Source organism: Pseudopodoces humilis, chromosome 12, assembly GCF_049639895.1.
Source record: "Pseudopodoces humilis isolate 2021_Gansu_Grassland_sample_001 chromosome 12, ASM4963989v1, whole genome shotgun sequence".
NCBI classification, from domain to species: Eukaryota; Metazoa; Chordata; class Aves; order Passeriformes; family Paridae; genus Pseudopodoces; species Pseudopodoces humilis.
In genome coordinates, this window is record NC_142211.1 from 17874337 (window position 1) to 17946425 (window position 72089).

A 72089-nucleotide genomic window follows, 5' to 3' on the forward strand; every position below is an offset into this window, starting at 1 on the left:
AAGCACTGGGATAGTACCCAGTTTGTTAAAAAGTCATGATTTATTGGGTTTTCAAAATGTTTTTATATACCATTGTAGAGTTAATTTTGTGTTTTAAGTAATTATGAGTTTATACAATTGCAGTTTTTAGAGTTTTACTGGAGAAATTATTGTGGTTCTTCGAAAATTAAAAAAAAAAAAAAAAAGTGTTTAACAGAAGTTGCCTTGCAATAATTGGTTTTAGAACCCAAGGTTAAAACATGGTGTGATTTACAGCTTCTAGGAAAACCTTCCAATTAATGTTATCTACAAAAGAGATTTGTGGTTTAAAAAATAATTAGTTAAGAGAACTTTACTGTACAAAACAAAGTTAAGTTAGAGCATATATTATCCATTTGCTTGTTTTTTCCACAATTTTAATAAGGTAATTTTAATGTGAGTTCTTTTGTTATATAAAACACATATAACTGCATGTACACCAATTTGGATTTTGGGTTTTAGTTTAAATATTGGACTTGATGTTTTTGAAAAGTGCTACAAAAGCTAAATGGCAACCTGCCAAATCCTGTGTTGTTGTGGTTTTTCTCTAGAAAAATTGCACTTTAAAATCCTAACCAACTTAAGCATATACTAGGTAAATTCCTGTTATGAATAAGTATTTTTAGTAACATTTGCAGTTATTGTGGGTTATTCTCAAAGCTAGATGACATAGAATTGTGATGGATTTGTTACATTTTTATAATCTCTATAGTGAATCCATGTTACTGTTATGTTGTGTTTAAGAGGTATATATCAAACTTTTAGTTGCTTTTTTGTAGTAACAGAATAAGATTAAGTTATGTTTTTATTTAATATAGATTAAGTGTTAATAGAATTAAGGATAGTCAAGTTTTATAATGTTTAGGCTTGAATGTTTTTAAGTTAAGTTTCCTAACTTAGATATTCTTTTAAGGTTAAGTTTGTTATTTCCTTTTGTCATAAATAATTATTGTTAGGTTTAAATATTGTTTAATTTAAATTGTTTTATGTTTTATTGGAGACACTTGTCTAAACTGCAAAGTATAGTTATTTTCCTAGAGAGATGAAGACAGCCACAACTGAAACAGCAGTGATGGAACACTGGTGAACACCTGCTTGTGGATAGAAGTGAATGCAGTCTGTGACACCCTTGACTTCACTGGGAGTTCTATTGGTTGTTGCAATCTCTGCAGTTTTGTTTGTTATAGCTTTCTTATTTTTCAGTGTTTCCAGAATTTTAAGATCTACCATTGCTGAGGATCAGCTGCCATGGGAGAGGCTTCAGATTAAACCAACTGCTGAATGGTTTAATTGGTCTGGTACCTAAGGCTCCTGATCATTTGTTTTATACAAATGCCTTTTAAAAGTTTGCTGTGTTTTAAGCATCTTATAGCTGCTACTATTGAGAACCTTGTTCTAGAAACGAGTTAAGAGGCATCTTTCCAGTTTAAAGCCAGGCCCTGGCCAAGCCTTGACTTTTCCTGGATGGAATGTTTGCCAACAGATCCAGATGTTTTCTGTACCAAATCAGTATTTGAGTCACTTTTTGACTCAACAATTTGACCCTATTAATATGACAACTGGATCAATTTTGAAGTGAGCATGGAGAATCATTTCCGGAGATGATTATCCAATCCTTCACTGATTTTTATCTCTTTCTGTTTTTTTTTGCTAACTATGGGATGCTGGTGCAGTGTTTTAGTAACTAATAGTAGTTTTATATTACATATGTTATTAATAATGTTTATGATTTAATTGATTTTTAACTGGTATAAGTTCTTATTAATTGTGTATATGGTTTTGTGTTGATGTTGATGTTTATAACAGAAGCACATCTCATCTTATTTTTTTTAAGAAAACGGGGGAAATGGATGCCCTAAAATCATTTGATTAGTGTAATTCATTAACTTCAAGGAGAGAAGTGTCTGTGTTTTGTTGGCAGGCTCAAAAAGGTCACCTGTCCATCTGACCAGACTGTCTGCCTCTGAACACACGAGATCCAGTGAACAGAGATGTCACCACACAGCCTTGGTACTCCAGACATGGATCAGAAGTGGACCTGTCAGGACACAGTTGTGTCTGAACACTATACAGACAGTTGCCAACAGAAATTTTATGTTGTTATTATGATGTTGTGTCTCTACCAATTTTTCAGGTATCCTTTGTTTTAAGATTTAGAAGGATCTGAAGAACAACTTGAACATCAAAGCCCTCAGTCACCGATCAGCTGCCAGCTGACATCACGAGAGCAGTGAACATTCCAGGACTGAATCGTGTTAGAGAAATTCTGTAGAAGATCTAAGAAGTGTAGAGACTCCATTTAACTGTATATAAAGCAAATTGTAGTTGTGTATTTACCCTTTCAGCAAATTGCTTTCACGCTTAGACTACATATATACCAGAGCACGTGCGTTAAAGGTAGTTAGATAATAGTTTAAGATAAAGAGTTTAGCCTGTGTAGTAATTGTTATGTTAGTATAAAGTATAAGTATTCCCCCTTCAAGAGCTAGTGTAAGCATCTTTGAAAGTTCATTTAACGTTACAGTTTTAGCTGTGAGTTTGCAAGTATGGTGTCATTTACATGGAACCAACTGCTTATGGTAATTGTGATGTGTATAGTCCTGACCAACTGTCTGCTAACTAATGTCCAAAGGCGACAGAACATATGGGTCACTCTGGCACATTGAACTGGCCAAAGGTCCATGTGTTTAAGCCTAGCCACCCCTGGAGATCCTTTCGCACCTGTCTCATAGGAGTCCCTGAATGGGATCCTCCAGCATTTAAAGGTTTTATTAGTAACGAGACTTGACTAAATCGATTGGCAATGTTGCAAGAGTGCAGTCGCACTGTTGGCTTCACATTAAGACAACTTGAAGCCTGTCGGCAAGCAAAAATTACCAAAGTTCTCAATGTTACAACCCTCAGAAGAATTAGATTTGTTAAGTTCCAGCAATAACTCAGGTGGATGGATAATGTTTGAACCCGACAAAAAGTCATTCTAACAAAGTAATGTAGCACTGAGCTGCAGTCAACCCTATAGCTAATCTCATTACTACCACTGAAAATAAAGCCTTTATTCATGGTGCAGTCTCACAGGACAATTACCAGGGCGATTACCTAGTTCCGTATTTCTAATCTGTGGAGATAGAGCATGGAATTAGATTCCTGCTAGTCCACATAGAAGACCCTGTTATCTTGAGAAACTAACTTTGTTCCACCCAAGCTTACATCAATTGTTGAATATAGCTAGCAAAATGAAGAACATCAAACAGTCAAAGCGAAGCCTGAGTGAATTAAGGCCTAGCAACTCTAAAAAGGCTCACTTGTTAGACTAAGGGAGGATTGAACTTAATATCTACAATGTTAAGTGAGCTTTCAGCCGATGTAAGTAGTGTACGTCATGCAGTATTACAAAATCGAGCTGCAACTGACTTTTTGCTCTTAGCACAAGGACATGGTTGTGAGGAATTTGAAGGCGTGTGCTGTTTGGATCTTACTGATCATTCAGCTTCCATCCATAGGCAACTACAACAGCTACAGGATGGGTTGCATGCCCTGAAGGAAGATAGTGACCCCATTGGAAGTTGGTTCGCCAGCTGGGGCATCACCGGATGGCTGAGGTCTCTTGTGCTAGAAGGGGGATGGACTTTACTTATAATGTTAATCGAGATGACAGTCTAAGTTGTATGATATCTTATCCAAAGCCTGGTTTGTGCAAAAAGAGAAAGGGGGAATTGTTGCTATATTTTATATATTAGTAAAGGCCTGTATGCACAAACCAGCCTTTGAAATAAGTCGTGATATTAAAGGCTGAAGTCCTTGAAACCTTCATGCAGAAGAGAGAGTAAAGCAAAACAATATTCTTGTGTGTAGGAGAAAAAATGTAAACCTGTGTGTTAGCCAATAGTAGCTTACTCTGCCTGCAGACCCTGTAGAACCCTACAAAAGGTGTGCTAAAGATAGAAATAGACGGCGTTCACAATTACTTCTGTGAAGACTGGTGAATAGCTGGCAGTCTCTCAATAGGACCTCCCACAAAAGGTCATAGACCTGCCCCGGCCAGGACCAACAGTCTTCACAGATGCATCCTCGACAACCTCCACCGCGGCTGCAGTGTGGCAATCGGAGGACGAGTGGCACTGTGTCAAAGCAACTGATAGTACACTCTCAGTCCAGCAGCTGGAAGTAGCAGCCGTAGTACTGGCATGTGGACTGTTCCCAACAGAGCATCTTAACATTGTAACTGATTCAATGTTTGTAGCCAAGCTTTACCTGGCTATGTCAGGACCCGGCATATCAACATCTACAGCAGCTCTAATGCTAGAAGAAGCACTCTCCTCTCGAAAAGGTACCATATCAGTCATCCATGTCAACAGCCACGACCCGGTCAAAGGGTTCTTCCAGGTCGGCAACGACAAAGCAGATGCTGCTGAAAAAGGATTGTGGATTCTACAAGAAGCTCGTCAGCTACACGAAACCCTTCACATCAGAGCCAAAGCACTAGCAAAGAGATGCAAAATCTCAGTTGTTGATGCAAAACATGTAGTAGCTTCATGCCCCCACTGCCAAAAGGCACCATTGTGGTCCTGCAGAATCAACTCCAGAGGCCTTAAAGCCTCAGAAATATGGCAAACAGACTTTACATTGTGCCAGCTGTTGAAACCCCGAGCATGGATTGCAGTAACAGTGGATACATACAGCGGAATGACTGTAGCCACGCAGCACCTGAAAACCAACTCCAAAGCAACTATCCAGCATTGGCTAACAGCCATGGCTTGGCTCGGCATCCCCAAGCAAATCAAAACAGGCAATGGTGCAAATTTTATCTCAAAGCCGAGCCAGGAATTCGCCTCCAAATGGGGTATCACTCTAGTGCAAGGCATCCCGTACAATAGCACAGGACAAGCCATCGTTGAGTGAACAAACCAGACCTTGAAAGCCAAGCTAGAAGTGTTAGCAAAAACAGAAGGCTTTACCAATTCCATTCCCCAAGCAGACCAGGCACGCTTGCTAGCGACTGCACTGTTAGCACTGAACCAATTCCCTAGAGGAGATGAAACAAACAGTCCCTCCCAAAAACACTGGGCCACTAGAGCTCTAGAAGAGGGCCCACAGGTCATAATAAAAAATGAATTAGGAGAGTGGGAGCAAGGTTGGAGATTAGTGCTCACAGGGAGAGGGTACGCAGCAGTTAAAAGAGATGGTAAAGTGGTGTCCACTTAAGTCAATAAAACCAGACCTTCAAAATAAGACTGACAAAAATTCTGAAGTTTTGTTTGCAGGACTGGATCATTGGGGGCCAGCGTGATGCATATGGTCCAGTGCCGGAAGGAGGCGATGAACCACAAGATAACCCGAAGACGCCCAAAACTCCCCAGCCAGTGAAACCCAAGTGACAACGACTTCTGTGTGTAATCTTGCTTTTAGGGCTTGTTAGCAGCGAGCAGGTTAGTGCAGAGCATAACCCACATCAACCATTCAGGTGGGTCTTGCGCCGTGCCTCGAATGAGTTGATTAAAGAGGTAGTCACAGCAGGCACCCCAAGGTTCTTTGTGCTCATTCGAGACATTTTCCCTAGCATAGCAACTCATAACATCCACCCTCGCTTTGAGCTTTGAGCTGTACCAGTCATACTGGTGCCCAGCCACCAACCCAGGCAAAGACTACTGCCACCAACTAGGATATTTGTTTTCACCACTCCGGAGAAGAAGTGAACCAGTACCTTGAGCGGGCAGGCAGCCTTCAAAAAGAGAGCTGCTGACAGAACTGTCAATAGCAATGCTGCTCGGCTTAGGAGCGACCGGTAGGGCCGCTGGTGTCTCCGCCCTGGTAACCCAGAGTCAGAGTCTCTCTCAGCTACAGATGACTGTAGATGAAGATCTACAGAGAATTGAGAAATCCATATCCTTTTTAGAAAAGTCAGTCTCCTCACTCTCCGAGGTTGTTTTGCAGAACAGGCGAGGTCTCAACCTTCTATTCATGCAGCAAGGAGGCCTCTGCACTGCCCTGAAAGAAGAGTGCTGCTTCTACGCAGACCACACCGGAGTTGTGAGAGACACCATGGCAGAGCTACGAGACAGACTATCCCAACGGAAGGCGAAGAGAAAAGCCCAGCAAAGCTGGTTCCAATCTTGGTTTGACCAGTCTCCGTGGCTGACCACCCTGGTGTCTACCCTGATTGGGCCAGTTGTGATGATCTTATTTGTGTTAATCTTTGGACCGTGTATTTTAAATAGGCTCGTGTCTTCTGTTAAAGGCCAACTAGAAAGAGTTAACATCCTGTTTGTAGAAAGGCAGAAGATGCTCTAAGAATACACTTGGTCACCGCATGTGCCTTATGTTTGTTAATGAAAAACTACGGTGTCTATTTTATAAGTTTTTAGCCTTTTAGTTAAGTATAGTGTACTTTATATTTTACCCAATTTTATAATATCTACTTTTAAAACTTTTTATAATATAGATAAGTTAGATAAAATGTTTAGAGATAGATCTATAGAAAATAACGTTAGAACTTTCAAGACTAATACACCTTATATTCTAGCAAATTTGATTAATCATAAAGAGGGGGGAAATGTGAGATGCTAGGGCCCGGCGCTCGGAAGATATTGGGATGTAACGGAAAGATAGTAACCCCCCTCCTCTATAGTGTATGGTAATAACTCCTGCAATTAGCCAATAGCACCTAGCTGTGATGAAAGCAGATGGGAGTAACACTGTGGACCTAGGTTATAAAATGTCAAATTCTCCAGCAATAAACGCCATTTCTGCCATCCATCACATTGGTGCCTTGTGTGCAGTATGGACCAAGTGGCCTGAGCGTGGCTGCCGTGCTGTTCCTGAACCAGGGTGTCTGCCTTGCTAGGCAACAGGGGTTTTTCTCTGGATCTCACTTTTTGTTGTGGTTTTAAAGCATTAGCTAAAAAATCACTAGAAAATTTACTCATTTTTTGCTGTGAGGTATGGATTAGAAGAAAAGCAAAACAGGCTTAAAACTTAAAAGGAACAAAGAAAGTTTATTAACAAAACTACAAGAATAAGAAACCAGAATAAAACTTCTAGAACAACTCTTTTCTCTCTCACTACCCAACCATTTTCTTGTTCACATGACAACATAGAGACAAAAAACTTTGGTGGTTAAAACAGTCTCAATTCTTGCTATAGTCCTTTCATTAGTCTTTGTAGAGAAAAAGACGTCTTCTTCTGCTAATCTATGGAGTTTTTCACAAGAAAAATATTTCTGTTATATCTTTCTATTTTTCTGATGCCAACTGCCCGGAAATCTTGTCATCAGTTCACTCCTCGCATTTCACATCACTCTGTGGTGTGTTATGGGTCAAATGAGTCTAGGGATGTCATTTTTAAGGATGAGTTATTCAAAGGCAAAAGTTATCTTCATCTGTTTTTGTGAGCCTGTCTGGAAACAGAAGTTTTCGCTTTTCCTCTTAAAGGCCACAAATTTTCAGCTATTACTTTTTCCCGCTACCCCGTTCCAGCATTTTACAGGATCACAACCACTTCACCATTTGCTCAAAATCCACACTTGGAAACACTCCATTCCTCCCAATATACTCTGTCATGAATTAAAGGAGTTTTTTTCAGAACACTACTGTCCATCTCCATAGCTTTAACAGAAAAATTTTCAGTTTATTAAAGCATCTCCTTATTTTCTCTTTGCCATTTAAAACTTAATTCCTTTTTTCACTGTTTTTGATAGTTTCTGGTGTCTCCTTACATGTTGATTGCTCCCTCTTTCTCTCTCTAGAAAAAAAAAGGATTAATCTGCAAGTCTCATCCAGGTAGTGAAAGAGTTAAAATCTTGCCCAGGTTTTGTAGATGATGCTGTGATCTCTGACAGAGCAGCCGCAGGAGCTGTCTGAGATGGAAGATTCTTCATGGCTGCTCTGGAGAGTGTGGTTACTGTCATGGCCCGCCGCAGGTCAAGAACTTTTTCTTTCCTTACTCGGCAGTCTCTGGTGAATTCAGTCGTGGAAGAAACTGCAGCTGAGCCAGAGACCAGCCTGGCCTGGCTGGAGCTCGAGAAAAATCCTGCAGGCTTTATTTCCCGGCCAGAAGCCACGGCAGGCCCAGCCCAGCCCCCACCCAGGCCGAATGGCCTGGGCAGGGGAACAGGAGGCCGGCTGGAGCTCTGTTACCTTTCACAGCCAGGAAACAAAGAGACAAAGAAATTCCCAGGCTTAAGTCTTAAGGTGGTGTTCACAGGTTGATTTCACTTTTCAATGGTCAAAACTGCTGTCAATTCTTAGAAATGGCTAGTTATTGGCCAGGAGAAAAACTCCCATCAGCCTCCAGAAGTTTTAACTTCTTTAGGTGTTTCTCTTTGTTTTCTTAAATGCCAATCTATCACACTTTTTTTCAGGCCCATCTTTTTCTGATCTATAAACGAGTCTGCAATGGTACTAATTTTCCTTTATTTATTCAAATCTTACTTGGTGTTACCAGATTACTGACCCAGCAGGGGACCGACCCGTGGGGCTTGGTCTGGTAACGAGCTCTCTTCTTCATCTTCTCTGTTGGTATATCCCTATCCTGGATATACCCTGGGATACCTCTAGATGAGTACACCTTTTGCACTAATATATCTCTCTCTTGGATATATTTGGAATTCCTCACCTGAGTATACCTGGGACTTGACTGAAGATTTACCAGTGCCTGAACTCCCCAAAAAGTATCCTTCCCTTCAGTCTTCCTGCTATTGACCCCCAGAAGCCTCTGCTTAGCTTTGGGCTTTACATGAATGGTGTATTTCACCACTCGCTTCCCCTGTGGCCGACCGATTCCCTCGCGGGAGGACAGAACTGCAGCTGTGGGGTCCACATTCACTTCGTGATAAAATCACGTCTCATTGACTCACAATTGCCCTGCTCAACCACACAGTACTTACGTGTCCTTTTTCTTGAGTGGATTCTTCGTGCACTAGATTTTTATGAGCAAAAATTCGCTGTGGCTTGGAAGCCGTCCCCTGGCTTTCCAGAGTTCTGGGAGAGCTCCTGAGCTAGCTCTTTGCCTCTTTAAATTATGGCTGTTTTTCTAAATTTAGTTTGTCTTTGATATGGTTCGTCAGACCTCTCCCTTCTGTCGGGCCGCTAAATTCAGCAGGGGTACCCTCCAATTGGAGGAGGGGGAGATAAGGGATCTGGATTCAAAGATCACGTCAGGGTCACCAATTGTTATAAATAAATCAATCAAATTTTATCAATAATAATTTTATTGATAAATTTGCAAAAAACTAAGTTTTGGGACAGCCGCAATTAAAGGCAATGCCGAGCCCAGGATCGGTGCTGGGTGAGCCCTGAACCAGTCCCTGCCACACTGATTCTTCCAAGTTCACAAGCTGTCTATTGGAGTGCTGAGTTTTATACAGTTTTTTCGGCCTGAGGCCATGCAGTTTCAGTTTTTTCTCTGTGATGCGTTGTTACCTATTTAGAATTTAGATGTTGAACTTCTGATGAAGTTTATGGGAAGGAGATTAGGTCTGCGTGGATTTTCGGGAAGCAGTCCTTGAGATGTAGAATTTTTCTGAGATTTCCCCAGAAGGGGATGGAGTCTGAGTGGGTTTTTTTTTTCTTTCAGGAGACCGACATTAAGATGCACGGTCAACCAATCAGTATCACGTGCTGATCACTGAGTCGTTAGTGGCTCATCTCCTCTGAGTGGATTTGTCTCTCTCCTGGCTCCCCCTTTGTCCTTTTGCAAACAGTCCTGAGCTCTCTGTTATTGTGGCAATCTTTCAGTTGCTCAAGTTTTATGCATTGTGATCGAGTTAGCTTTGTGCACTATACACGCAAATTATATCAAAAATACACATATTACACCATAAACATCCAAATATTGGGAAAATATAAATCAACAAAAAAATATATATGATTATTGGAAAGCACCCGATGACTTATTTTAGATATGTGGTCGAAGGGCATACCCAAGACTGCCTTCACAGTGGAAAGGGTGTTGTACTCTGAGAATCATTCAGCTTTGATTTTTTCCTTTTACTAGGACCAGATGGAGATCAATTAGGAGTACCAGTCTATGAGGAGATAAAAAGAAATAAAAGATAATTGATTGGAGGATTTCAAAAATGAGGAGATGAAGTATGGTCTCTGAATGCATACTGGAAACATATGGGCCAGCTACCTGGGCACAAGATGGAAGTTGGGGATATCGAACCCCAATTTACATGCTAAATCGCATTATAAGACTCCAAGCTGTTGTAGAAATCATAACCAACGAAACAGCCGGGGCTATGGAATTAATAATCAGCCAGCAATGCCAAGCCAGAGCTGCAATATATCAGAATAGGTTGGCTTTAGACTATTTATTGGCTGAAGAAGGAGGTGTTCTGTGGGAAGTTTAATACATCAGATTGCTGTTTACAAATCGATGACAATGGAGATGCCATTCTAGATATCACCAAGAATATCAGAAAAATAGCCCATGTACTGGTCCAAAAATGGGAATCAGTGCTGACCACTAGCTGGTGGGATAACATATTTGGAATAGAATGGTGGAAGAAGCTAGGTTTCTTCCTCTTATGTGCTACAGCTGGTTTAATATTTCTTCCTATCTTGATCCCCTGTTTAATTTGGCTAATCACCAGTGTAGTCCAAGGCAAGCAAGTGGTAACAATGCCTATAGACCCAAAATTGGCTACATCTGGAATGGCACAAAAAATCATGGTATTAAAGAAACAAAGTAATATGGAAGACCCTTTTAAAGAAGCTAAATTGATTTGTGAAAAAAATGAGCGAATAATAGAAGCCAGAAAACAAGAATTATTGCTCAAGCCAAATGATTTATAAAATATGAGGAGGAGTTGTTATAAATCCACATTGTGATGTTGGTTTTTCGCAAGTATTAAGATGAATGTTATTTGTATAATGTTAGAATGGCTTTGCTGTGTGAATGTAGGTTTTTCTTTTTCTCCTGGTATTAGCAAGAATTTAGGCATAGGTCGATATAGTATGTTTTAACGGCTTGACTTGTTAGGAAAACCTCCAGTGAACAGATGATGGGGCCCAGGCTGCTATCAATGCTCACGGCCTGTGGAAAGAAGCAAAAGCCCAAATCAAAAGATGGTAAGGAATTAATTAAAATTGCAAACCAAGAAATGCGTATGCTCTAAAAAGGTGAAACCAAGGAGTGGCCATGCAAAATAGTTCCTGGAAAAGTTTGAATAAGCATGAAGTCCATGCAATAGAAATGGTATATAAAGGGTGTTCCTAAAACACCAGGTGTGCTCTTTGCAGAGAGTCAAGCACCCAGCCATTTTTAACCCTTTGCTTCATTGTCTTTGTAGCTTATTTTCTGTTTTTGCTTTTTTTTTTTTATTAAACTTCTTAAAATTTACCGGAACAGCGAACATTGTTTTTCATACTTGATTAATTTGTTAGTCACCTCCATATGCCTAAGATGGACTTGATGCAAAAAATTGGGACAGGGATCAATTGGTTACTAAAAAATGTGATTTGCTTTAGACAGTGGCATTGCTTGCCGCTGAACTGGATCATGTTTAAAAGGAAAATCACTGGAACAAAAGGAAGGAAAATGGTAAAACAACAATTGACATGGACAGTCCTCCCGCAGGGATATACAGAGTCACTGGTTTTGTTTGGGCAAGCTTCGCAGAAAATTAAGACAGTTTACTCCACCCTCAGGAGTTAGGTTGTTGCAGTAGGTGGATGTTAAACAAAGTCATGCTAAGGGAGTTTTGGTGCAAGAGCATGGAGGAGTAGAAGAGCCTGTTGCCTATTTTTCTAAAGTGTTAAACCTGATAGCCAGAGGCTGGCCCCATTGTCTGCAGAACTGTGAAGCCACAGCTCTGATGGTGGCTGAGGCCCAAAAACTGACATGGGGAAGATATCTGATTGTTAAAGTTTCACATCAGATTAAAGCTTTGTTAACTGAGAGAGCCTCTAAGTGGATGACCAGTGCTCGGTTTTTACAGTATGAGCCTTGTCTAATGGAACAGGTGGATTTAGAATTTAAAAGCGGGGAAGGGTTTAACCCAGCCTCCTGTTTGAACAGCCCTGAAGCAGGAGGTCAGGAAGTAACCCATGACTGCAGTCAGGTAGTAGATCTTCCAGACCCGGTAGAGGGAAAATTTACCAGATACTCCCTGGCCTGGGGGAGAAAATGTGTTCATTGATGGGACTTCAAGGGTGATAGAAGGGAAACGTTTTACAGGATACTCTATCGTGAATGGAAAGCAATTAAAGGAAGGGGGGAGGTTACCACCCACCTGGTCAGCTCAGACAGTGGAGCTGTATGCGCTTGTGAAAGCCTGTGAATTACACCGAGACAAGACAGTGAATGGTTTTACTGATTCTAAATATGCATATGGGGTGATACATTAATTTGGGAAACTATGGGAAGAAAGAGGTTTATTAACCTGCAAAGGAAAGACGTTGGCTCATGAGATTTTAATCTCCCACCTATTGGAGGTGGTGAATTTGCCAAAAAGGGTGGCAATAATACACATCAAGGGGCACCAGGCAGGGTGCTTGGAAGAGGCAATAGGAAACTGACTGGCTGATGAAGAAGCTTGGAAAGCTGCATTGTTTCCAGAAATCTCTAAGATCCTCCCTGTGGTGGTTTTAAAGCATTAGCTAAAAAAATCACTAGAAAATTTACTTATTTCTTGCTGTGAGATATGAATTAGGAGAAGGGCAAAACAGGCTCAAAACTTAAAAGGAATAAAGAAAGTTTATTAACAGGACTACAAGAATAAGAAACCAGAATAAAACTTCCAGAAACTCTTCCTCCCCACCACCCAACCATTCCCTTGTCCAACTGAAAACATAAAGACGAAACCTGGTGGTTAAAACAGTACCAACTATACAATAGTCTTTTCATCAGTTTTTGTAGAGAAAAGAGTTTTCTTTTGTCATTACATGGAGAGTTCTCTACAAGAAAACAGTTTTCTCATGGCTTTTCATTCCCATGATAGCAGCCGCCAGGAAGAAAACTCTCTGCCTTCATGCCTTCCTCCCTTTTTCACACCACTCTGAGGTGTGTTCATGGGCCATAAACTCAAGGGGTGTTATTTTAAAGATGAATTATTTAAAGGCAAAGGTTCTCTTCATCTGTCTCTGTGATCATCTCCGGGAACAGAGGTTTTCTCCTTTTCTCTCTGGGGCCAAGTGTCTCTATCAACTCCCACTTCTCTTTCTTTGTTCCAGCATCTCATGGGAACACAAGTACTCCACCATCTGCTCAGCTTCATCTATGGATACCTTTGCTCAGATCTACACTTTGAAATACTTCATTCCCTGAGAAAAACAAGGTTCACATAATTTTTATAGAATTTAAAAGTTTAATAAAAAAAGACAATTAGGAGAAAAAAATAAAGTATACAAATACGGCCGGGTGTCTCTGCATTCAGCCAAGAGAGCACACCTTACTAACAAAGGATTGTCCCTTAAAAACAGAACCCTACTACATATCCATAAATTCTCATACATATTCATACATTCTTCTTAGGATCTTTGGTGTTCTTCTGTTTAGTTTTCTCTTGCCCCCTTCCCAATAGATCAATCTTCTTGGTGCCATCGAGATTTACATTCCCTGATAACAGAAATACAATAAATTCCTCCCCCCCAGAGTTCTGGTCACTGCTGTCTTCATCTGGATAAGATAGTTTACAAAAGAAAAAAAGATCTCCAGCTATCTTTTTCAGTCTTTGGGTTACACAAACAAAAGTAGTTTCTGTTTTAATGCTATGTCATAGCTTAACATATATGTATTATACCACTATTTCTAAGTTTAATTAATAACAGAAATAAAGAAGACTATATTATTACAGCTAAATTTTCTAATCTTATACATATAATATTCATTATAATACTTGCGAAAAGCCAATAATATGATACGCATTTATAACATTCCCCCTCCCAAATACTCTTTCATGAATTAAAGGAGTTTTTCAGAACATTATTGTCCATCTCCATGGCTTTACCAAAAGAGTATTTCAACTTATTAAAGCATCTCCTCATTCTCTTCCCATCTGAGGCTTGATTCCTTCTTTCACTGACTTTGATGGTTTATGTTGTCTCTTTACATGTTGATCACTTTCACTTTCTTCTCTCTGGAAAAAGGATTAAATCTGAAGGTGTCATCTGGGTAGTTAAAGGGTTAAAATCTGGCTCAAATCGCAGCAGGTATTCATGGTGTCGGATTTCAGCTCGGCAGCACCTAGGGCCAGGGCCCCCCTGGAAAAGGCTTCAGCCACCCCACTGAAATAGGACCTGGAGGCTTCCCGGGAGGGCTGCAGCAGAGCCTGGCCCTGGCCTGGGGCAGGGCTGGGGGGAATCCTTGCAGGCTCCATCCCCCACCCAGGAGTAGAGGTAGGCCGAGCCCAGCCCTCACCCGGGCCGCACGGGCTTGGGGGGGAATGGGAGCCAGCTGTGTTGGAGTCTGAGACACAGAGTGTGTGCACTTGTTTCTGATGTTTAGCTCTGAGATCCAGAAAAACACTGAATTTCATACAATATGAAATTTATGAGCATGTTTTCATGGTGATGTATGAAAACAACTGTTTCAGTTAGATAGAAAAGCTAAAAGTGTGAGTGTCTAGATTAGAGAGTTTTCTTAAGTCACTGGGTGAAAAAGTTTTTAGAGTTTAAAACAGTTTAGAAAGCAGAAGGCAAGGTGGAGGATTTAGACTGTTGTTTCTTTTCCTTCTTTCTTCTTCATGTTCCTCTTCTAGAAGTTTTTGGGTAATAGTAAGTGACTGGATAAAAAATGCCGCAGTGCAGCACACAGGTGATGGGTCATTGGGTCATTAAGAAAAATAATATACGTGTCTATTGTTAATTGGGTAAGAATGAGTATAAAGATAAAAAAACTGCGTAGTTCGGGGCCATTTTGTGCTTTCAAAGCCAAAGTGAGCCACAAGGCCATTTTGTACCATCAGAACAAAATAAGCCAGGTTTCGGTGAATTGAACTTGTGCAGATAGTCTGGAGAGACCTGCAAAATTTTGTGATAACATCCTAATAAACACGAGAAACAAGATCCTAACAGGCTTTGGAGTTCTTGTCCTGACCTGGAGAACTGAGATAAGCGGGACTCCCTGTGAGGGAGTATCCCAAAGGAGCTCAGCCCAAAGGGGACTGAGAAATCCAGGAGTGAAGAAAAGTACAGAAGAAGTACAGCAGAATCGAGAGAAGAAAAAACAAATTAAAATTTACAAGTTGGAGTTCTGTTACCTTTCAAAGATGGAAACAAAGAGAGCCAGAAGCTCCTGGGCTTAGGGTTAAAAGGTGTTATTCACAGAATTGATCTCACTTTTTCAATGGTCTATAATACTGTCAATTCTCAGAAATGGCCAGCTATCGGCCAGGTCTCAAGCAGAGAATAAACTCCCAGCAGCCTCCAGCAGCCTCTCTCAGAGCACTAACTTCCATGGGTGTTCCTCACTTTTTCTTAAATACCAGTCCATCACACTCTCCTTGCTCCCAGTAACTGCACCGTTGCCAGAGAACCTGTCTTTTCCACCAGAAAAACTTGAGATGATTAAAAAGAGTAGTGGGGCAGAGGAAAGAGGTGGTAACTGGTTTACAAGGGATGGTAAGCAATGGATACCAGAAGCTCTGGCCTTACAGTTGTTAAAACAACTTCATGAAGGGAGTCATTGGGGCTCCCGAGGACTGGCAAGAGCCTTCCTTAAAATGTATGCTGCTGTGGGTCTTTTTACTCTGGCAAAGCGAGCTATGGAGGGTTGTTTGATTTGTGCTAAAACAAATAACAAAGTTACAAAGAAACTTGCCAGGGGAGGGAGGCCTTGGGCTGTATGTCCCTTCCAGAGATGCCAGGTAGATTTTAGTGAAATGCCTTGAGTGGCATAATTTAAATATCTTCTGGTAATAGTATGTCAGTTAACTGGGTGGCCAGAAGCATTTCCAGCCATTTCAGCAACTACAGGACCAGTTATTAAAGTATTCCAAGATACGGGATTGTGGAAGCAATAGACTCAGATAGGGAAACTCATTTTACAGGAAAAATTCTTAAAGGAGTTATGACTGCTTTAGGGATACAATGGAACCTCCGTACCCCTTGGCACCACCAGAGTTTGGGCCGGGTTGAAAGGATGAATGGGGAAATAAAGAAACACCTTCTGAAGTTGGTGATAGAAACTAAGATGCCGTGGGTACGGCTCTTGCCACTGGCTTTGGCAAGAATAAAGACCAGACCCAGGGGGGATATTCAACTATCTCCTTTTTCAGTTGATGTTTGGAATTCCTTATCCTTGTAATTCTCAGCTTGGGAAGGGGGTAGAGATAAGTGATGTATATTTAAAACAATTTGTGGCCCGGATACTGTCTCTTGTGAAATCTCTTTGACAGGAAGCTCAGCTGGTGCAGACTCTGCCTTTGGACTTTGCTGTTCACAAAATCCAAACAGGAGACTGGGTCCTAGTTAAGGAGTGGAAAGAAGCACCACTGGTGGCTAAGATATGTTGACCATTCCAGGTGTTGCTGACCACAGAAACAGCCATCAAGACAGCTGAATACAAGTGGACCCATCACACGTGGGTCGAGGTTTCTGAGGCTCTGGAGTGACTACCCACTGACTACCTGCTGAAATAGCCTGTTTGGGCATCCCTTCTCTCAGATCTCCAGTCATTGGGGGCCAATCCTGGCTGTCATTGCTTTCTTTATGCGAAGCTGTTTCTGTACCTTCACTTGCCACAGTGGTGTGAAAGACAACATGACAGTGAAAATTAGATTGTTGGACCCCCAACTGCTCTCCTTATGATTGTTCCAGATATCGAGGCAGATAGAATCAAATGCATGTTAAGCTCACTAATGGTAGCTGGGAAAGGTGTTCCTTCCATAATTGCCAAAAGGATTTTGAAGGCTGTAAAGCAGTGAGGAAGGATAAACTTTTTGACCCCTTATTTTTAAGCTGCCCCCAAGATAATTCCACAAGACACATGTTGTCCGTGACTACCAGTGGAAATGGCAACACCGGAATAAAACTCGATCCCTTTTTAATAGGTTGTGGTCCAGATCTAACAAAATAGATCTGGGATGTAACTGCAAGTGGAAACCTCATGTGGGAGCTTGGAAATGCAAATACTGTGATTCTTATGGCAAGGCAACTATTGTTGGGGGACCACTAGGCCCTGGAAGCAAGCTGTATTTTGACCCACCAATTGATGATGGAAATTGGAAAGGTCCCTTTGCCAATGGGACCTGGGCTTTAAAGGGGCATTACTGGATTTGTGGCCAACATGCTTACTGCAGGTTACCTCCAAACTGGTCAGGAATATGTTATGTGGGGTATATTAGACCATTGTTCTTTCTGCTACCACAAGTTCAGGGAAATCAGTTAAGGAGTCAAAGTATATGATGATCTAATTAGAGAAAAGCGGTCAATTGATGCATCCCTGGCTGGAGGGAGCACCCAAAGGTGGGGCAAAGATGAATGGCCACCTGAATGAATCATACAGCACTATGGACCAGCTACTTGGAACCCAAATAAATTAATACCAGGTGCCAGAGAACCCATTTATAATTAAAATTGGATAATTAAGTTGCAAGATGTCTTTTAAATAATAATCAACCAGACAGCTACAGGTCTTGACCTTCTTCCTGACCAGTCTACTCAGATTAGAAATGCAATATTTCAACATCAGATGGTATTAGACTATTTATTAGCAGAAGAAGGGGGAGTGTGTGGCAAATTAAATTACTCAAACTGCTGTTTGTAAATAGATGACAATGGAAAGGTGGTGAAACAAATAACAAAAGGAATAAGCAAGTTAGCTCATGTACCGGTCCAAACATGGAAAGGATGTGAATGAGACATGTTTTCATGGTTACCTGGTGGATTCTGGGTTAAACAACTGCTTTTTTTCCTCTTATGTGTTGCAGCAACTCTTCTTTTTACCATGTATGATCCCTTGCTTAGTACAACTCATTCAACATGTGATCAAAAGGATGCAGATTGTAGCCATGCCTACTGACCCAGAGATGGCTACAAAAAGGCAGAAATTGATGCCACTGCAAATAATTGCAAAACAAAAAAAAACCCCAGGAACAAGAAATTAAGTCAATGATAACTAAAGTTTGTAAAGACAATTATTAAAAATTAAAAGAGAAGGTATTGAAGGATGACGGGTTTGTCTTTACAAGCAAGCTGTGGGTCTGCTGATAGATGAAACTAGCACTGATAGAAGAAACAATGGAAAAGATTCCACTGATTGATGAATAGAAAAAAATATTTGCCTTTACAAACAAACTGTATGTTTTCTGGTAAATGAGATTGGATATTGAAAGATGAAAGAGACAACGGGGAAACACCATAAATTCCATAAGAATTAAAAATTAAGAGGTAGGGTTATGCATTAGGGAGGAATCTTAGGTATCAGGCATTCCGGGAAGTCTGTACCTCTCAAGTACCTCAGCCTATGAGGAAAGAGAGAGGGACATGTGGCCTGGAAATTAGGATAAAAAGGAGGCTGCATCCTCCAAAAATCGAGAGACCCCAGGGGAATGCCCCATAGCCTCTCCCTTTATTCGAATAAAGTAAAAGGACTCCTCTGTCTCCTTTTTGGACATAAACCTCTGCTGTTTGTGGATTAATTTTCCTGACACCTTTGACACTGTCTCCCATGGCATACTCCTGGAAAAGCTGGGAGTCCATGGCTTGGACAGGTGCACTTTTCACTGGATTAAGAACTGGCTGGATGGCTGGGCCCTGAGAATGGTGGTGAGCAGTGCTCCATCCAGTTGGCAGTCAGTCACTAGTGGTGTCCCTCAGGGATCTGTGTTGGGACCAGTCCTGTTTAATATCTTCACTGATGATCTGGACGAGGGGATTGAATCTACCATCAGTAAATTTGCAGATGACACCAAGCTGGGAGCATGTGTCAATCTGTTGGAGGGTAGGAGGGCTCTGCAAAGGGACCTGGACAGGATGGATAGATGAGTCAAGTCCAACAACATGATGTTTAACAAGTCCAAGTGCTGGGTCCTGCACTTTGGCCGCAACAACCCCCTGCAGCACTACAGGCTGTGGGCAGAGTGGCTGGACAGTGCCCAGGCAGAAAAGGACCTGGGTGTACTGGTCGACAACCGACTGAACATGAGCCAGCAGTGTGCCCAGATGGCCAAAAAGGCCAATGGCATCCTGGCCTGTATCAGAAATAGTGTGGCCAGCAGGACCAAGGAGGTTATTCTTCCCTTGTACTCGGCACTGGTGAGGCTGCACCTTGAGTACTGTGTCCAGTTCTGGGCATCTCAATTTAGGAAGGAAGTTGAGATGCTCAAACATGTCCAGAGGAGGTCAACAAGGCTGGTGAAAGGTCTAAAACACAAGCCCTATGAAGAACGGTTGAGGGAGCTGGGGTTGTTTAGCCTGGAAAAAAAGGAGGCTCAGGGGAGACCTTATCACTCTCTACAACAACTTGAAAGGTGGTTGTAGTCAGGTGAGGGTTGGTCTCTTCTCCCAGGCAACCACTGACAGAACAAGAGGACACAGTCTTAAGCTGTACCAGGGCAAGTTTAGGTTAGATGTCAGAAAAAAATTATTCATTGAGTGATTGGGCAATAAAATCATCTGCCCAGGGAGGTGGCAGAGTCACCATCCCTGGATGTGTTTAAGAAAAGACTGGACATGGGATTCAGTGCCATGGTTTAGTTGATGAGGAGGTGTTAGGTTAGGTCATAGGTGGACTTGATGATCTCAAAGGTCTTTTCCAACCTAGTTCATTCTGTGATTCTGTAATACACTTACTGAAGAAAAGTTCAGGAAGGGACAGCATAAATTCTTATCACAACATGGAAACCCTGAAAAGAAAACAAAGCATCTGAGTTGACCCACAAGCTTCTTTGCCAAACTTGGAGAAGTGCTGAAACATCTTTGAGGAGGGCTGGAAGTAATCATCATGTATTCGAGTAATGAAAATCTTGTAAACTTATGAAAATTTAATCAACAGATTTAAAGAGGCTGAACTTGCAATATTACAACCTGCAAAACTTGGTAATACCCACTCAAAACTCTACCATTTTATAACCGTATTATTGTTGTGGCAGTGAAAATGGGGTGCCTTTCTCGGGTGAGGGCAGAGGCCGCGGAGGGGAGGGTGAGCGGGAGCACGACCGGAGTTTGGCGCTCACCCCTCGACCGGTTCGCGTCAGGGTCCGGGCGGGGAAGGGGCGGGCCGGACCGTGCTCATCGATGGGGACGGCCGCTCTGCTCTCGGCTCCTCTGTCCTGCCTCTCGGCTCTGGATTAGCGAAACTGGCGACGTGGGACATTCGCCGGTTCGGCCCCTGCGCCCTGCCTCGTCCGTCGAGGTGAAGCCGGGACTAGGAGCCGACCTCGCCGCAGCGCAGCGGAGCTCAGGGAACCAGCCGCTGCAGTGTCACTGCGGGCCAGACGCAGAGGGCCGCGGCGCACTCCTGCACAGCTCCGTCGTCGTGGTGAGGTGAGAGACGACGGCGGGGAGCCCCCGGCGGGCGGTTGGGCGGTGGGGCCATGGCGCTGCGGGCCCGGGCGCTGTACGACTTCAGATCGGAGAACCCGGCGGAAATCTCGCTGCGGGAGCATGAGGTGCTGAGCCTCTGCAGTAAGCAGGACATCGAGGGTTGGCTGGAGGGTATCAACAGCCAAGGCGACCGCGGTCTCTTCCCGGCCTCCTACGTGCAGGTTATCCGTGCGGCCGAGACGCCGCCGCCCGCCCGCTACGCCAACCTGCCTGCCGGCGGTTTCGAGCCGTTGCTGCCCCCCGCCGCCTTCAAGCCGGCAACACTAGGGGTCCCTGCCGCCGCCGGGTACCCTTTCCTGCCGCCACCCTACGGCGGTTCCTACCAGCTCAGCCAGGGCAACGATGACGACTGGGACGATGACTGGGATGAAAGCTCCACGGTGGCCGATGAGCCAGGCTCCCTGAGCAGCTCCTATCCAATCTACGAGGCGGAGGGTAGACGGGCCTCTGGCCACTACCGCCTGTCTATGCAGTCTGACATGTCCCTGAGCTCCCGCAGTGGCCAGCTGGCAGGTCACCTGCACCCGCCCAGCAGCAGCACCAAGAGTTCGGCCAAGGTAAGCCGCAACCTCAATCGCTTCTCGACCTTCGTCAAGTCTGGTGGGGAGGCCTTTGTGCTGGGTGAGGTATCAGGTTTTGTGAGGGACGGGGACAAGCTGTGCGTGGTGTTGGGCCCCCGGGGCCCTGAGTGGCAGGAGAACCCCTACCCCTTCCAGTGCTCCATCGAGGACCCCACCAAACAGACTAAATTCAAGGGCATGAAGAGTTACATCGCCTACAAGCTGGTGTCCAGCCACACTGGGCAGCAGGTGCACCACTGCTACAAGCACTTTGACTGGCTCTATGGGCGCCTGGCTGAGAAGTTCCCCGTCATCTCCGTGCCCCACTTGCCAGAGAAGCAGGCCACTGGCCGCTTTGAGGAGGACTTCATCTCCAAACGTCGCAAAGGCCTGGCCTGGTGGATGGACCACATGTGCAGCCACCCTGTGCTGGCTCAGTGCGATGCCTTCCAGCACTTCCTCACCTGTCCCAGCACAGATGAAAAGACCTGCAAACAAGGCAAGTGCAAGGCTGAGAAGGATGAGATGGTGGGTGCCAACTTTTTCCTGACCATCAGTGTCCCTGCTGGCTCTGGGGCTGGCCTGGACTTGCATGAGGTAGAAGGTCAGGTAGATGGCTTCAAAGCTTTCACAAAGAAGATGGATGAAAGTGCCCTGCAGCTTAATCACACAGCCAATGAGTTTGCTCGTAAACAAGTCACTGGTTTCAAGAAGGAATACCAGAAGGTGGGACACTCTTTTAAGTGTCTCAGTCAGGCATTTGAACTGGACCAGCAAGCCTTCTCAGCTGGCCTCAACCAAGCCATAGCCTTCACTTCAGAAGCCTATGATGCCATCGGGGACCTCTTTGCAGATCAGCCCCAGCAGGACCTCGATGCTGTGACGGATTTGTTAGCACTCTATCAGGGGCATTTGGCCAACTTTCCAGATATCATCCACGTCCAGAAAGGTAACACCCTTACATGTTTTCTGAAACGATGAAATTTTATGTTTCAGTGGTATGCACACAGATATGGAGACAAAGGGCTAAATTTGCTCTGCATCTGGCTTGCTGGCCTTGAGTTAAATCTTTCAGTGTTTACTCAGGTAAGCTGTTGCTAAAAATACAAAATAACACATCAGTGGCAATTTACATTCTGTGCCAAAGGTCTATACATTGTTGGGAACTTTATTGAAAAGAGGTTACTGTGTTTGGTTGTGTATCTCTGAAAGAAACCACATCTGCCTATACTGCTGATACATTAAAGTTTAATGGCCTTGTTTACAAAGCCTGGAGATAAAGCGGTATGCAAACATCTATTACTGTTTGATGTATGTTAGTTATCTTAAATCTCTGATCTAGTAGATAACAAATATAAAGTAAACCGAAGATGGAGATAATCTGATTGACTACTTTGTTTGAGGTGTACATGGTGGTGTGTGCATTTTTCAGTGTCAGACATTCAGATGAGATGTTTAAAGCTACTGGTGTTTGTCAGTTCAGCCATACATGAAACTCTCTTGCAACCTTTGTAAGGATGATGGTCTTCCATAATGTTCTTAGTTGGAGTTGTTTATCCTTTGCCCTTATTATCACAAAAAGATGTTGCTCACTTGTTATCCTTTTATCATTTTTCTAGCTGAAACATGCTTCTGAGGTTCAGGTTGCTGTTTGTATGATGTTTTGTGATCCACTGGAGTAAAAGGAACTCCAAATATGAAAAAATCATCTGCTACATAACTAGTGACACTTGTTCAGACAAATCTAAGCTTATAGCATGGTATATGTGTAGTTGATTTCCCAGCTGTGAAGTTAATACTAATCATATATTCATCATTATGAAAAGACTAGCCCATCATTCATTCTTTTTGCTGTTATATATGATCAGGGATGTGTGGGGATTAGAGCTGTAAAAGAGACCGAGGAAACATCACATATTCAGTACAGAAATGGGTATGTGTAACAGTTATTCAATAAAATGTGCAAGCTTCTTTATTGAAAATTATTTTGGAGATTAATAGGCCATGTTGTACTCCACAAGAGGTAGAGCTTGAATTGTCACCCATGGTGAATCAATCTTTTTTACCCTTATGTGTCATTTTCATGATTATTGCATCTGGAAGAGTACCTTGAGTTTTACGGTAAAAAAGTTGGAAGAGTTCTTTCAATAGATCAAAAAGGCAGGCTTCCAGGAGGTGTGCATTATTGCTGGGAAAAACTGAGGAGGCAAAGTTGGTATAAAGTGCACAAACTGTTAATTTAAAAAAGTAAGCTTTTGATTAAAATTACGTGTATCAAAGTCAGATTTCCATTCTTCTGTCAAATCTTGTAAATTATGAGTGGAAACTTAAACGATCAATATTGTTTTGAATAGAAAAGGGAAGTGTGTAATCTATTCCTAAAGGAGTTCTGTTAGTTGCTGTGTCACTGTTCTGATAGCAACTTTAAAGTATTTTAAATTTGGAAAGAAGGATGACCTTGGTAATGCCTCGTGTTTGAGAGTAGAGAATTTTAGAGTGAGTCGTCAAATAATAATAGGATTATTTGTAAGCTTCTGGGAAAAAAACAGAGGGAAAGATTTTTAATTAGGTGAAATAACACAGCAGATGATATATACTATTTAAACACTGTATCCTCAAGATTTAGGACTACATAAGTTCTTCAATGTAATATTCTTGGAGACTGTAATCTGAGGATTGTGAAGAAGTTACATGCTTGACTCAACTCATATTTCCTTCAACTTGTATAGGAATGTTTCCTTTATAGTTCTGTTTAAATCTGCACTTATTGCTTAGGTTTGCCATGCTGAACCAGAGAAAACTCATCTAACTGAGCTTCCACTAGACTAGTGCATGAGCATGATGTATGTAGAGCTGATTTTGTGCCAGAGCACTGTCTTGGAACTGGTTGGAGAAATGTACAGTCAGTCTGTGTGCAGGTGTTGATGCTCTACCACCTCTTGTCTAAAACTGCCTTTAACACTATATTATCCCTGGTACATATTTGCCTTTAGAAAATGGTATGCGGTGTTTGTTTTGCATGGCCTGATTTTTGGTAGGGGGGGGGGGGGGGCACAGAGGTGGCTTCTGTGAGAAGCTGCTGGAAGCTTCTACCATGTCTGGCAGAGCCAATCCCTGATGGCTCTGAAGATGGACATGCCACTGGCTAAAGCTGGACCAATTAGAGATGGTGTTAATGCCTCTAATAACATATTTAATAAGAAGATCAAAACAAAGTGGGGGCAGTTTTAATTCCAGCTAGAGAAGAGGAGAAGGTGAGAATATGTGAGTGAAACAACATGGAGACACTAAGGTCAGTGGAGGAGGTGGTCCAGGTGCCAGAGCCAAGATTCCTCTGCAGGCCATGCTGATGACCATGGTGAAGCAGGCTATCCCCCTTCAGCCCATAGAGGTCCACGGGGAATGCAGAGATCCACTCACAGCCTGTGGGGGTGGTTCCCATGCTGGAGCAAGTGGATGTCTAGAGGAGGCTGTCATCCAGTGGGAGACCTGGTGGAGAGAGGGGCCCCTGCTTCCAGGCTGAAGCAACCTGTCCTTGGAGGACTGCACCCTGTGGAAGAGTGACCTATGCCACAGCAGTTTTGGGAGGATTGTTTGCCCATGGGAGGGACTCACGTTGCTGTAGTTTTCAGAGGACTGCTGTTCATGAGATTGGACCCATGCTGGAGAAGTTCAGAGAACTGTCTCCTGTGGGAAGGGACCCCATGGCATAGCAGGGGAAGTCCTCTCCCTGAGCAGTGGAAGAAAACCTCAGGCGATGAACTGACCAGAACCCCCACCCCCTGTCTTTTCCTATTAGTGGGAAAGAGGGAGGGGCTGGGGGAAAAAAGGTGGTTTTAAGGTCTTATTTTACTTCTCAATTTTGTGCTGTGATCTTAGTAATAAATGCACTTTATATCCCCAAGTCAAGCCTGTTTTGCCCTTGAGTGTTTTCTCCGGTCCTTAACTCATGAATCCTTTGTTTAAATTTTTCTTACCTCATTCCACCTGTGGCAGGGGAGGGCAAGTGAACAGCTGTTTGCTGTCATGGGTTCCTGGCATTTGACCAGTGTCTAACCACATGTGCTTGAGAAACTGGTCTTTTGAGTGTTCATGTTAATTACAGGAACAGGATTAGAGCCAGGTTAAATGTTTGTTGTTGTCATTCCCTTTACAAAATAGGAAAACTGGAAGAAAACAGAGGAAGATGTTTTTTACTCCCAGTATACTGCTGTTTTATTTCTTTAAAAAGTTACTTGTAACAAGGTATAACTTTGCAGATCAGATGAAAATATGAACTCTTTGCTGTTCTTGCAACATAAGAGCTTTACTTTAAATTTACTGTGACAGTTGTCAGTATTTGAGAATTACTGTCTTTATAGACCAAGCAAAAATCTTTCAGTGTTTTCTTTTCTAGTGTGCAACTTCTTTTTGTGTGTCCTTAGAAGTGGTAGAAACAACAAACTGTTATATTGCTTACATGGCCATGACTTTAAAAAGATGAACTCTGAAGTTAGAAGTACTTTTCCATTTTTCTTCTACATAGTGCAAATATATTGTCCACTTGGGGCAAAACTTGAAGCATTTTCTAGACTCTGTTTCTATATTGTCCTAGACCTGAGAAGGACCAAAAAATAAAGGCTGTTATGCTCAAAACATACCCATATCTGTGGGTAGAATATGACTCCCTTGTCCTGTTATAGGTTTGCTCTACTGCAGATAGTTGAGCAGGTGCTTAATGTGATTTGGAAGTGTGTTTTGTGGTATAGACTGAGAAGTCTGCATGTCTAGGGTTTTTGAATAATTTCTTCAACTCTTCTTCTGCAAAAAGAAGGCCAGAGGATCTGAGCCAGAGAAGAAAATTTCCCTCCATTTGGGCTTTATCTTTTCTCTTAGAATTATGAACCAAAGCCATGTAAGCCTCACTATTGCTTTGTCTGTGTACCAGCAGGAAAATGTTTTAACTATTGTGATCTTTTATTGTTTTGGGGTCGAGGTCTTTCTGCCTCCCATGTTGAGGATACCATACATGATCTGAAGTGTGCCAAAAGAGTTTGTCATTTTGGTCACTTTTGTAAAATATGTGGACCACTGGACTGTGTGAATATTTTCAAGCTGTTTATTATCTTATTAATATTATAAGTATTTTATGAAATGGCAATAACTTCAATAAGAAGTTTTGAAAGATTCCTCACCTTCATCTTGTGCACCCAATGTTTAAGGAATGTTCTGTGAGAAAAGTTAAACTTCCTGCTCTGGAAGAGACAGAGGAAAGATGTAAACTCCCATATGCCAATTGAGGACCAACTTCTATTTTAGTAGGCTTTGCCACAACCCACTGGTAGGCAACGTGATGTTTGTTGTAAGTTCTCATCAGGCTGAACAAAGATACCAGACCAAGGGTCAGGGAACTAATATGTTTTATTCTACAATCATCTTAACTCTGGTAACTAGCCCACTATTTAGACTCAAAAGGTATTGGCTAACAGGCCCTTAATTTACAGTACACTTCAATAATCTCTCAACTCCTGCAACAAACATCTCAAAGGTGCTGGCTCACAAGCCACAACACGATAACACAAGCTCTCCCCTCCCACAACAATCTTTTGTACAGAGTACAGGGTAAAATATGATAGCTGTGCTTTGCCCAGGCAAAGCAAGGGAGAAGAGAAATAAAGGCAGAAAAGAGAGAGAAAAGAAAGATCACCAATCCTTAGAACCCCCATTGGTACAGCTGCATGGATGGTCTGGAGCTGGTGAAGCAAAGAAAGCAAAAGAGAGGAAAAAGAGAAGAGGGAAAGCTATCAATTTCCTTTTGTCAGGAAAATTAATCCACAAAACACTAGAGGTTTATGTCCAAAAAGGAGACAGAGGAGTTATTTTACTTTATTCGAATAATGGGAGAGGCCATGGGGCATTCCCCTGGGGTCTCTCAAATTTTTGGAGGATGCAGCCTCCTTTTTATCCTAATTTCCCAGCTGCACGTCCTTCTCTTTTTCCCCATAGGCTGAGGTACTTGAGAGGTACAGACTTCTCAGAATGCCTGATACCTAAGATTCCCCTCTAATGTATAACATCCCTCTTAATTTTTAATTCTTATGGAATTTATGGTGTTTCCTCAGTGTCCCTTTCATCTTTCAATATCCAGTCTCATTTACCAGCAAACCTACAGATTGTTTATAAAGGCAAATATCTTTTTCCATTCATCAATCAGTGGAATCCATCCCATTGTTTCTTTTATCTCTCAGTGCTAGTTTCATCTATCAGCAGACCCACTGATTGTTTGTAAAGACAAACCCGTCATTCCTCTCACTTTTATAGTTAATCTGGTGTATGCCTCATGTAAACTAGACTTTTCACGCTGTTTTGTTCATGTGTGCACAGTCAGCCCTTTGAGCCCTCCTTCAGGAAGTGAGCTGGGGGGGGAGGGAAAGTTGATGGTGTCACGAGTTTCAAGGTGGAGCAGGAAGTTGGCTCAGGCTGCCCCACCTCTGCAGGGACCCTCTCTTCCAATCACATCTTTCTTGTCCTAACAGAATGTTTGTGATAAAACATGCTTACACCTGGTCCTCCACAGGCTTGAAAAATAAGTTGTACTTCTGTAATTTCTTTTGCAGAACTGGTGTATCTTTCTAGAAATGCTAGTTTTAGTGACTCTAATTTGGAGAAGAAAAGCAGCCTCTCATCTTCATTTGTAATGGATAATGCCTTTTTAACTGTGTTTTTAAAAAAGGTCTACTATGATGGGTTGACCCCAGCTGGAGGCCTCTCTGTCACTTGCCTCCTCAACTAGACAAGGAAGAAAAAATATAATGAAAGGCTCGTGGGGGAAGATAATGACAGGGAAAGATCACTCAGATTACTGTCATGGGCAAAACAGACTTGGGGAAAATTTTAATGGATTTGATAAAGGGGCCTAAATGTTAAGATGTAAGCAGCAATTCCATTTTGTCTGCAGGGCAAGATTTAAAAGAATTATTTTCAAAAATATATGAATGACTCTTTTGCTTCTTGATCACCGGTTGTTAAAGTAAAATAAGGCAAGTGGTCTTATTTACCTAAAGCAAACTTAATTCTAAAAATGTCTAAAGAGTATTTGAACAATATACTGGGAGTATTTTTAGAATATCTCACAAAATCATAGTAAAAAAACACATTCCATCTGGGAATGCATCAAAATTTCAAGCATTGAAAAACCCCAAACAGCACTGAAACCTGGATTTTTCTAATGATTTTAGGTTTATTTGAGTGGGGGTATGTGTGCTCATAAGTAGATCAGACTGTTCAAAATGCACACCTAAAATTTTATATCACAATTTAAAAACAGTTCTCTTTTTTGCTTTCTTGCCTCTTACGTTTGTTGTGCAGACATGTTTTTTCTGTCCTTATTTTTCCTTTATCCACTTTTTCCCCCCTCCATCCCTCAGATACATAGTTTCCAGGGGGTGTTGCCAAAGAACAAAAGGATAAAACCTTGCAACAAGTATTAAAATGGTAAGATAAAAAGCAGATCTTTAATGAAAGCTTTCAGGTGCACAAAGCATAGGTATGTACATGAGTGATAAAGAATTACTACAATTTTTATAAGGTTAATTAATTAGTATATCTAGCCAATACATCCAATAGGAAATCAGTTACCCCAGTAACCCACCCTTGGATCTGCCCCTCAGAATTGTTCCAGGGGCTTCTTTGCCCTATTTCTTGTTATGTCTTCTCAGATTCTATTTGAAAAACAAAATGTCCTTGTTAGAGGTTCTTTTCTTCAGAATAGGACTAAACAGAATTTCAGGAATAGTCAAACTCTTAGCTTATTATTCTAAAATCTAAGAGAAAGGGTAGGAAAAATACTAGGAGCTATATAACCATATAACAGTCTACAAAGCTACAAATATATGAAAAATATATAAAAAGCAAAAATCTTTAGGTATCATAAGTCCCACTTTATTGTCTGAGAGCTAAGCATGTAAACCTAGTCAGATGACCCTCACAACAGGAAAAAATAGTTGGGTATTTACATGTCATCTGTTTTAGGATTTTTATGAAAAAGGTTGGATTGCTCTAGGATGACTCTTTTATTTCTTGCCCTCTCAGGTTCTCCTTTTCTATTACAGCAATGATGTAGTGTTGTCTGCTTGCTCCTAAATCACCTAATATTACCTCCCAGTAACCTGAAGGAAACTGAGACTTTTGCATGTCTAAAATATGAAGGAATCTAGAAAACATAAAATTCTAGGTTCTCTGGTGTTTGTAAATCACACAGAACACAATAATGAGCAGGACTAAAACTGAGGAAAGACTTTATTTGAAGAAGATTAAACAGGAAAAATTTTGACTTCATGTTCTGTCTACCAAAAATATGCATATCTTCTTAAACATGATTGTTTTTTCTCTTTCTCTCACTCCCACAATCTTTTCTTGCCTTGCCTTGCCTTGCCTTGCCTTACTTTTCTAAAAAAGCAAGATTCACTTAGTCAGTCATGATGTGTTTTTAAATTCATGTAGTCAGTTTGGAACCTATTATCATGGTATATAAATTAGATGACAGATAGATGTTTCATAGCTGATAAAACCCCAGTAATTTTTTTTTTAAAAACAAGCTGTTAGTAGAGGAAGAGTATAACTGTTCCTCTGTTGTTGGTTTAAAGCATTAGCTAACAAAATTTCTAGAAAACTTACTCATTTCTTGCTGTGAGATATGGATTAGAAAAAGAGCAAAACAGGCTTAAAACTTAAAAGGAAAAAAGAAAGTTTATTAACAAAAACTACAAGAATAAGAAACCAGAATAAAACTTCCAGAAACTTTTTTTCTTCACTAGTCAACCATTCTCTTGTTCACATGACAACATAGAGACAAAAAAAACCTGGTGGTTAAAGCAGTCTTAATTTTGCCATAGTCTTTTCATCAGTTTTTGTAGACAAAAAGAAGTTTTCTTCTGCTAATTTATGGAGAAGAAAACCATTTTTCTCATGGTTTTCTATTTTTCTGATTCCAGCCACCTGGAAACTCTGTCATCAGTTTTCTCCTTCCATTTCACACCACTCTGAGGTGGGTTTTTTGGGTCATGAAGTCACGGGGTGTCATTTTAAGGATGAGTTATTCAAAGGCAAAAGTTCTCTTCATCTGTCTCTGTGATGATCTCTGGAAACAGAAATTTTCTCTTTGCCTCTTAAGGGCTATAAATCTTCAACAACTATCACTTCTCTTTTTCTGTTCCAGCATCTCATAGGATCACAACTACTTCACTATTTGCTTAAATCTACACTTTGGAATACTCCATTCCCCCCAATATACTCTGTCATGAATTAAAGGATTTTTTTCAGAACACTATTGTCTATCTTCATAGTTTTAGCAAAAGAATATTTCAGCTTATTAAAGCATCTCCTTATTTCTCTCTCTCATTTGAAGCTTAATTCTTTTCTTCACTGTCTTTGATAGTTTATGTTGTCTTTTTACTTGTTGATCACTCTCTTTCTTCTCTTTTTTCTGGAAAAAAAAAGATTAATCTGCAAGTCTTATCTGGGTGGTGAAAGAGTTAAAATTTTGCCCAGGCTTTGTGGATGGTTTTGTGATCTCTGCCGGAGCAGCAGCTGGAGCTGTCTGCAATGGAAGATTTTTCATGGTTGCTCTGGAGAGTGTGGTCACTGTCTCAGCCCGCTGCAGGTCAATGGCTTTTTCTCTCTTTACTCGTCAGTTTCTGGTGAAACTCAGCAGCGGCAGGGGACTGGCCTTGCCCGGCAGCCTCGTTGTACAAGGTTCAGCGAGCTCTCTGAGAAGGGGCTCCTGACACTTTACAGTCTCTATCTTCTCTGGGACCCACAGAACTCCGGCCAGCTCTGCTCCGCCCCCCTCCGCGGCCTTGTCCGGCCTGGGGTGGGGGAGGAGGCTGAACCAGAGCCCTGTTACCTCTTTAAAAGCTGGAAACTAAAGAGACAAAGAAATTCCCGGGCTTAGGTCTTAAGGTGGTGTTCACAGGTTGATCTCACTTTTCAATGGTCAAAACTACTGTCAGTTCTCTGAAATGGCCAGTTATTGGCCAGGAGAAAAAACTCCCATCAGCCTCCAGCACCCTTAACTTCTTTAGGTGTTTCTCTTTGTTTCTTAAATGTCAATCTATCACATCCTCCCATGGCAAAAATTACATGTATTTGCTGCACATCAGGAAGTCTATCCAGATTGCCTATTTAGTTCCAACAGGGTAGAGAAGTTTTGATTAGAGCTCACACACATAGATTTGACCAAAGACAATACATTGTCAGCTCTCATGTTTTTATGGGTACTTGTTCACCACAGGCAGTAAGATCTTGTCTATTGGGAAAACCTTGTGGAGAGTTAGAGAGTAGCAAGTTGGTGTAGATACTGAAAAAGTAAAAATTGTTTTGGAGAAAGAGGAAGTAATTTTATTTTAAAACTATGTAATACCTTTTCAGCCTGAAGCTTATGAAGAATCTAGATAGTCACATGTTTCTCTCTTGCAGCTGAGAGAAATCCAGGTCTTACTAAAATGATTTCCATCCAAACAGGGAAGACAAGAATTGGTCAACTAAAACCAGAGAGTAGCTCCCAGAACTTTTCCAAATCTTTGTAAGCACATAATTAAAAACAAATGACCTGTCCAATTTTGCTATTTTGCAAGTCATCTTTGAAACAAAGTGTGCTGGTTTTGGCTAGGGTAGAATTAATTGTCTTCACAGTGGCCAGTATGGGGCTGTGTTTTGGGTTTATGCTGAACACAGGATTGATTATACATAAATGCTTTTGTTATTGCTGAGCAGGGGTTGCACAGGGCCTTGAGGCCTTTTCTGCTTTTCTTACTGCTGTGCTGGCAAGGGGATTGGCAGCACATGGGAGGTTGGGAGGAGACACAACCGGAACAGGTAACCCTAACTGACCAAAAGGATATTCCAGACCATATGACATCATGCTCAATATAGAAAGTGGAGGGAAGAAGGAGGAAGGGGGAGAACATTTTTAGTGATGTCATTTGTCTACTCAAGTAACCGTTACACGTGATGGGGCCCTGCTTTCCCTATTAAACTGTCTTTATCTCAACCCATGAGTTTTCTAGCTTATACCTTTCCAATTCTCTTCTTGATCTTACTGGTGGGGGAAGTGAGCGGGAGGCTGCATGGTACTTGGGTGCCAGCTGGGGTGAAACCACAACACAAGGACATGTTTCAACCTTTCCAGCCTCTTTCCATGACTTCATTGTTAGACTTTATTTGAACAGTTAAAATGCCACATTAATGTGTGCAAACTGTATAAGCTCATCCAGATGGTACCTTATTTTAAATTGTCTTGTTCAAATAACTGAAAATTCTAATTTAAAAAATGAAATCACATTTGGCTTAGCCTCCAAAATATTAGTTTTATTGGCAGATGAGCAAACAAATGGCAAATGCTTTCTACACAATATCTTGTTTATCTCTTTCACAAAGGCCATGAGAATTTAAATTTAAAAAAATTTAAAAAGTGAGAAGTGTGGTTTGGAGTGGTTGTCTCATGAAATTGGTAACAGAATAGATACATTTAAAAAAATCTGTTTAGGTCTTGTCAGTGATTTTCAAGGGAAAACTGGTTCATTGCTTGCATAGCAGTGTGGTGTAACATGACCCAGTGAAACATTTATACTGGAGGTGCTGCACGCCAAAACGTGTAGATTTTTTTGGGGGACTCTGGAGCTGAAATGCACATTGTGAATGGAATAATTTAAATATTTTCCAGTTGCATGAGTATTGTGAAGACTCTGAACATGCACAGGTATGATTACAGTCCTTGTAGCTCTGCATAAATTTGCCATGTATGCTCTTCCTATGTCTGTGTACTTCAATTTGCAGATGTATGTGTTGTGAGTCTAATCAGATCTTAAATATGGCATTATTTAAAAAAATAAACATTTATCATGTCCATTAACACTGGTAACTTTTTAAAATTGAATGACATTTGACACTGCTTTCTAACATCATCATTAATTGTTTATATATTAATTAAATCAGTGTAAATTTTGAAAGCACCTGTTACAATCCGCTAATTATAGGAGAGGAAAGTGAGCTCTCTGTGGATTGCAGATAGAAATATTAGGTTCGAATATTCCTCAAAATGAGATTAAAACCAAATGAGGTTAAATGTTGATACCAAAAAAAGGTATATTTTATTTAACAGTAAATAAGAGAGAAATAAAGATAAAGAAATAAAAAAGAGATGGGAAGGTACAGGAAGAGTGACAGAAACAGATTAAGTTGAAAGATATCACCCCTCCATGGGTTACAACAACATCTTGTTGCTTCCCTCCATCTGGTCTTCTTGGTGGTGAGGGTCCCCTGCTGAAAGGCATAGAATTCAATGGATTAATGTACATTTGGGCCAGGTGGGAATGCCCAGGCACCTCTCCTGCAAAAGGGCAAGTTTGACACTGTTTCTTTCAAGACTCTGGATTGGTTGCATCATTTTGCATCACATGCAGTGCTTTGGTGCAAGGCTTCAGGAATAAGTCTGGGGAGCACTTCAGGGGCTTTTGATGGATTATGACACCTCTCCAGCTGCCTCTCACATGAATGTCCTGTGGATGCAGCTTTCCCAGGGTAGGGGGGAGCTTTTTTACAAGTGAGCCAGTTTCTGTAAGGGAGGATGGGTATTCACTGCCTCTGACCAGAGGTTTTGCCACACACCCAAAAACATCCTTCTTCTCCCCCCTTGTTTGGGGAGGGGGAGTCTGTGTAAACCTGGCAGTAAGAGATAAGCTTGAGGGCTATGGCCTCCCTCAGCCTGAAGCCAGGAAGGGATGATTTTCATGACAGCTGCTGGACTTGGCCCTCCCATGGATGCTGTCCCAGCTTTATTTATTTCTTCCCAGACCTGAGATGATCGAATCAAAGTGTTACTTTATCTTATGTCAAGTTGTCTTAGGTGGCTTAACTCACAGTTCATGGTTTCAGTCAGGAGGCCCATTGAGGGTGAGGTGGGCTTTGTACATGGTGCAGCTTCCTTGGTGCAGCTTCATTTTACATTTTTGCCCTAATGGGGCAAAAGTCTTTTATGGCAATGTTTAAGCCATGAACTCGTAACATTTCAGTCTCTGACACCACCAGATGAATATTAATAGTTTCTGAAATCTCTAGGAAAGACTTACTTTTGTGTGATCTCTGAATTGTGTAGATTAGAATATGATTCAATTGTGACCTGAAGAATGTAGAGTAGTATAATTTATGAGCCTAGATTTATAGGATACTAGTATTTTATTCTGGAGTTAGTTTTGGGTTTGTTTTTTGGAGTTTTTTTCATCAATGATCAATGAAATAAAAAAATAAACATTAATATTAACCAATCTGATCCTGCTGCTGGCACCGCTGCATGTGAAAAAGATTTTTCTTTTTTGTTTTTTTTGGGCTACACTGGAGATGGTGAGGTCAATCAGCTGTAGCAGCTGGTGACAAGCTTTTAGCATTCATGCTGGTGGGCCATAGGGATCAGGAAGGTGTGAAGCCAGGTCCTGCCACCACCTCAACCTTGGGGAGAGTCACTGCTCTTGACCTTCTAGCATCTCTTTGGCACACCAGCTTCAGAGTATGGCCTCTGCCACTCAAATACCAGCATCCTTGGCCATGCAGTCTTCAGTGTACACTTAAACTTGTTAATAATTTCCCTGCTACAGTTTAAAAAAGAAAAGGAAAATCTTCTCTACTGTCTTTCTACAACTGCATCACATCAGAGGGGAATTTCTTATGCTCACAACTGAAAGTTCCTACCAGGGCTGCAGACAGGATGTGCCACGAAGAGAGCAGTCTAAATGCAAATTAAGGACAAAAACATTAAGAGTAGAGAAATACTGAGAACAGAGAAAATATTTTCTGCATATTTGCTATTCAAAACACCCCCCAGCCAAGTTAACAAGTTGTTGTTAGAAGTTGTACAGAGAAAAATCACACATGCTTCTCTGAATTTTAGAAATTACAGATTTTATTTATAATGCAAGGCACAACCCCCATTTCAAAAATGGGAAAAGCTCCTTTTCCCTAAGTCTGCCAAATCATGTGGTATTTTAACTTCCTGGTAGTTTAACCCCAGCCAGGAGCCAAGTCCCACACAGCCTCTCACTCACTCCCCCACCAGTGGGATCAGGGAGAGAATTGGAGGGGTAAAAGCTAGAAAACTAGTGGGTTGAGATAAAGACAGTTTAATAGGGAAAGCAAAAGTTACACACACAAGCAAAAGCAAAGCAAGGAGTTCATTCCCTGCTTCTCATGGGCAGGCAGGTGTTCAGCCATGTGCAGGAGAGATGACTTGGGTATACAAACACTGCAACTGAATATCCCACTCTTCCTTCTTTTTCATTCAGCTTTATATACTTAGCATGATGTAGCCTGGAATATCCCTTAGGTCAGGTTGGGTCACCTGTTCAGGCTGTGTCTCTTTCCAAATTCCAAATAAATTCTCAATATGTCCCCAGCCTGGCCATAGCTGCAATAAGGGGATATTCTGTCTAGCAAAACTTTTCTCTTGGATCAGAGTTCTTTATTTCACCATGCACCCCCAGCCTCCTTGCCAGCATGGCAGTATGAGAAGCAGAAAAGGCTCTGTGCAAGCCTTCCTCAGCAATAACAAAAACATCTCTATATTATCAACCCTGTGTTCAGCACAAATCCAAAACACAGCCCCATACCAGCCACTGGGAAGAAAGTTAACTCTACACCAGCCCAAACTAGCACACTGTAGTAAGAGCATACTTTGACCTTCCATTCTACCTGACTGCCAGGTGAGGGGCTGGAGATGGGCAGGTGATGAGCCACACCAGGCAGGGGAATAAGTGGGAAAAAAAGACATGGAGCAGCAGCTGTGCTGATTGATTCCCTCCCAAATCAGTGCCCATAGAGAAAACTCAGACACTGTTGTTGTCTCGGTTTTGGAAGACAGGTGTCTGCTAGGGAGGGCAGGAGCCTCTCCTGGAATAAAAATGTAGACCCCCTCCTTCCGAATTATTATAATTCTGAAATTAAGGGCTCTCAGGCAGAGATCTGGGGATAGGAATAACAGTTCTTTATTAGTATGCATAACAAGGCAAACAAACAACTATAACTACAGCGTTAGCAAGAAAACAGAACCAGGGACCCCGTGACAGCCTTCTCGGCTGAGACGGGAAGGGATGGAGGAGAGGCTTTGCTTCACAAACCCCCTCAGGCGGGCAGTCCCGGTGCTCCTGCAGGGCTCTGAGGAACACTCAGCTGGAACGGCAGGAATGAGCAGAGATCCTGGGCCGGTGGCTGAGGTGTATCAGCAGCTCCGCGGTGGTGCCTGGCACTGCCACGTCCCCCTAGGCCGGGGGTGCGAGTCCCACCAACGAAGAGGGAAGAAGGAGAAGAAGCAGCAGCTCCGTCTGGGTGATGGCGAAATTTCCTTCTCCTCACCGCAACATTTCTGCGTGCCCCAAGTGTCCTTCTCCAAAGCTGAAGAAGCCTGCCAAACTGCCCCTACCTCCCCTTTTCTTGCCCCCTTCCCCCCCTGGGCCCAGATGAACTCTTTGTGTTTTCTCAAGCACTCACCAAGTACCTGCAGTCAGGTTTTCCCTGCAACTAATGGGTAAAAATTCCACAGGTGAGCCAGAACTAAAAGGACACTTAACCCCCAACAGCTGTGCATAATCTCATGTTCCAAATCTGAACTGAAGAGATGTGTCAGAGAACTGGGGAAAGACTTGTAAGAACTGGCTTGTTAAATGGACATGTAAAGTAAAGAAAGATAACATCACTGGTGAGAAACTACAATTTTACTGTTTAATGGTGTTTACTAAATGTGTAGATTCTGGCTGACAAGAAGATAAACCTGCTTCTGCAGCAGTCTTAAGGTGACTTTATGATGCTTGTATCCCAAGTTGCTTTATGTTACATATTAAGTTCTGCACCTTTAAAACTGGCTTTGGGAGCGAAGAGAGGGAATGAGAAGCACATGGTTTGTATTGAGAAAGAGCCCTCACTCCCCCACATCCTGTTCCTAGACTGTATTGTCTGCAACATGGACAGACAGTGGGACAGAGCTCTCTTGCTTTTAGTTAGTTTTTAGTTAACTGAGGCAGAGACGTTCCCTGGACTGTTTTTTTCCTTTTTCTTAGATCTGTTCAAACTTACTCTGGACTGAAAAAACAGACAAACCCCAGGAGCTCACACCTGTGGCCCACTGGGGCCTGGGTCTCAGCACTTTCCAGAGCCAGAGGGACTGATAAGAACCTGAGCAAGCCTAGCAACACCACATGAAAAAGACTTTTTCTAGATTTGCCATCTCATCAAACAGAGAGAGGTTTTATGGCTTAATATTATTAAATTTCTGTTAAATAAACAGGTTTTTTCCACTTTTATCCAAAAAAATCTTTTTTTCCCAAATCAGTTGAAGGAGGGGCCGCTTGAATTTACTTTCTGATAAACCCCCATTTAGAAGTTCTCTCCCAAATTTGCTCTAAACCAAGACAAGCCGATAGCACGGAGATCATCCTGCTGAAAGATAGGCAGAGAACTTTCTCTGTTAGCTTGCTGGTTAGTGTTACTGCAGAGACCATAGGAAAACATTTCTTTGCAATGTATAGGGAGCCCTGTCTGTGAACTGTAGTCACAGTATGGTGTATTGGGTTTTCATGGACAGGTTTTGGTGGGGGGGGAGGGGGGGAGTCGTCAGGGTGGCTACAATGGGAGCTTCTGTGAAGAAGCTAGAAGCTTCTCTCATGTCCAGCAGAGCCAGTGTCAGCCAGATCCAGGACAGACCTGCCACTGACCAAGGCCAAGCCAATCAGTGACAGTGGTAGCAGCCCTGGGATAACATATTTAAGGAGGAAAAGAAAAATTGTGGCAAGAACCTGCAGCTGGAGAGAGGAGTGAGAATATGTGAGAGAAGTAACCCTGTAGGCATCAAGGTCAGGGAAGAAGCAGAGAAGGAGGCACTCCAGGTGCCAGAGCAGAGATTCCCCTGTAGCCCATGTAGGACCCCATGCTGGAGCAGGTAGATGCCTGAAGGAGGCTGTGAACCTGCAGGAAGCCTGTGCTAGAGCAGTCTCCTGACTGGACCTGTGACCCTGTAGAGAGAAGCCCACACTGAAGCAGGTTTGTCAGGACTCATGACCTCATGAAGGACCCCCCTGCTGGAGCAGATCTTGAAGAAGTTCCATGGGTTATATATGCTCATGTCCAGGTGGGAATGCCCAGGTACCTCCCCTGGGGTGGGGAATTTCACACTGAATGATGCAATGCTGTAGATCATGGGACACTTTTTAAGTCTTTGATCGTTTATGACACCTCTGAAGATGTCACAGCTGCCTCTCAGGTCAGCACACTTGAGTCAATTATGGCCCATCAGAAGGGGTGATTACTTCCAGGCTACATGTGAATGTCCTGGTGCTTCCCAGAGTGGAGTTTTCACAGCTGATCCACTTGTGTAAAGACTTTGGCATGATAAAAACCATTATCCCACCTCGATGGATTTGCCTCTTATTAGCCTCTTCCCTTATCTTGTTCAACACCCAGCTGTATCCTGAGGTGGCAGGTGTGCTCACCCTCTGCCCCTGGGTGGTTATTTTGCACATCCTCAGCTTGCACCCTGATTGTTTGAGCCATTAACATTCCAGTCCCTCACAGGAAGGGGCAGGGGTGTTTTAAGTTTTGTGTTTATTGCTCATTATCCGGCTCTGATTTTTGTTGGTAATAAATTCAGTAATTTCTCCAAGTCTGTTTTGCCCATGACAGTAATCGGTGGGTGATCTCTCCCTGTCTTTGTCTCCACCCAGGAGCCTTTTGTTATAGTTTTTCTCCCCTGTCCAGTTGAGGAGGGGAGTGATAGGGCAGCTTTGGTGGGCATCTGGCATCCAGACAGGGTCAACCCTCCATGTATGTTAATAAATGTAATGCAAAACGAGAAAATTAGTTAAGTGTCATGGGGTGACTCTACCTTTAAGGTGGTTTTGGGAGCTAAAGAAGTTGAAGTTGCTGGTGACTGATGAGAGTCTTTTCTCCTGACCAATTATCGGTCATTACTGGGAATTGACAGCAGTTTTGACCATTGAAAAGTGGGATCAACTTGTGAACCCTACCTTAAGATGTAAAGCCAGAGTACTCTTGTTCTCTTTGTTTCCTGGCTGTGAAAGGTAACAGAGCTCCGGCTGGCCTCCCGTTCCCTGCCCGGCCATGCGGCCGGGAGGGGGGCTGGGCTGAGCCTGCCGCGTCTCTCGGCCGGGAGATGGGGGCCTGCGGGGGGCTTGTCCCAGGCTCTGGCCGGGCCAAGCCGGTCTCTGGCTCGGCTGCAGGTTTTGCTGTGACTAAATTCACCAGAGACTGACGAGTGAAGAAAAAAAGGAGCTCTGAACCTGCGGCGGGCTGAGGCGGCGACTAGACTTTCCAAAGCAGCCATGAGGAATCTTCTATTGAAGACAGCTCCAGCTCTTGCTCCGGCAGAGATCACAGAACCATCAACAAAAGCCTGGGCAAGATTTTAACCCTTTCATTACCCAGATGAGACTTGCAGATTAATCTTTTTTTTTAATCCGGAGAAAGAAAAAGAGAGTAATCAACATGAAAAGAGACTATATAAAACTATCAGAGACAGTAAAGAAAAGAATTAAGTTTCAGAAAAGGTAGAGAATAAGGAGATGCTTTGTGAGCTGAAATACCTTTCTGTTGAGGCTATGGAAATGGACAATAAGGTCTTGAAAAAACTCCTTTAATTCATGACAGTATATAGGGAGGAACAGAGTGTTCAAAGTGTAAATTCTGAGTAAAAAGTAGAGTGATTGTGATACAGTGAAGTGCTAGAATAGAGTGAAGCAAAGATTTGAAGCCTTGGGGGGCAATGAGAAAGCTGTTTTCTAGTGAAGCTCACAGAGACAGATGAAGAAGACTTTTACCTTTGAATAACTCATCCTTAAAATGACATCCCTAGACTTATGGCCCATAATACACCTCAGAGTGATGTGAAATGGGAGGAGTGAGCTCTGATGACAGATTTCTGGGCAGCTGACATCAGAGAAATAGAAAACTATAGCAGAAGTAGTTTTCTTGTGAGAAACTCCATAGATTAACAGAAAGAGACTTCTGTTTCTCTACAAAGACTGATGAAAAGACTGTAGCAGGAATTGGGACTGTTTTAACCACCAAAGTTCCAAAGTTTTTGTCTCTGTTGTCATGTGAACAAAGGAATGGTGGGCAGTAAGGGATAAAAAGGGTTTTCTGAAAGTTTATTCTGGTGTTATTATTCTTGTAGATTGTTAATAAACTTTCTTTATTCCTTTTAAGTTTTAAGCCTGTTTTACTCTTGTTCTAATCCATATCTCACAGCAAAAAAATAAGTAATCTTTTTTAGTTACTGGTTTAAAACCACGACATTAAGACATTACAAATAGTTAAAGGAACAACTAACTTAATTGGGATCATAAAGGTTGTGAAAAATGCCATATTACTAACATTTTGTGATAAGGTAAAAGCTTTATTGATCTGGTTCGTTTCAGTTATATGAATGAAATATGTATATAATATTTAAGGAAAATAAGTTGCTCTTATGGGAAATTGAGACAAATAAATGTCTAAGACTCATCTTGGTGTTGTCACTAGATGAGTCTGCTTTACTGCTTTAGGTGAATCTAGTTTGGGTGATATTTTGGTTTTGTAAGATGTGTATGCTTTAATTAGCTATTTGGACAAGGAAGACTATCAGTTCTTTTGTTCTGTGTTTCTTCTAGCTCTTACAAGCTTGTGTTAGCTTTACCTGGATCTCCACAACTTTGAAATAAACTTTTACATTATATAGTAATCAATAATTAATTTTGGGATATCTGCAGTATAAAAGCAAAATGGTGTATTACCAAGATTTTGTGTATTCTGATCTCCTTTTTATATTTCACAAAACTTGTGAAATGTGATATTTCACAAAGTCCCATTTCTGAATGAGGCTATTTTTCTGGTATTTATGTAGGCTTCACTTGATCTGACTAGTTCTCTAATGCTTTCATGTTTTTCCACTGCTGGTGATATGCGGATAGAAAAAGAACTCTATAACTTGCAGAATAATTATAAGAGTAGGTGTGAATTTTATTCAGTGCTGAGGTGCATGGGGATATCTGCTCCGAAAAGCATGCGCACCTTTGAGATTTGGTTTTCTCCTTTTATCCTTTACAAAGTAGGGTTACACGACGTCTGTCCTCACTTCATATTACAAATAGCTCCATGCCCCTTTCAGTCCTTTGACCACCTTTTGGGACTTTAAATCCGTTCCTTCCGGCTTAGGGTCCGAGGAATCTCCTTTATCCTGTGGTGCCTTTGTCTTTGCATCTTGTTTGTGTATTCTAGCTCCTTATCTTATCTTGCAGTCTGACCCTTTTCCTGTTCTTGTGGATCAGGGTGTCAGGGTATGGTTTTTGTCAAACCCCCCCTTTTTAGTCAAGTATTTCTTTATGTTTATTTCCTAATTCTTAATTTTTCTGTTTCACTGGTATACTGTATTGGTTTTGTATGGCCTGGTTTGTGGTGGTGGTGGGGGGCACAGAGGTGCCTTCTGTGAGAGGCTGCTAGAAGCTTCAACCATGTCTGGCAGAGCAAATCCCCGATGGCTCTGAAGATGGACATGCCTCTGGCAAAGGCTGGGACAATTAGAAATGGTGGTAAGGCCTCTGCGATAACATATTTAAGAAGAAATGAAAACAAAGGTTGTGGAGCAGTTTTACTTTTCAGCCAGAGAAGAGCAGAGTGAGAATATGTGAGACAAACAACTGTGAAGACGCCAAGGTCAGGAAGAAGGAGGGGGAGGAGGTGCTCCAGGCACCAGAGCCAAGATGCCTCTGCAGGCTGTGGTGACTAGGGCGAAGCAGGCTGTACCCCTGCAGCCCATGGGGATTCACAGGGAATGCAGAGATCCACCCACAGCCCTTGGGGGAGGTTCCCATGCCAGATGGATTCCCAGGTGGATGCCTGGAGGAGGCTGTGATCCTATGGGAGCCCCGTGGAGAGAGAGGCCCTGCACATAGGCTAGAACAGCCTGTCCTTGAAGGATTGCATCCTGTGGAAGAGTGACCTATGCCACAGCAGTTTTGGGAGGACTGTTTGCACATGGGAGTGACTCACGTTGCAGCAGGTCCCAGGGAGCTACTATTCATGAGAGTGTCCTAATTTGGAAGACCAGTGTCTGCTAGGGAGGGCAGGAGCCTTGTCTGCTAGGGAGGGCAGGAGCCTCCCTTGGAATGAAAAATGTAAACCCCCTCCCTCTGAATGACTGTAATTTTGAAATCAAGGGGCTCTCAGGAAAAGAAATGGGGATAGGAATAACAGTTCTTTACTAGTATGTATAACAAGGCAAACAAGCAACAACTATGGCATTAATAGCAAAACAGAAACAGGGACCCTGTGACAGCCTTCTCGGCCAAGATGGAAAGGGAGGAGGAGGAGGAGGAGGAGGAGGAGGAGGAGAAGAAGAAGAAGAAGAAGAAGGAGAAGGAGAAGGAGAAGGAGAAGGAGAAGGAGAAGAAAAGGAGAAGAAAAGGAGAAGAAAAGGAGAAGAAGAAGAAAAGGAGAAGAAGAAGGAGAAGAAAAGGAGAAGAAGAAGAAGAGGAAGAAGAAGAAAGAAGGAAGAAGAAGAAGAAGAAACAAAAAGAAGGACACCGAACCCCCAACACATTGATTCAGGCGAGAACTGTCTCCAGTGGGAGGGAACTCATGGTGCAGCAGGGGAACAACTCCTCTCCCTGAAAGAAAATCTTGGGTGTTGAACTGAATGTAACTCCCATTCCCTGCCTCCATGCCCCCCTGGGATAGGCAGTAGAGCTGGAAAGGAGGGAGGGGTGGGGGGGGAAGGTGTTTTTAAGGGCTTATTTACTTCTCATTATCCTGCTTTGGTTTTGTTAGTAATAAATTCACCTTGTATATCTAAGTGGATCCTGTTTTGCCCATTATGGTATTTAATGAATGATCTCTCTCCCAGTCCTTATCTCAACTCATGAACCCTTCTTTAAAATTTCTCTCCTCTGTCCAGCTGCAGAGGGGAGTGAGTGAATGGCTTTCGTGGGTGCCTGGCATCTGGCCAGCATCAACCCACGGCATGTATTTGTGAAAAACGAGTTTCACTCTCCTGATAAATTTTAAAAGGTTTAATATAAACAAAAAGACAATAGGACACAAAGATAATAAAGCAAAGGGTTAAAACAGCCGGGGGGCTCGGCTCTCTGCCAAGAGCACACCTGGTGCTTTGGAAACACCCTTTATATACCATTTCTGCCACATGGATTTCATGCATATTTAAACTTTTCCAGGAACTGTTTTGCATGGCCACTCCTTGGATCCGCCTTTTTAGAGTATGCACATTTCTTGGCTTTGCGGTTTTAATTTCTCTCTGATCATCTTTTAATTTGGGCCGTGGCTCTTTCTTCCACAGGTGGTGAGTGCTGATAGCAGCCTGGGCCATATCATCTGTTCACTGGAGGTAATCCTGCTTGCTCCGGCAGGACCTGAACCTAATGTCCAAAATTCTTCTGACCTACTCCTAAATTCTAGCTAATAGCAGGAGATAAAGACTGCATTCACATAAAAGCTATTATAAAATTATACATATAATATTCATCTTAATACTTGCAAAAAGCCAATATCACATGTATTTATAACATATTTATCAGATATTCTCTGAAATATACCATCAGATTCTTTAGACTGTGAAACAGGCAATTTTTGCAAGCTAGCATCTTAAAGTATTTTTTTTAACAAGATTCCCTGTTCTGTGATTTTTGATCTGAAAAAGCTTTAATTTTATTCCTTTTCATTTCTATATATATATGCACACGTATATACATTTAGAATGAGCCTTCTATGAATCCTTGTTGTTGTTATAAAATCACTTGTTAAAGTACAGGAGTTGAGTCTACATTGTCCTCACAGTTCAACTATTTTGTTTTGTTCTTTACACAGGAGCCCTTACCAAAGTAAAGGAGAGTAAGCGACATGTGGAAGAGGGGAAGATGGAACTCCCAAAAGCTGAGGGCATTGAAGAACGCTGTAACATTATTTCTTTTGCAACTCTAGCAGAAATTAATAATTTCCACAAAATTCGTGTGAGGGACTTTAAATTACAGATGCAGCATTTCTTGAAACAGCAAATACTCTTTTTTCAAAAAGTGACACAAAAGCCAGAGGAAGCTCTTCACAAGTATAACAGTGTTTAATCTCTGAACTTTGATTTGTGGAATTCCCTCAATATGAATGTGACTCAAGAAGCAGAGCAAACATTGCTGCTGCTGAAAAACTGTTGCCAGTGGTAGATTGTGGTACAAGGGTGGTTTTGTGTTCACCTGGAATCTTCATTTAATCTCTGATTATGTAGAAAGGAAAGAGTTATAGGGCTATGTAGTAGAAACAGTACCAAACATTGTAACCAAGTTATACTGTGTATGCTTATATAACCATTGTAACTTTTTAAAAATAATGAGTATGTTATTTGCCTTATTGCTTTATGAAACGTGGTATCTTAGTGCATACTTTGTAGACCTCAAAACTGTTTGCAACTTTAAGTAAGTTGGTGTCTCAGTTTTGGAAGACAGGTGTCTGCTAGGGAGGGCAGGAGCCTCTCCTGGAATAAAAATGTAGACCCCCTCCTTCCGAATTATTATAATTCTGAAATTAAGGGCTCTCAGGCAGAGATCTGGGGATAGGAATAACAGTTCTTTATTAGTATGCATAACAAGGCAAACAAACAACTATAACTACAGCGTTAGCAAGAAAACAGAACCAGGGACCCCGTGACAGCCTTCTCGGCTGAGACGGGAAGGGATGGAGGAGAGGCTTTGCTTCACAAACCCCCTCAGGCGGGCAGTCCCGGTGCTCCTGCAGGGCTCTGAGGAACACTCAGCTGGAACGGCAGGAATGAGCAGAGATCCTGGGCCGGTGGCTGAGGTGTATCAGCAGCTCCGCGGCGGTGCCTGGCACTGCCACGTCCCCCTAGGCCAGGGGTGCGAGTCCCACCAACGAAGAGGGAAAAAGGAGAAGAAGCAGCAGCTCCATCTGGGTGATGGCAAAATTTCCTTCTCCTCACCGCAACATTTCTGCGTGCCCCAAGTGTCCTTCTCCAAAGCTGAAGAAGCCTGCCAAACTGCCCCTACCTCCCCTTTTCTTGCCCCCTTCCCCCCCTGGGCCCAGATGAACTCTTTGTGTTTTCTCAAGCACTCACCAAGTACCTGCAGTCAGGTTTTCCCTGCAACTAATGGGTAAGAATTCCACAGGTGAGCCAGAACTAAAAGGAGGACACCTAACTCCCAACAGTTGGCTAGCTAAAAGCTGGCTACCAATGCCTTTTTACTTTCCTAGATTTGGATTTCTTATATTAAAGTGATTCTTTTTTACAGATTCCTAGTAAAGCAGCTACATGATTCTGTGCCTTTAGACTCTATTTTTCCTTTTCTAATAAGTCACATTTTTATAACTGAATGAATGAAGGATTGATGCCCATAACAGGAACTGATTATGAAACTGATTATTGACTGGAAAAAAATCAGCTCCCGTCCAGTTTGTGCAGCAAGTACTGTCATATGACAGGTGTTATCTCAAAAAGGAGAACTTAAATGCATTCACACTTCCCCTGAAAATGGCAACTATGATAGAGTACTGTTGTCCTAAAACAGGTTCTATCACCTGTTGTGCAAGAAGCCAATCCACACATAGTTGAGGTATTTGATTTATTCACAGTTCTGTACAGAAAGGGACACTGGGTGGCAAATCCACAAAGCCAGCAGCATGACTATCAAAACTTTTCACTTTTATACATTTTAGCATACAATAGCACCAGTGTTCATTGGCAACAAGTTACAAAGTTTTCTCATTAATTAGTATTCTACTTTCTATTGGTTAAATTATTCTGTCACTTCTTATTCTAATTAGTCCGTATGCTCATCTTCCTTTGATTTGGTGGGTTTCTTGGGTTGGTGGCTGTGAGTCAGTGGTTGGGATCTCCCCCTGCCAGAATTACCTTCTATCCAAATTAGCACTTTAGATTGATGGTTGGCCTTGTTTTTTCCTTCTTCTGGCCTTGGTTGTTTCACCAAGTGTCTTGGTTAGCTGGTTTCAGCATTCCGTTATGTCTGGTTTCACCTGATATATTACTTCCAGTTTATTTTTTTCTGTTCTTTCCCTATAGCTGCAGTTACTGAAGTCTATTAAAACTGCAGTTACTGAGACATGTTAAACATAATTTATCTATTTGGAAGCCCAGCGGTACATCACTAGGAAGTTAAGCACATATACAAAACTACACCACTAAATCCCCTTTCCAAAATTAATATTACAGTGAGGTTGGTTTTGGGGTTTTTTTTGTATAAAACATTACTGTGAGTGCAAATTTAAAGAACTAATGTAAAAAAAAAAAATAAATGTATTAAGATGATATGAATACAAGCGGTATGGCTAGAACATTTTTTATTTTTCAACTGATCTGGTCCTTGTTGATTGCTGATTTAGTTTATCTTCAGACTTGCATCTCCATTTCCAGTTTTAGACTCCACTGTGATTCATTAGCTTACTAATTACAAATTTTCAGGGATGTTCAGTAATATAAATGATCTGAAATAAGTTTTGGCTGAACTGACTTAGAAAGCAGGTTACATTTTTATATTTATAACATTTGAGAATTAACAGTTGTCTTAATTTTTGTATAAATATTTTTCACAAGCAGAGTGCATTATATATATGTAAACATATTTTAAAGAGTTTTCTTGATTATTTCCCTTGAATAAAGTCTGAAGTCTGTGTTTATAACCTATCGGTTTCCTTGATATAGGTCAGTATGAAAGAGGGTATTTATTTATCCTACCTTTTTTCTCCTAAACAAAAATAACAAAACATTCCAAGGAAACAAAATGTTTACCTTTTTTTGTTTTAATTAAATTAATCAGAGTTAAATTAAACAAGTGAAAGCCTGGAAAAGGAAGTTAAGCAATAGTTGCATTAAGTGCAAACCATTGCTCACCTATGCAGCGGAAATGTACTGTTCTTTTGCTCAATCGTGAGTTTCTGTAGCTTAACCTCACACCTCTGTTTTAAAGGAATAATTGTAGTAATGTAGTTTTGGTTTTGAGATTCATCCCCAGATGCTTGGAGATTGCTATTTTGATCATGTTTTATTTGGCAGTGCTGCTGTTATGTACTCAAAGAAGTAAAATACAGAAGAATGGAGAGGAAAAAAGACAGTATGTATAAAAGAAAGGACAATCAGTGAGGAAAGACTCCATTTCCAGATTATTAAAAAAGTGCTGCAAACAAGGTTGACAATATAAGGACCATAGTCATAGGGCTGACTTGCTCTTTGTCATCCTCATGGTGTTTTGTTCTACATTCAAAACTCACCACTTCCCATAATAACTCTTCCCAGCAGTATTCCAACTTCCATTATGGTGTTCAACTACATGAGAGTGATGAGCTAGGTTTGAGCTGAGTTCCATGGCTTGTATTTGCTTAAGCCAGATATTGTCTTATTAAATGTCTTTGCAGTAATTAGATCAAACTACAGTCAAATTAATTCTACATAGACATATTAAGATCTGTTCAAAAATTGATCTTGTGTGGGTTCTCAAGCAAGGCAGGCACCCTGGCTAGAGCCAGCACGGGCGGCTATCCTCAGCCGCGCTGTCCACAACCCACAGCATCAATGTGATGGATGGCAAATATGGCGATTTATTGCAGAAGAATTTAGCATTTATAGACTAGGGTCACTGTGTTACTCTCATTTACATACGTCACACCTAGGTGCTATTGGCTAATTGAAGGAGGTTTTACTATCCTAGAGAGAGGGGTGGGTTACTAGCTTTCCATTACATCCCAAGTTCTTCCGCACCGCAAGGCCTTAAACTACAACAGATCTTATTCCAATTGAAGTATTCTAGATTAGTATTAATGACATATACATGTCCAAGGAAAAATTAAGCTATGATATGGATACATGCAACATTATCATATATGTACAGTTTTCCCCAAATAAACTGTCGTGGCCTTCACTTTCTCATTTGTGAGTTTTTGGGGTGGGGGGAGAGTGGGGGTGCTAATTGGTTAAACTTGATGTACAGAAAAACTTTGACCAGAATCCTGGATCTGAATTGTTGCAGACTTCAGAAAGGTTCAAATCTGCATCCATATTAGCATCTTCCTTTTTTCTTCCCTCATTATACAGTTGAACTGACATAGGGAGCCTAAATTACATTAATCCTCACTGCACTATGCAAGAATGTTATGGTTTAGGAATGGTATTCCCAAATTTAGTGTTTTCACTGAAACACTCCAAACCACACTCTGCCTGCTCACTCCCCCATTCCCCTGCCCCTTCAGGGAGCTTGAGAGGAGAATTGGAAACACAAAAAGGTAAAAATCACTGGTTGAGATAAGAAAAACTTACTGGAAACAGCAATGAGATAAGATAACAAACAGTAACAACAACAATACTAATAGCAAAGTGTACAAGATAGGCAAACAATTCACACACCAGTGCTTATTGCTGAAACCGGAAACCTGCAATATCCCCACTGCTCCCACCACACTACCCAACTAGAAGGGACTGTTATGGATCAAATGAGAACTTTAGACAAGCCCTGCCTTAGGCTCAGATTTTTGGCAGCAGCTCTACTTAGGTGACCCATACCTAAATCGTTGTGGCTCGCAAGTTCTTAAGAATGGCCGATTAGGTCTATTACGAGCTATTTATTGAATAGACAGAAGGTAACAGAGAAAGGCCTTAAACAGAGTTACTTACTACACAGTATAAACCAAAAAACTACTAGTAGATTACATAAAACAATGCACGACATTAAGGTATCCATATTAAAGCTAGCAAAGAAATAGTATAGATTAGGAGTCAATACAATTTACCACTGAATTGACAATAGTGTACACAGAGTCCTTTCACTTAACCCCCAGGAGAGTAACCATGAAAATCGGCATCCCAACTTTGGGGAGAAAGCTCCACACATTTCCAAGGAATGTGCAGATTTCTGCTTTGTGAAAGTATGGTGTAGTTTTGTAGTTTGTAAACTGGAGTGTCTGTCAGTCAGAAATTCCAGTTTATCTTTCCACATCTCACTTCCACAGCAAGATGTTTACTGTCAGCTAGAAGTGTCACTTCCACAGTGCAGGCAGTCTTTAGTGAGTTATTTCACCAAATACCAAGCTTTTGTGAAGGGCGAGATGCCTTGCACCAGCTAACAAGCAACAGATAAGCTCTTGTGGCGAGGAGGTGTCCTGCTACAGGGACCTTTTCCCCTCTCCCCCTGCATATGGTGAGGTGGTATAGAATAACCTCTGGGTCCTGGTCATGACCTTCCTGACTACTGCAAAAATTAACTCTGTCCTGGTGTAAGGCCCCAAAAACTGTCTCAATGAACCTCTTAAAAGGGTGTACAAGTTTTTTATGTACTCTGAGTTAGATGCACAGGAGAAATACCAACAAGATAGTCTCAAGGGATCAAAACAACAAAAAACTTTACTGGCAACTTCAGAAAATCAGAAAACTTGGGCGAAAGTTTAGAGCAGCTTTCAATCAACATAAAATATTTCACAAAGCATTAACTCAGGCCATTCAACTTAGCAAGCTCCAAGCCCATCTGATTTTAAGTTACTCAAAACTGAGGAGAGAGAATTAGAAGAAAGAGAAGAAAGAGAAAGAGAGAAAGTATATAGAAAAGAATTAATATAGCTACCACTCCTGGGTTCCAGCGGTGTTTAGTTGATAGAAATTTTAAGAAAAGGTAGGGTCAAGATGTGCTTGCCTCATGTTCTGGGTTAAGTGTCCTTTGGCTTTCCTGGGTCCTTCCCCCAGCTGGGGCTTCTGGTCATCTGCCCACTCTGGGGTTAGATTTGGGTTCCAGGGGTGGGGTGTGAAGCATTGCCTCCTATTATAAATCCATATTGTGATATTGGCTTTGGCAAGTATTAGGATGAATTTTATATGTTATATGCTTTTTGGCTATGTCTGTACTTTTTCTCGTTAGCAAGTTTTAGGTGTAAAAGAATTTCGAACGTTAGAGCTATGCCCGTCTGCACAAAGCAAGATAACCCCAGAGGGCAAAGACAGTGGGGCTCAAGCTGTTATCAGCAGAAGGACGATTGAGCCCAGACTGTTATCAGCAGCAGGGGCCAGGCCGTTAACAGTGGAAGGACATGAAGCCCAGACTGTCATCAGCAGCAGGACAAGGAAGCCCAGACTGTTATCAGCACTGACCGCTTGCAGAGAAAGGAAACCCAGCCCAAATAAAATGATGATCAGAAGAAATAAAAATCTATGGAGCATGCTCTAAAAAAGGCGAAACCAGGGAGAGGCCATGCAAAATGCTTCTTAGAAAAGTTTGAATATGCATTAAACCCTCACAGCAGGATGGGATAAAAAGAGCACTCCAAAGATACCAGGTGTGCTCTTGGCAGCATGCCAAGACACTCGGCCGTTACTCTTTGCTTTGTTATATGTCTCTTATTGTCTTTATTAAACCTTTTAAAATTTAACAGGAGAGTGAACTTCGTTTTTTCACACTTCCAGTGTGCCAGTGATTGGTGTCTACTGTAGGGCTGGGATACAGGTCCTGGGGATGGGGTATGTGGAGCAGAGCATTGCCTCACCAGAGTAAGGCCTGACCTGCCCCTTCCTCCACACATGCACCCAAAATGTTTTGAGTCAGCAATCTCTCCAGTCTCACACCTGACCAGAACCAGAACAAAGAACTACAGTTTTGGTTTTATTTGTGTCCTGGTTTAGGGCAAATTTGAGAGAAAACCTCCAATGCCCCCCACCCACCCCCACCCCCCCCCCCCCCGGGAAGCAAACCCACTTGGCCCCTTTCTCCCTCCCCCCAAACGATTTGGGAAGAGATTTCTCTGAGAGATGTGGAAAAAACCTGTTTATTTCACAGGCAAATCACTACCCAGCACAAGAATGAACGATATCAAATTATAAAACCTCTGGCCCTTCGAAGAGATGACAAACTTCAGAGGGTCTTCCTCCTGTGGGTGTTCACTCTGTTATCAGTCCCTCTGATGCTGGAAAATGCCACTGCCCAGGCTGGGCTCCCGGTAGTCCACAGGTGCAAGCTCCCGGTGCTCCCCCGAGTCCCCAGTCCAGAGCAGGTTAGATCCGTTCAAGGAAAGGGAAAGAAAACAGTCCAGGAAGACCTCACTGCTTCGGCTAGCTGGAAAAGCCAAGGCGATCTCTCCCTCGTTGTCTGTCTGTGCTGTAGTCAAAACCCCGTCCCGGGATGCGGGGGGAGCAAGTACAGTCTCTGATAACAGACTCGGTGCTTCTTCTCCACTCACTTTTACTCTTAGATGAAGTTTTAAGGATACAAAACCTATTTCTGGGCTAGGTGGATGAATGGGGATACAATTTAACATCGCACTCACCCCAGGACAATTTGGAACAAATATTACACTGACTACTCATGATGAACGAACTACTGGATGGTGTCTGAGATTCAAATGTACTCTACAATAAAGTGAATATATATTGTGTGGGACTGGAAGCATCAAAGGAAATCTATCAAAATACTTTTAAATAAATGAAGGCAAATTATTTCTACAGAACAATGTTAATTTTTTTTTGGTTTATTACATTCCTGTAATTTGTTTTTAATGCAACACAATTTTTGAATTGTCAGTAATTAAGTATCTGGTATACTTGCTGGGGGTTACAGAGCTTCAATTAAAAGCTGTAAGAAAATTCACTGAGTTATTGGTTTCCCTGAAAGTGCTTAATCCAATGAAAACCATGCAACAAACCTATTAGGGCCTTATATCTACTTAGAATGACCAGAGAGTGGAGTGTGAATAAAGTTTCTATATAAATTGTAGGTTTTAGATTTAAAAAATAACAACCTGCTAAAATGGCTAGATCAGTGTGTTTCCTAGACATTTTGTTGCCTGATACTTGCAGGGAAGACATTTACCTCTGTTTATGACTTGTGCATGTTTTCTAGATTCTCTCTACTCTCTTCAGGATCCAATGGCATGATACACTTGATTTAGAAGTGCTCCAACACCCAGAATAGAGAGATCACTAGAAAAATTATGTAGTGATGAAACATTCAAGAAAAGCATCACCAAAATCTGAAAAAAAAAATCAAATTGGAAGAATACATTTCATATAAAATTGATATGTTTTTAGAAAATGTTAATTAACTGCCTACACTGAAAATGCCAACATTATTTGGTGAGGCACAGGTATCTTTTTGGGGAATTTCAAGATCTTTGCAGTCCCTTCTTATTCTGCCAGACCTCTATTTCAGCTCACATCTTCCATGCCAGTTGTTTGTTCCAGCCTGAATTCTTCTAGGAAACAGAAATTAAAGTTGTTCAGCTATTTCTTAGGAGATCATAAAAATAAGAAAAATTCCATAGACTGTTTGAACAATTTTGGCTGGAAAAATTTAGTTCTTTTATACTTTGGAACAAGGACTTGAAATTTGGAATACTTATTACCTTTTGCATCCTTAGATATGCCTCCTTCACTGTCTGTGAAAATTTGCCCAAATATTTTCAAGTTAAACTAAGGTTTCTCCAGGCCCTAATGTGATAAAGTTTGACATAAATTTTCTGTAGCCCCCACTTGCTCCAAGCAATCTTGGTTCTAACCTTGGTCAGCAGTGACTGAGACTTTTTCTTAAATTCTAAGGAAAGAAGAGAGTTTTCAGATGTTGGTTTATTAAGGTTAAACTCTCCTAAGGAAATGCATACTCAGTTTTCATGAGATTTGAATATTATTTGGGAAATGAAGGATAGGGCCATGTGTAGAGCAGTGAGGTAAAATAAGCCTCTAGAGAAAGCTCACTAGTGTAGCAATGTATCTGAACAACTTAAGCCATAGTGTGCTCCAGCCAAACTGTCTGTAGAATTTCTTATCAGACCCTCTGGAATTTGTCAAGGTTGCTGAGACATAAGCTTCTAAAATAAGAAAGAAGACACTGAGAAACAGAAAAACATGACCATAGGAATCAGATAACAGGGGGTGGTCAAACACCTGGACTGTGACCAAACATATATCTTGAGAAGTGCATGCTGAACGCATGGATAAGATAGAGACACCAATCAGGTTTGCGTGAACAGTAGTTTTAGAATCTATAAATAAGTGCATAATGTAAACAATAAATGGCTTCTGCAAAATCATATTGGTTCGTTGTTCAGAGGTCCTGAGCTCCCGCACACTAGAGTACTGATCATTCAGTGAACTGAAAGCAAGAAAGACCTTAACAGAAAAATCATGTGATCATGTCACTGGATTCCATTTTTGATGCATACTCAAAAGAAAGCTGAATTAAACCACATGGGTTACCTTACTTCTTAAATTTTCTAAATTTTAAAGTACTGCTTTTGTAATTTTAGAAGTTTCTCAATATAATACAGTGCAGAATAGTACATACATAAAAACATAAATTATGTAATATATGCAAGTACTGTAGTTTCAGTATACTTCAGATTCATGCAGTTAAGAGCAGAGCTCACATATGCCCTGAGTTAATTTCAATACATGACTTTTACATGCAGTAAAACCATGAGAAGTGTCGTGGTTTGACACTGGCAAAATTCCAGGCACCCACAAAAATCACTCAGTCGCCACCCCCACCCCCCCACCCCCCACTTACAGCTGGGCAGAGGAGAGAAAAATGTAACAAAGGGTTCATGAGTTGAGAAAACACTCCAAGGGCAAAACAGGCTCAACTTCGAGGTACAAAGTGAAATTTATTACTAACAAAATCAGAGGAGGATAATAAGAAGTAAAACAAACCCTTAAACACACCTTTTCTTCCCCCAACCCCCTCCCTCCTTCCCACCAACAGTGAAGGAAGGCAGGGAATGGGGGTTTTGGTCAGTTCATCACCCAAGGTTTTCTGCTGTTCAGGGAGAGAAGTCGTTCCCCTGTGAGACCGTGGGGTCCCTTCCCACAGGAGACAGTTCTCCATTAACTTCTCCAGTGTGGGTCCAATCCCATGAGCAGCAGTCCTCTCAAAACTGCAGCAATGTGAGTCCCTCCCACGGGCAAACAGTCCTCCCCAAACTGCTGTGGCATAGGTTACTCTTCCACAGGGTGCAGTCCTCCAAGGATAGGCTGTTCCAGCCTGGGAGCAGGGCCTCTCTCTCCACCAGGTCTCCCACAGGATCACAGCATCCTGCAGGCATCCACCCGCTCTGGCATGGGAACCTCCCCCACAGGCTGTGAGTCGATCTCTGCATTCCCCGTGGACCTCTATGGGCTTCAGGGGGATAGCCTGCTTCACCATGGTCATCAGCATGGCCTGCAGAGGAATCTTGGCTCTGGCACCTGGACCACCTCTTCTCCCTCCTTCTTCACTGACCTTGGTGTAGCCATGTTGTTTTCCCTCACATGTTCTCATTTCCTCCTCTTCTCTAGCTGGAATTAAAACTGCCCCCATTTTGTTTTGATTTTCTTCTTAAATATGTTATCACAGAGGCATTACCATCATTTCTAATTGGCCCAGCCTTAGCCAGCAGCACGTCCATCTTCAGAGTCATCAGGGATTGGCTGTGCCGGACATGGTGGAAGCTTCTAGCAGTTTCTCACAGAAGCCACCTCTGTGGCCCCCCTGCTACCAAAGACCATGTTGTGCAAAACCAGCACAATACACAAAAAGTCAAAGAGCTGGGTGAGAGAGTACATTTTATTTGTAGTGAGTTAAGGGGGCTGTGTTTCTCACAGCTGGTACTGATTCACCTCATGCTATTTTTAAAAGATTTTTCTTTTTAAAAAATAAAGCAAAAGTAATCTCTTTCATTAAAAATAATTGTGAACTAATATAAGAACATCTCTCCTTTTCCCTTTTTAATCACTAACTCTCAAGTAAGAGTTTTAGGAGATGCTCCGTTCCTTCTCTTACCTTAAAGAGTACTCAACCGTCTTTTCCTCTTTCAGGAGAGTACTGTTATAAATGCAAAGGCAGATTTGGGTTAAATAAAAAAACAATTTATTATAAAACAATTTCTATAAAAAATAAACAATGAGGAAAAACCACAATAAAACAAACAGCGCAGCGCTGGGTGGACAGGGGTCTATACCCAAAGGTATAGGTGTTCCCAAATCCACGAAGGAGGGTAGACTGTCCGGGGTTTTTATAGGGATTTTTAGCCTTGAGGCCAAATTCCAGGCAGGCACCATTCACCAACGGTCCTTGATTGTTGTATGAATTGATTTCCTGGCGTTGGAGAATAGAGTCAAATGGACGTCCGGACAGAGTCTCCTCATATGTAAAGAAGTTCTGGGTGTTTCTTGATTTCATTGTGGTTCAGGCCATCTGGATGGGATGGTTGGATCCGGGTTGGAGCTGATGGATATCTCGGCTGGACTTTTTCCTTTTGTCTACCTGATGGCTTCCCCCAACGGTGGCCTGCAAGGCGGGGTGTTCAGGTCCGGTGATGAGTATCTCGTCGGAGCCTTTCCCTGTTAGCCTGATGATTCATGTCCTGTCTATTCTTTTCCGTTGATGGGCGCCGAGCCTGTCCCTGTCAGCCTGATGATTCTTGTCCTGTCTATTCTTTTTCGTTGATGGGCGCCGAGCCTGTCCCTGTCAGCCTGATGATCCTTGTCCTGTCTATTCTTTTTCGTTGATGGGCGCCGGCTAGGATCGTTATCCTTTGAGTGGGAATTTGCGACTAGATCTGGGAAGGGCTTGTGGGCCACACTGTACTTTATATTTTATATCATTATTGTTATATACATTTATTTAGATTTCTACGAATTTTTACAAGTTCATTTCTCACAGTACCATACCCATCACAACAGTTCCAATGCCTCTTCAGGTGATGAGGGGGAAGAACCACGAGCACCAGTTTCAGTTTCTCAGGCAGTTTCTGGTGTAGTTATGAACATACAAGCAATGTTGCAAAACTTTGCTTGCAAAATACGTGTCGGACTCCTCTAGTGGCACCCTGGAAGAGTTCTGCTACATTCACTTGCTTTCATTTTGCTTTGCTTAGTGAAATGTTGCCAACAAAAAGAATACACTAATTATTAAAATGAAGAAATTGAGGACCATGCTGCTGATTCAATTGCTGCCATGTTGAGTCTGTGCCAGTTTAATCTATCATGGGTAGATTTCACTTCATAGAAGTGTAAGAAAAATAGCAAGGGTTGTTGAGAATTTATAAAGTGCTGAGAATGCAAGCAAACATTTTGTTTAGTTGCAACCTTGTTCAGGAGCACAGCACCCTCTATGAGAGGAAAAGCTTCTGATGTCAGTGTTGTAAGAGTTCCATGTTGTATCTGTGTGTAGCTACAGTATAGAAACACAGTCCATCCACTAGATTCATGCTACTAAGACTAAACATGCTAATGAAAGACAGTAAAGAAAGTCTGCCTACCTGTAGTGGGTTTTGTAACTTTTCTCTAAAAAATCCTTTTTCTCTTTCTCTGTGTCATGGAGTTACTTTACCTTTAAGAAAGTTTAAGTTGCTGGGAACTGCCTGGAGTCTTTTCTCCTGACCAATTATCGGTCATTGCTGAGAATTGGCAGCAGTTTAGGCCATTGAAAAGTGGGATCAACTTGTGAACCCTACCTTAAAGTGTAAAACCAGAGCTCTCTTGGTTCTCTTTGTTTCCTGGCTGGGAAGGGTGGCAGAGCTTCAGGCCTCCCGTTCCCTGCCCAGGCCATGCGGCCGGGCGGGGACTGGGCTGGGCCCAGCGTCTCCCGGCCGGAGGATGCGGGCCCTGTGGAGGGGGTTTTCTCCAGGCTCCGGCCGGGCCGGGCCGAGCCGATCTCTGGCTCGGCTGCAGGTCTTTTGCTGTGGCTGGATTCACTGGAGACTGCTGAGTGAAGAAGGAGAGGGGCTCTGGGCCTGCAGTGGGCTGGGCGCGGCGACTGCACTCTCCAGAGCAGCCATGAGGAACTTTCCATCGCAGACGGCTCCAGCTCCTGCACCGGCCGAGGCCACAGAACTACCTACAACAGCCTGGGCAAGATTTTAACTCTTTCGTTTCCCAGATGAGACTTGCGGATTAATCTTTTTATCCAGACAGAGAAAAGAGAGTGATCAACATGAAAAGAGACTTTATAAACTACCAGTGACAGGAAAGAAAAGAAGCTTCAGAAAAGGTAGAGAATTAAGAAGATGCTTTAATTAAGCTGAAATATCTTTCTGTTAAAACTATGGAAATGGACAATAAGGTCTTGAAAACACTCCTTTAATTCATGACAGTATATAGGGAGGAATAGAGTGTTCAAAGTGTAAATTTTGAGTAAAAAGTAGAGTAATTATGGTACAGTGAAGTGCTGGAAGATTTGAAGCCTTGAGAGGCAATGAGAAAACTGTTTTCTGGTGAAGCTCACAGAAACAGATGAAGAAGACTTTTTTGCCTTTGAATAACTTATCCTTAAAAATCCCATCCCTAGACTCATGGCCCATATACACTTAAGAGTGATGTGAAAAATGGGAGGAGTGGGCTCTAATAACAGCAGCTCTGGGCAGCTAACATTAGAGCAATGGAAAACTATAACAAAAATAGTTTTTCTTGTGAGAAACTCCATAAATTAACAGGAAGAAACTTCTGTTTCTCTATAAAGACTGGTGAAAAGACTGTAGCAAGAATTGGGACTGTTTTAACCATAAAAGTTCCAAAGGTTTTGTCTCTTTTGTCATGTGAACAAGGGAATAGTGGGTGGACAGGGGATGAAAAGGTTTTTCTGGAAGTTTATTCTGGTGTTCTTATTGTAGTTTGTCAATAAACTTTCTTTTTTTTCCCTTTTAAGTCTTATGCCTGTTTTGCTCTTGTTCTAATCCATATCTCACAGCAAGAAATAAGTAATTTTCTTAGTTATTGGTTTAAAACCACGACACTCTGATTCTGCTGCACTTCTGTATTTTTCTTTCTCTTCCTGGATTTCTCAGTCTCCTTTGGACTGAATTATTTTGGGAACCTCCCTCATGGGGAGCTCTGCTTATCTTAGTTCTTATGTTTTGAAGAAAACTTCCGAGCTCGTTAGAATCTTGTTTCTCGTGTTTATTAGAAGGTCATTACAAAACTTGGCAGGTCTCTCCAGACTGGCTGCACAAGCTTAATTCTTTGCAATCTGGTACATTTCTTTCTTCTGATGGCACAACAAGGCTTTGTGGCTCAGTTTGCATTTGATAGCACAAAATGGCCCCGAATTATGCAGTTCTTTTATCTTTATACTTATTCTTACCCAATTAACAATAGACACGTATATTATTTTTCTTAATGACCCAATGACCCATCATCTGTATGCTGCGCTGCGGCATTTTCTAACCAATCACTTACTATTACCCAAAAACCTCTAGAAGAAGAACATGAAGAAGAAAGAAGGACGAGACAACACCCTAAATCCTCCATCTGTCTTCTGCTCTCTAACTTTTTCACCCAGTGACTTAAGAAAACTCTCTAATCTACACACTCACACTTTTAGCTTTTTCTGTCTAACTTTAACAGTTGTCTTCATGTATCACCATGAAAACATGCTCATGAATTTCATATTATATTAAATTCGGTGTTTTTCTGGATCTTAGAACTAAGTATCAGAAACAAGGGCACACACTCCGTGTCTCAGACTACAACAGGTTTAGCTCTGGCTAAAATCACCAGTGCACCTACTAGAATTATTTACTCATTTCCTGCTGTGAGATATGAGTTAGGAGGAAGGCAAAGCAAGCTCAATTACCTTCTCCAGCAGATTCTTTAATTTCAAAAATTTAGCGTATGCAAATTCTTTTTATTCTATTCTCCTTCCTACTGTCTTCCTGGGACTCACTTGTGATAAAAACATAGGCAGTTGCTCTCAGACAGTTTGAGCTGTTTCATAAGCAATATCCATTCAAAATCTGTGTGCTGAAAGGCAGATGGATCTCTGCTTTGATTAAGGTAAACAATGTATCAAGGGTGCCTTTAAGCTGAATTTTGAGTGGTGTTGAGGGTTAGGTGTCCTTTTTCTTTTTGTTTTGTTGTTCTGGCCTGCCCGTGGAATTTTTACCCATTAGCTGCGGAGACAACCTAACTGTGGATATTTAGAGGGTGCTAGACCAAGGACAAAGAGTGGCCGGGCCCGGGGGGGGGGGGGGGGGGGGGGGGGGGGGGGGGGGGGGGGGGGAAGGGGCAGGAAAGGAGGGTGGGGACAGTTTTTGGCAGGTTTTTTTCTTCGGCTTCGGGGGGGACATTCGTTTGCTGGGTCGCGGAGCTGCTGCGGTGGAGAGAAGGGAATTTCGCCATCACCCAGTCTGAGCTGCTGCTTCTTCTCCCCTCTTTGTTGGTGGCCTCACACCCCCTGTCCTGCCGGGACGGGTGGCAGTGCCAGGCACCGCCGCGGAGCTGCTGATACACCTCATCCACCAGCCCAGGAGCTCAGCTCATCCCTGCTCTTCCAGTCGACTGTTCCTCGGAGCCCTGCTGGAGCACCGGGACTGACTGCCCGAGGGGGTTTGTGAAAACAAAGCCTCTCCTCCATCCCATCTCAGCCGAGAAAGCTGTCCCGGGGTCCCTGGTTCTGTTTTCTTGTTATTGCTGTAGTTATTGTTTGTTTGTTTGCCTGGTTATACTAGTAAAGAACTGTTATTCCTATCCCCAGATCTCTGCCTGAAAGCCCCCTTGATTTCAAAATTATAATAATTCGGAGGGAGGGGGTCTACATTCTTTCATCCCAAGGGAGGCTCCTGCTCTCCCTAGCAGACACCTGTCTTCTAGAACCAAGACAAGTGGCATGAAAGTCAGATGGAAAATTGAAGTTTAGATGGTACACATTAAACCCTGGATAAAATGGGGCTGATGCATCATCCTGCAGTGCTGAGCAGCTGGAGCTGTTGTCCCTTTCTGCCTATCTTTTCCTCCAGCTAAACAATGACACTTCAGTCTCACAATGTCTCAAATAGGTAATTTTCCAGGTTTAGCTATCCATACCCCTGCAGTACATGCAGTGATGAAGCAGCGTGTTGTAGTTCAAGATTGCTCACACTTTGAACTATAGTTAAAGAATGTGTTTGGCCAAAAGAGTTGAACATGTCTGGGAGTGGGGGCAAAAGACACAACTGCTCACAGTAGTAAACAGATAAAGGGAAAATCCTGCACCTTGGAGCACTGCTCAGTGCACCCGTGTGACAAGAAAAGCCTGACTGGAACTTGATAGGGCAGGGACATGGGAGAAATAGGAAGTAATTTTCTCTTTCTTTGAAGTTTGAGTAGAGCGTACACTGGGGAGCTGTGTGGTGACAGCCAGAGAAGGGAGCTGGAAGATGCTTCAGGTTTCCCTCTGGACCAGTCTTAGATCATGAGTGCCCATCCAAAGGATAAAGTATCCTACAAAAGGCAGTTGTGCCCATTTTCCCTTTGTCTTGGCTTGAAAGATGGGTGTCTGCCAAGGAAGGCAGGAACCTCCCCTGGAATAGAAAATGTGACCCCCTTCCCTCTGAATTATTATAACTTCGAAATTATGGGGTTTTCAGGCAAAGATATGGGAAAGGAAATAACAGTTTGTTACTAGTATATATATATATGTGTGTGTAACAAGGCAAGCAGACAACAATGGCAGCAACAACAAACAAAACCAGAAACCCCATAACAGTCTTCTCTTGACTGTCAAGCACTTTTCCCTTTGGTGTAGTTATAGTTATAGTCAGAAGGGGTGGTGTTGGCTCCCGGCTGGGCAGGGCAGGTGTGATGATTCCCCTGCAAATGCAGGTGTGAGCTCAGCCACCCTTCTCCACGCCATAATGGTGGGTGAGCCAGTGGAAGAGATAGAAAAGGGGCTTCCTTTACAAACCCACAGGGACAGCTGGTCTCAGTGCCCCTCTGAATGGCAAAACGGGCTGTAGCAGGAACCTCAGAGCAACAAGCTGGAACGGCAGAGGTGGGCACAACCGGGTTGACAAAGTGTAACAAAGATTCCAGGGCCGTGCCAGAAGCCATGGGATGTCTGGATGTCGGATTAAAATGTAGCAAGAAGCCCTGAAGCAGCAGCAGAGAACAGCAGGGCTGGGCGGTGAATCGCTCCCCTGGGTAGCTCACTGGCGATGGCTGGTCCCGGGGTCAGGCTGCGCAGATGTGGTGGCCCCAGCAGGGAACAGCGGGCTCCCAGCACAGCACACACTGGCTCTGGGCTCCCAAGCAGCAGAAAAACAGAGATGCAAGCCAGCAAGCGCAGTCACAGTACCCAAGGAGAAGAAAAAAAGAAACAGGCAAAAACCACAAGGCAACAGGATCTCTAACCAGAGGCACCACACCACATGGCCCCAGAGACAAATTGCCCAGCCAGAAGGAAGCAACTGCCCCTTGTCCCCAACTCTCTCAAGAATCCTGGGATGGCTCTCACCCATTGTGGTACTCCTAGAGCTGGGGGGGTGGGGTGGTGTGTTACGAGTGGATGTGGGGGTTTAGATAAGCCTCTGTCTTTTGCCCAGGCCTCTGGCAGCAGGCAGTAGCTTTATCGAGATGGCTAGCACCTCAAAACCTATTCTTATTCACAAGTTCTTTAATAATGGCTGATTCGGTCTATTATAGAATTAATTATTTATTTAATAGGCATAAAAATAACAGACATAACACTTAAAACAAACTAATACTACACAGGAATAAAGAAAAAAAAAAAGGACTACTAGTAGATATATACAACACGAGGTTAAAGGTACCTATTAATGTTACAGCTAGCGAAGAAATAATATAACTTATGATTCAATGTATCTTACCATCCAGTTTTTGATGGAGCACATGTGGAAAACGAGGTTCACATTTTTTTTATATAAAATTTAAAAAGTTTAATAGAAAAACAATTAGGAGATAGAAATAAAGCAAAATTAACAAATACGGCCGGGTGCCTCAGCATTCAGCCAAGAGCATGCTTTACTAACAAAGGATTGTCCTTTAAAAAGAGAAATCTCTTGCATATTCATAAATGCTTATGCATATTTCAAACATTCCTCTTAAGTTTTAGATGTTCCTTTGTTTAGCTTCAACTCCTCCCTCCCCAATAGATCAATCTTCTTGGCTCCATTGAGTCTCACTCCCCAATAACAGAGGTTAAATAAATTCCTCCTTTGGAGCTCTGCTCATTGCTGTCTTCATCTGGATAAGATAATCTAAGAATGCAAGGGGGGGATTTCTGACTATCTTTTCATTCTCTGGGTTATATGAACAAAAGCAGTCTTTATTTTAATACCATGCTCGGGCTAATATATATATATATATATGTATTACAGCACTATTTCTAAATTTTTTCAGTAATATAAATAAAAGAAACTATATGAATACAGCAAAGTTTTCCAACATTATACATATAACATTCATCTTAATATTTATGAAAAGCCAATAATACAATATGTATCTATAACACACACATTGAGATCCTTTCCCTTAATCATCAGGGAAGTAACCACGGAATCTGCATCCAAACTCCAGGGACAGGTCTCCCACACTCTCAGGGGATGTGTGTAGAAGGCTTCTGCCTCTGTGATAACTCGTGTTTCTTTTAGTTTGTAAAACAGTGTCTCTGAGTCAAGAATATTTATTTTATCTCTTCCCACATCTGCTCTCTAGACTAAGATGTTGATTCTTAGCTGAGGCCTGAGCCCTTTTGGTGTCAGAGATGACCCCTTGCTGGACCTTTCAACCTGGGTTATCTCTTTATGCACCAAGTATCGGGGGAGGGGGGGTAGACGTCCTGCTACAGCAGGGGAGAAGACCACCCCAGACACAAAACATAAACAAAACCAAAAATGGATATGGGATAAAAAGGAAACATCCCTGTTGCCGCTGGATACGAACAGATCACACAGACACAGCTCGAGGTGTGGTGAAAAGAAGAGCGCGTTTATTTTTCCTCACAGGATTTATAGGTTTCTGACCACGGCCAGGGATTGGATGGTCAGGATAACACTTTCCCAACCGCACTGGCCATGAGAGATGTCCATTACAAGACATGTAACAGAAGGAATGCATACATATCTATGTTTATAGTAACTGTCCTGGGAAAGTCTTTAGAAAACTATGTCAGCAAGCTCAGAAGCTGAGTTTTCAGGGCGACACATCCCCAAGACACCCTTTAAAATACATTGCTTGGTGTGAAATACAGCCCTGGGAGGAGGAATCACTGGCAGTAAATGTTCAGAACAATGTGCCTCACAGTCATGATTTCATCTCACAACCTCCCTTGGTATTCTTCTGAAAACAGAGAGAAGAGAAGGAGCCCTAGCTCATGCTTTAATTGCAGATGCTTGCTCCTGGGCTATATGCACTTGAAGAAGATGTGATTTCCCTCTATGTGGATGAAGCTGCTTCATTGACAGCCTGTGCAGTGTGCAGGAGGCAGTGGTGAGCATCTGTCAGGGCTGAGCTTTATGCTATTCTTCAAAAAGAAACACTGAATGTGCCCAACTTCCTAAAGGGACTCCAGACTGTAGGTCCCAAGATTATAAAAATATTTATCTGAAGCAATGAAGGAAGGATGTAGGCTCCCGAAGGATAAGTGCTGCCCATGGCATCTGTGACCATTCCTTCACTGTCTGCTTCTAGACTTCCTTTTGCTTGTCTCTCTGTGGACTGTGTATGTGAGCTGTGCAGGGAGCCAAGTCACCAGATGCAGAGGTTCCCTCTGTGAGTCAAGCACCTTAAACTAAGCTTATAGGTTCTGCATTCTTTATAGGCTCTAGCCTTAAACTGTTGTCAGCTTGAAGACTCAATAAAATCTGTCCAAATTAGATCTAGAGTACTTAAACCATGTTAAAGCTTTGTGTTCATTTTCTCATTCAGAATTCATGCTATTTCCATTTATCTTAATTTACTTTGCTAATGAATTAAAACAAATCAATATTCTAGGATTTATACAAAATGTGAACACCTTTTCTCACTCAAATTTTTTGCAAACTGGCTAACACTGCTCTACTGAAGGTCAGATTCCCAGTAGGAGCTGTAACTGCATATCTACAGGTTTCAGTAAACCACAGAAGGTGGGGAAGAAAAAAATATGTAGCTATCGCTCAGTACATGCTCATCAAGCCTTCATGGTTCTCAGCATTGTCATGAATACAACAGTACCTTGTGTGTGAGACATGACATGGGGTTTGCCCTTCTCACCAAACATGTCATACTTCTGCTAACAACCCTCTGATGAACCACATTCCCACAGAACAGTCACCATCCCCACTGTCTGAAGGAGGAGCAAGACAAACAAAGAAAAACAGGAAAACATGGGCTGGTAGAGTTAAACCAGCATGTAGGATCTGTGGTCTGTAGCAATTGGCAAAGTTAGGTATGTGTTTGTGGACAGAAGTGACTCAACTTTTTCCTTATTATTGGTTTGTCAGGCATGTTTTGTCTGTAGCAACTCTATTCTTTTATAAATTTATCACATATATATATAGATATATATTTATACTTTCTACATTTACTTTTTGCTCTAGTTTGGCAGGCTACATTCTTAGAACTGACATTAAATGTTCATTAAACCTTTTTCAAGATTTTACCTGTTGGATACTTTCCTGTCTCTTGTGAATAACTGTCACTGAGATATTTTTTCAGTGGTGAATTTGAACTCTTTCTTGGTTAATTTTTAATTCCTGCTCAAAGGTTTGTAATTTGAAAATAGTCTGACAATATGCAGAACCTAATATCTATCAATAAGAAAGGGGATAACCCAGTTAATTTTTTTTCTTATCTCAGGGTCTTGATGAACACCAAGCAGCCCAGAGCAGAGGTGTGTCCCAGGTTGTAGAAGAGTGATGCAGTAAAGCTGCTATAGTGAGCTGCAGAACAAGAATGTTTGGGACTGCATACAATGAGGCACTTAGGCACCCAAATCCCAAAATTATGTATTTAAAATACCTTCATAAGTAACTTCTCAGTCCTTGAAATGCCTAATTCCTTAGACACCTACCTTTTCAGGTTTAAGTTCTTGAGGGTGCTGCAGGTACACTTTGCACCACCCTCAAGGTTGCTCAAGTCTTTTAGGGTCAAGCAACTCAAACTGCTCCAGGGTCCCAGTGCCCCGGAGGTCGGGACAGCTCCAGCCGGAGCGGGGCCATCTCGGCTTCCCCACCCGGACGCAAAAGGGCCGGCTCTAGGCACCTGAGCCGGCCCCGCGCTGCTAGCAAGAGCCCCCTATCTCCACTAGGAGATGAGAGCAGTGAATCTTCTTATTCAGATTCTGAGTATGAAGACCACTGGGCTGAGGTGCAGAGGGAAGCCACACGGGCGAGGAACTCAGCTCTGTCCCAAAAAATACTTGCCTTTCCTGTAATAATGAGGAGAGGCAGGGCAGGGGCACAAGTTGCCGCATGGGAATCCCTTCACTATAGGGAACTGCAGGAACTTTGTAAAGCTGCCGAGGAACATGGCAGGGGTTCACATGTTTTTAAACGCCTGCTGGAAGCCTCCTTCTCTGCCTACGTCATGGTCCCGCATGACATCAAAAATATTTTGAACTGCCTTCTCTCCCCAGCAGAGTACATGTTATGGGAGAGGCAGTGGAAAAAACATTTAAAGCAATTGACAGATGTTTATGCTAAAGATGCTAACAGACCTAATTTTACTTTAGAGCAATTAGCAGGAGAAGGAGATTTCCAAAAGCCCTGAGATCAGGCCCAGGATCTGCCTGAAGCAGCCTTACAGGCTATAGCTAATGCTGCTAAGATATCTCTTTTTACTACCCCTGATGATAAAGTGCCAACACAGTGCTTCACCAATATTAAGCAAGGGGCAACTGAGTCTTTTATTAAGTATATTGATAAGTTAAAAGTGGCCATTGAAAAGCAGATAGAGAGCCCTCAGGCGCAAAAGGAATTATTGGTAAAAATAGCAATGGCCAATGCTAATCTGGAGTGCAAAGCAGTTTTGCGAGCCCTCCCACTGGACCCCGAACCAACCATAGATCAGATGGTTGAAGCCTGCACCAAACACTCCTCTGCCTCAAGTGAGAATACAGTGGCACTTGCAGTGGCTAAAGGAGTGGCAGAGGGGATATCTGGAGCTTATGCTGCAGACCCCAATACAAGACGTTGTTTTAATTGTGGCGAGCCTGGACATTTTTTTCAAAGACTATCCGGAGAGACATTCTATACAACCGCCAGCCCACCAACGGTTACCCAGACAAAACTGGCTTTCAGGAAACTTCAGGCAGAGCACGGAACGGCCCCGCGCTTCGACATCAAATCAAATGCCGCACCACTCCACCCCTCCTGCCAAACTCACCATCCTGCCTCCACGGGGACCATGATATCAAGCCCAGCAGGTGGAGCGCTTCAGATGGGAACCCGGCGTCAACTGGTAACTAGACTCTCTTTACATATGAAGGGTGACTGTATTTACAAAATCCCCACAGGGAAATGTGGACCACCAGGCGGTCCCTCCAACATCTTAATACTTGGGGATCCAACCAACTCTCCAGGACAAATTCATACTGTTCCTGAGGTTCAGACTATATACCCTGGAGATGGAATTTCCATCTCTCTGACCTGCATAGACCCTCCTTATTATTTAAAAGAACAGACTCCCGTGGCACAGGCCTTTTTATTTCCTAGTGACTGCCCAGATCAGGTTCCCCTCAACCCCAGTGCTATGTGGACTCAGGTTGTGGGCTCCAGCAAACCCATCGTGGACTGCAGCCTGTTTTGTTATGGAGAAAGGATTCAGCGCCCAGGAATGCTAGACACTGGAGCAGATGTTACCATCATCACCTGCTCTGAGTGGCCAGACAATTGGGAATTACAACCTGTGACAAACATGATTTCAGGAATTGGAGGGATGACAGCTTCCATGAGGAGCAAACGGAATATTGTCATCGAAGGACCTGAGGCTAGTCCTTCCCCAAAGGATGAAAAATTGTCCTACCATCTGCCAATGGTACATGGCCCACATTCTGTCACCTGTGAGGACCCTGTTCCCAGACGCCGTCATCCTCCACTACATGGATGACATCCTGGTTTGTGCTGCTGACGATGACTATCTGCACCGGACTTTACAAAAAACTATCCAGACAATTGAGGACGCTGGATTTGAGATACGTGAAGACAAGATCCAGCACACCTGCCCTTGGACCTACCTGGGACTCTGGATCTGCGAGCGGACCATCGTGCCCCAGCAGCTGACCATCAGAGACGACCCCAAGACCCTGCGGGACTTACATCAGCTCTGCGGGTCCATCAACTGGATACGCCCTCTGCTTGGGGTAACAACAGAAGTCCTTGTGCCCCTCTTCAACCTGCTCCGTGGCAGCGAGACCCTCGATTCACCGCGCTCCCTCACGCCGGAGGCCTGGGAATCCATCACCAAGGTCCAGGAGGCCCTGTCTTCGCAGCAAGCCCACCACTACGAGCCCAGCCTGCCCTTCCAACTGGTTGTCTTGGGTAAGGCCCCGTGCTTACACGCATTCATTTTTCAATGGGACATGGCATTGAAGGATCCTCTCCTTATCATCGAGTCGATCTTTACACATAACCAGCCCACTAAGACTATTACCACTCCGCAGGAAATCATGGCTGAACTCATTAAAAGAGCTAGAGTCCGTCTCCGCACTCTTGCAGCCTGTGAGTTCACATGCATCTTCCTCCCATTGGCAACTGGAAGTTTAGAGCCTTTGCTCCAAACCAATGAGAGCCTTCAGTTCACTCTCGATAGCTATTCAGGCCAAATTTCTATACACCCACCTGGCCACAGACTTTTTAAAACTACATTTAATTTGGTCCCCAAATCATTACAGAGCAAAACACCGCTCAAGGCTCTGACGGTTTTCACAGATGGCTCAGGGAAATCCCACAAGTCAGTCATGACTTGGAAGGACCCCAGGACACAGAAATGTGCGTCTGATGTCCAAGTGGTCGAGGGATCACCACAGATTGCTGAATTAGCAGCCATTGTCAGAGCTTTTGAGAAATTCCAAGAACCTTTCAATCTGGTGACTGATTCGGCTTATGTGGCTGGAATAGCTATGAGAGCAGAACATGCATTTCTAAAAGAGGTCTCTAACACAAATTTATACCAATTGCTTTCTGAATTAGTATATCTTATCTCCCACAGAAAGCAACCTTACTATGTCATGCATGTGAGGGCGCACACAGACCTCCCAGGTGCCATTGCCGAAGGAAACAGGAGGGCAGACGCCTTAGCCGTGCCTGCTGAAGCAGACAATGTCCCTGACATTTTCACACAAGCGAAATTGTCCCACCAGTTCTTCCACCAGAACGTGCCTGCATTGATGAGAATGTTCAGACTACCCAGAGACCAGGCTAGAGCAATAGTTGCCACCTGTCCTAATTGTCAATCTTTCCAAATACCAGTTGTTAGCTCCGGGGTTAACCCCCGAGGACTTAACAGCTGCCAGATATGGCAAACCGATGTTACTCAGGTCCCGTCCTTCGGGAGAGTCAAATATGTACATGTGTCCGTAGACACCTTCTCTGGTGCAGTGTTTGCCTCAGCCCATGCAGGAGAAAATGCCAAGCACACCATCCGACATTTTCTCCTTGCTTTTGCTACCCTGGGAGTCCCAGAACAAATTAAAACAGACAATGGACCTGCTTACACCTCTCACAAATTAAGAGACTTTTTCAATGAGTGGGGGGTGAAACACACCACGGGCATTCCTCATTCCCCTACAGGGCAATCAATAGTAGAGAGGACCCACCAAAACCTGAAAAGAGTCCTTGATCACCAGCGGGGAGGAACAGAGATCATTCCTCCCATTGAGAGGCTCTGTAATGCTCTATATGTCATGAACTTTCTAAATTGCTCGTCTACAGAGCCTGACCTCCCTGTAATACGGCACTTTTCTAATTCAACTCATGCCAAACTCACAGAGAAGCCGCCGGTGCTGATCAAGGATCCTGAATCACAACGGACATCAGGACCTTTCCCATTGATTACCTGGGGGAGAGGGTATGCGTGTGTGTCCCCACCATCAGTACCTAAGTGGCTCCCAGGGAAAAATGTAAAACTTTATTTAGGCCCTACAAACCCTGCACCAGACTCAGAACTTTCAAAGTCTCCTGAGACCCACACAGGTCCAGAAAAACAGCAGTCCACTGCAGCCTGGAAGCGGAGACGTCGTCGGAGTCCACCGAACCGACCTGCCACCAGACAGAGGCCAAACCGTCCTGCTACCAGGACCGCAACGAGACGACTGCCAATGTCACGCCTGACACCGTGACAGTACACAAGTCTTCTTAACTCCCTTCCCCTTCCCCTTCCCCTTCTTGCCCTCGTTGCCTAGCCCAAATTGCCAGTTTACAACAAAATGCACCTTGGTGCTGCTGCTGGTGTCGGGTCATGTGTCCCCAATACACAGAATAACCTTGCTTATAATTGTTTGGTTTTTTGTTTTTGTTTTTTTTTAAGAGGGGGGAGATGGGAGAGGAAGGGGAAAAAGAAAATAGCTCCCTCCCCCCTCCGAAAATCAGAGCTAATATTTTATGTCCTGTTATAGAAAATGGAGAGCAAAACCATCCTTGAGTTCCTGATGTTCCTGATTATCTGGATGCTCCTGAAAACATCAGCTGTGGATGCCTGGCTAGTAGCACAGCCCCAGGAGAATGTGTGGATCACCCTCGCAAAGACGCTCAAACGAGACCACATGTGCTTGTCCATGGGCAGCGCCGCCAACCCTCTGTCATCCTGCCTGGTAGGGATTCCTTTAAAGCCCCATGAATATCCTTTCACAGGTAAAGAACCCAACTCGGTAGGCATTTGGGATGAGTAGACAAAGATCTTGCCCCATGCACCAGAGGAACCCCAGGAATTGGAGCTTTTGGGATTCTCCAAAGCTACCTATTGCATAAATTTTAATTATCACCCAGTAGCCAATACATGGCCTGCCTCAAAATACCAAAGGGCAATTAAATCAAGGAAAAATGTGACTCCCAACAGTAAAATTTACAATCAGTCCAAGTGGTGCAATTACACCAGCAGCACACGATCTGCCTCCTCTCACTATCCCAGAGTGCTGCCCCGGCGAGTGTTCTTGATCTGTGGGGATAGAGTGTGGGCAGGAATCCCTTCCCGACTCCGGGGAGGTCCTTGCACGCTTGGACAGTTTACCATCCTCACTCCAAATTCAACTCTAATACATGATTGGCTGAAAAAGAATGAATTGGCCCGCCAAAAGAAAGATCTCACCCAATTAGATGAAAATTGCGATAGCCAAATTAAAGATCGGTCCTACACAAAGAGGGTCGTGATGTCCGCATTTTTGCCGTGGGCGGCTGCTGCTAAAGCCCTTGGTGAGCCTTCTCACCTGGAGTGTTGGCTTGGTAAGCAGGCCAACCGGACCTCCTCTGTCCTGAGTGACCTCCTGACAGATGAAGAGACTGTTAGGCATGCCACGCTACAAAACCGAGCTGCCATAGACTTCCTACTCCTGGCCCATGGACACGGCTGCGAGGAATCGGACAGTTTGTGCTGCTTTAACCTCTCCAGCCCCAGTGAAAGCATCCACGCCCGCATCCAGAGACTCCAAGATGCAGTCCAAGAACTCCAGACTGAAAAGGAGCCCCAGGGTTAGGTCTGAAGATCTTTTTGTGAGCTGGGGACTCGAGAGATGGGTTGCCTCCATCCTCAAGAACATTTTTTGGGTTTTCCTAAATGTTATTATCTTCCTAAGTATGTTTTCATGTTTTAAGAAGCTATTAGCTAACTCTCTAGGGGATGCCTTTTTAATAAGTAAAGAAGGGGGAGTTGTGGGTGCGGAGGAGCCCGCCGAGCCTGAGATCCTGGCTCTCCCCTGGAGACAAGATACTTCTCTGTAAGAGAGACACAATGTATCACTCCCAGGGATCTTTGAGTTAGATGTGTTAAACTGTTGTGCCCCATTGGTGTTCCCCCCTGCTGTCCCACCCCGATACATATATCTCGGGCTCCCCCCACCCCTCTCCTCCCCTATAAATATCCCGGGTTTTCCCCTGTCCGGGAGATTAGCTGTTGCTGGCTCCCTTCGCCAAAGCTCTGCCTGAATAAAGGTTTGTGCTTAGTGGAACGCTAGACCAGCTTTCTCGTCCCTTCTTCCTGTGTCACCTGCCTGCCGCCGCTGAGCCGAGCTGGAATCACTCGACTGCCCGAAGCTGCTCGCACGCGCTTCGGCCCAGCCCTTTTCAGGGCTGCTTCTCTAGAGAAGTCACGGTGCTCCGGGCTTTCCGTCGCCACGGCAGCCTCTTGCACTGGAAACAGATGATGTGCTGCAGCTGTTCTGGTGACTTCTGTGGCTTGTTCATTCCTGGTGTCACTGCTGCCACTGTCCTTGGGTTGCCTGGTTTCTTGTCGTGTACACTGTACAAGTCTGCTTTTTGGGCACACGCTTCAATCATATCTGCTATGGTGGGTGGAGAATTAATAGGTAGACTCAGAATTACTCTACGACAAGCCTCGTTGCCATTCCTTTGAGCCATTTCTTTAAGCAGATCTGTCTGGGCCATTGGTTCCTTAACTTGTCTCTGTATCTGTAGCCTAAGTCGATCTACAAACTGTAAGAAACTCTGAGATGGTAGCTGGTTAATATTAACATAACTGACTTGAATATCGACTGTTGGTAATTGGTTAAAAATGTTTCCAGCCACATCACAAACTTTATCTGCAATAAACTTTGTTAATACTCTCACTTGATCAGCAGGATTAATCCAATTTCCCTCCCCACATAAATGTTCTAAAGTGATTTCATTGTTCTCTGTATCATATGCATTTTGATTACTTTGTTTGAGTTCAGCTAGGAGTTTTGTTAACGATTTTTTCCATAAGCTTTCCCAAAGATCATATTCAGAGGGAGTTAGCAGACACCGAAATAAGTCTTTAATATCTGCAGGAATTAAATCCTGTGAATTCAATGTAGTTCTTATTATTCCCCTCAAGACCTTGCTATCACTACCAAAATCATTCTTAATTTTACAAATATCCTTGATTACTTGGTAATTGAAAGGCTGATGTTGTAATCGCATTGCTCCTCTGCTGCTATTGTATACTACAGGAGCAGCTGTTAGCGTAACTTCATCTTCTCCAGGGCTGGTATTCCCTAGGTTTCTCTGCCTGCCCCCCCCCCCCCCCCCCCCCACCGGGCTCTGGGGGCCCTATTCCCTCCCTGGACCTGGGGAGAGACCCAGCTCCTCCCCTGCA

The 72089-nt window shown here is 42.8% G+C and overlaps 1 protein-coding gene across 1 annotated transcript; it reads left to right on the plus strand.

The window, feature by feature from the left end:
• Positions 1 to 20494: 20494 nt before the first annotated feature.
• LOC102106331 (sorting nexin-18) lies at positions 20495 to 46946 on the plus strand. Its single transcript, XM_088061529.1, has 2 exons — positions 20495 to 22013; positions 43955 to 46946. The coding sequence occupies exons 1-2, from the start codon at positions 20495 to 20497 to the stop codon at positions 44206 to 44208; spliced, it is 1773 nt and encodes a 590-aa protein (XP_087917655.1). The 3' UTR covers positions 44209 to 46946.
• Positions 46947 to 72089: the final 25143 nt, after the last annotated feature.

Excerpts from the sequence above, each read along its gene's own strand:
- LOC102106331 (XM_088061529.1), top strand. The coding sequence starts at position 20,495 with ATGGCGCTGCGGGCCCGGGCGCTGTACGACTTCAGATCGGAGAACCCG. Across the intron at positions 22,014-43,954 it reads TATCATCCACGTCCAGAAAG|GAGCCCTTACCAAAGTAAAG; the intron begins GTAACACCCTTA and ends TTCTTTACACAG.